This window comes from Diabrotica undecimpunctata, chromosome 8 (genome assembly GCF_040954645.1).
Source record: "Diabrotica undecimpunctata isolate CICGRU chromosome 8, icDiaUnde3, whole genome shotgun sequence".
NCBI classification, from domain to species: Eukaryota; Metazoa; Arthropoda; class Insecta; order Coleoptera; family Chrysomelidae; genus Diabrotica; species Diabrotica undecimpunctata.
The window spans coordinates 135,196,493-135,268,581 of record NC_092810.1 but is presented as its reverse complement, the minus strand read 5'-3'; the positions used below and the strand labels follow the sequence as shown (position 1 = coordinate 135,268,581).

General features: G+C 32.1%; 3 protein-coding genes across 4 annotated transcripts in view; all 3 read right to left on the bottom strand.

Moving 5' to 3' along the window:
• LOC140448604 (phospholipase A1 member A-like) overlaps positions 1 to 15,557 on the bottom strand; it is a 16,347-nt gene extending 790 nt beyond the window's left edge. Inside the window, exons 1-6 of the mRNA XM_072541695.1 lie at positions 15,437 to 15,557; positions 6,364 to 6,496; positions 6,162 to 6,304; positions 1,737 to 1,982; positions 1,288 to 1,479; positions 434 to 611 (exon numbers count right to left, since the gene is read on the bottom strand). Of these exons, the coding sequence (XP_072397796.1) occupies positions 434 to 611; positions 1,288 to 1,479; positions 1,737 to 1,982; positions 6,162 to 6,304; positions 6,364 to 6,496; positions 15,437 to 15,506 (962 nt within the window). The 5' untranslated portion in view covers positions 15,507 to 15,557. The remainder of the gene's footprint in view (positions 1 to 433; positions 612 to 1,287; positions 1,480 to 1,736; positions 1,983 to 6,161; positions 6,305 to 6,363; positions 6,497 to 15,436) is intronic.
• Positions 15,558 to 26,644: 11,087 nt separating this feature from the next.
• Positions 26,645 to 56,469, bottom strand: pall (F-box protein pallbearer). 2 transcript variants are annotated; one of them, XM_072541111.1, is made up of 6 exons: positions 56,223 to 56,469; positions 42,995 to 43,243; positions 39,837 to 40,002; positions 37,729 to 37,889; positions 33,014 to 33,646; positions 26,645 to 27,411 (listed from the first exon to the last, which is right to left on the bottom strand). In XM_072541111.1, exons 1-5 carry the CDS (start codon positions 56,316 to 56,318, stop codon positions 33,023 to 33,025), a joined length of 1,296 nt encoding a protein of 431 aa, XP_072397212.1. In that variant the 5' UTR covers positions 56,319 to 56,469; the 3' UTR covers positions 26,645 to 27,411; positions 33,014 to 33,022. The 2 variants fall into 2 exon arrangements, with proteins under 2 accessions (XP_072397212.1, XP_072397211.1); XM_072541110.1 differs by lacking the exon at positions 26,645 to 27,411 and having other exon boundaries at positions 27,574 to 33,646.
• Positions 50,705 to 56,184, bottom strand: Mcm10 (minichromosome maintenance 10 homolog). The gene is made up of 2 exons (XM_072541109.1): positions 55,215 to 56,184; positions 50,705 to 52,332 (listed from the first exon to the last, which is right to left on the bottom strand). The coding sequence occupies exons 1-2, from the start codon at positions 55,980 to 55,982 to the stop codon at positions 50,764 to 50,766; spliced, it is 2,337 nt and encodes a 778-aa protein (XP_072397210.1). The 5' UTR covers positions 55,983 to 56,184; the 3' UTR covers positions 50,705 to 50,763.
• Positions 56,470 to 72,089: the final 15,620 nt, after the last annotated feature.

Sequence of the window (72,089 nt, the reverse complement as noted above, 5' to 3'; positions counted from 1 at the left end):
ATATTTTTTATAATACTGTTTTAATATCTACATTTAATTGTGGCTCGCATTAAAAAATGGCTCAGCTATCAAGAAGCTCAGCCACCCCTGCCCTATACCATATTTGTCTATGAAAGAACTATTCCAGAAAGGACTTTTATATTGTGGTCTACTTAAAAAAAAAGTATAAAATCATAATTAATAGACCCCATACCCAGATCCCACATTCCATACTTAACGACCCAGTCATGTCTGAGTTGCCCTTTGACCGTCTGGCAATACCGACCCAATAAGTACTAACCCTAACATCAAAGATGATGTAATATCACAATAACTAACGAAATACAACAAAATATAAAACATTAAACTTGTCCAAAACTTTGTGATTACTTTAGGGTTGTGTTATGGTCTCTTTCGTTATATTATTTTTAAAAAAATACTAAAAGTGACTTACTTATTATAAGAATCGTATTGACCCATGTATACATCGGATTCTTCTGTACATTTGGAAACCACCGCTTCTTGTACAGAGTTACATTTAACACTTTTAAAGGCCTTATCATTTACTATAGATTCTGCGAATAGATGATATGCTCGGCCATGATTGCAATAAAGACTCTCTCCCATTTTCCCTGTACAAAAGAAAACAAAATATGTACTTATTTTAAACTAAACTATATAATATACAGGGTGTATACAGTATATAATTACTAATAACTTAAGGGGATGATTCTACATGAACAAATAATGAAAGTTTGCTCTATAAACGTATGTCTGCAAATGCTTCGTTTCCGAGATATGACAATTTATTTATTGCTCTAAATTCGGTTAAAATATGATCGAGCAGGCCACTGTACCCTCCCCTGGGCAACCATCATGCATGAATCATAAGTTTTGTCTCAGCAGTGGATGAATATATATATATATATATATATATATATATATATATATATATATGAATATATATATATATATATATATATATATATATATATATATATGAATATATATATATATATATATATATATATATATATATATATATATGCAACAGATTAAATCTTTTAGCAAAAGCTGCTATGGCTTTGTTGAATTAAATAGCCAAACATATAGCATAGGAGGACAAATTCGTTAAACTTCCCGTGCTCCAATCGGTATCAATAGAGTGTAATGACGTCATTTCAACATCTCTGTTTCGTCAGATACTGGGGCTAATATAAATTCAAACTCGGAAAGTCCAACGAATTTCTCCAAAATCTTTACCACTGCAGTGGTTAGCATAGAGAATTATTTTTGAAACTAACTTACAAATATCATTTAGGTCAGGACATCCTGGCTGGAACATTCCCCCATTAGGATAAAAGTCGATATGGCCGATCGGCTCTGCAAGACCTAACACTTGTATAAATGTATGTAAACATTCCACGAGTATAGCATCATTGATGTCCAGTTTATTATCTAATCTGTTATCTCTATAGCCAGGTCTAGCAGGATCTAGACCTACAAACAATTATAACAATTTATGGTCAAACTTGATTTATGTAATATAAGTTACCATATAAAAAATATTATTTTTAAAAAAATAAGGTTTAAACACTTCAGGTAGCTACATCGTAGAAAACAAGAATTTATTGGAATGAAATTAGTAAACAACTAAAAGGAATTATAAGAAGTCATGAAAAATACATACTGCATTAATGCACCCGATATAACTTCCCGACATAAATAATTTTATAGATAACTAATTAGACAATTACCTGTTATTCTTCCAACTTTTCCATTCTTTATCTTTCCCGCGCCAACACCAGCTACATGAGCTCCCATACTATGACCCACTAAATGAATATCTTCCAAGGAAACTCCTACAAACTGCAACCATTTTATGAACTCTCCTAAATATTGCCCAGCTTCTCTAACCCCATGCATGGCAGAAATGTACTCGAAGTCGCATAATACAGACCAATCCATACCTATAACGTTGTGTTCCCCAGCCTCAAGATAAGCTGCACAAAAAAAACAGTTTAATTAAAGATGAAAAAATAATATCATTAATATATAACTATAGGTACTGCCCAAAATTAACCTTTTAGATGTTTATTTTAAGTAAAATTAAAAAATATTCGAAAAATTTATATTCCAATTATTTTTTTATTAGATATTCAACAAGAAACCATAAAATTAAAAACAGGTTCCAAAATATTGATTAATTTAACAACAAATAAAAATTTACAATTTTTTACCGGAGTAAGATATTTTTCAAATCAAAATCATAAAATTATATTAAAATATGGATATTAAAATCGACTATTTCCTCCTCGAGCTCGAATAAAAGCTCTCATCCGATTTGGCATGGACTGGATCAAAGTAACAATCTTGTTTTGCAATGTTTGTGTCCACTTGTTTACCAGCGCCCATTTTAATTCTGTCACAATTTCAAAGTCGCTATAATTTTGCCCAACTAGTCTTCCCAAGTTATCTCACTAGTGCCCTATGGGATTAAGGTCTGAACTTCTAGGAGACCGGGCTACCCGAATACCAACATCTGTAAAGTATTGCATTGTTACCCTGGGTATGTGCGGCCGAGCATTATCCAACATTAAAAGAAAATGTTCACCTTCAAAATGTATCAAAAGTTACCACATGTTCTCCCAGACATTCCCTATGTACCTGTCAGCATTAAGGCTACCTCTCCCTAACATAGCAAGACCTGTATGCGTTTACACAGAAATGCCGTCCCATACCATTATACCTTTACCATCAGACTGTACTCTAATAGAAAAGCAACATTAGGTATAGCATTTTCAGTACCTTCCCCACACTCATTGGCGACCATCAGGTGAATATTTTGTAAAACGAGGCTCTTAATGGTCTATTATTGGTAATTTTAAATAAAGCTAAAAAGACAACTAACAATGAAATCCAGACAAATGAATTTGTTTTTGGGTAAAAGATAATAATTGAACCCTAATGAAGACAACAAAATTTATAACTTTTTAAAAATCAACTCAAATTTTTCTTTGTCAACCACTTTCCATGTACTCCTGCATGTAGACTCTCGCAATTGCTTCCATCTTCCTTGCGCAAAACTGAATTGCTCCTTAAAAACTTGAAAAAGAACCAAGTGAACAAAGCTATTTATAGAAAACTGAATTCAAAAATTTCTTTTCTTCCAGATTTCATCACAACTATAATACTTAATTAAAGACTCTTTATAAGGTTTTAAGTTTTTAACACCGTTCGAAAGCATAACCTTGTATATATATATATATATATATATATATATATATATATATATATATATATATATATATTAGGACCCATATTAGAAAATCTCTGAACGATATCAAATTAGAGTTGACGAGAACGTTGATCAAAGTAAACTAAAGCACCTATGTAATTCCAACATCGAAATATTAGAAAGATTTCAACCAAAAATGTTACGGCGGATTACCAACGCTCTCTGGTGTATTTCAAGCGGCTTTATTGCAAAAGACAGTAAAAAATAAAATACTTAGTTATTCACAGAACTACGCTCAGTGATTCGGTAAACATCCAAAAACCATTCCATATGATCTACTTAATAGATTTTAAATACAGTAAAATGACATTTTTTAATAACAAAAATTGTAGGTAACTGTGAGGTTCATATAGTATTTTTCATATAAAAATGCGTGCACGTTACAATTTATATAAAGTGACGTCACTTATATTTAAAATTTCCAGAACGTTAACCTTAGAGTTCAAATTTTCCTAACACAGGTAATAATACGAAACCCATACGGAACTGCTCGATCTTTCATAGGCGTCAACATGGTACAATAATCAGAAAAATGTATTCATCATTATATTGAGAATTTTAGAATTATATTAATTAAATCACCAAAAGCATTTGTTATTATTAATAATATAAATTTTATGAAATAACTCTTAAGTCTAATATTCCACAAAATAATAATTTTAATCAAATAGATTAGACATTTGTACGCAACTGATATGGGAATATTTCAAATTTTTGAACAGTTCAGCGTGTGGCAAAATTGTTTTTTAAAGTGTTGCCGCTTTTTAGAGTAAGAATTTTGTTTATGTTTTGATTTCTTACACAATTTGATCGTAATATATTATATATTAATAAATTGTATTTATAAATACATATTAAATTTAGATTAATAGCTTTAAACACTAATTATTGTTGTGTATTGTGATTGTGCTATGCCAAAACAACTAAATAGTTTGTAGAAAGCAGATAAGCTTTTATATAAGATAGATTATTTTGAACAAGAAATAATGGCGGGTCATTTTTACTATTAATACTCTAAATAGAGGTAAGTTTAAAATTTAGAATATATAATTTTGTATTAAAATGTTTTCTTATGTATTTTAGTGTGTTGCAGTAGTCTTAAAACTAAATGTATTTACTTTTATATAATAGTTTGACAAATAGTTGACATTTTAAAAATTCCTCACTTACTAACTATTCTGATGTTTTGGCAACGCTGTGGGGTTCTGACGTCGTAAATCTTGAATGACGTGCACGTATTTTTATATGAAAAATACTATACAAAACATATCACATAAATAATAATATTACATAATATATATTATATTATATATAATATATATTCTATGAATCAGATTCATAGAATCCTTTTCATTACGGTCCTTAATGTTTGAACCTTTGGACTGTGGAAATTTTTATTAATCTTCACCTGTTAGCTGGCTAACTAGTGACGTCATAATATTATAATATATGATATATTGGATTGACTTCTCTTGCTTTGTTCTTTGTTGACAGATCAATCACTGTAGGGTTAAATGGTGATCTTAACCACCTTTTCCTTTCACTGCTTGGTTTTTTAACGACAAGTTGTCAACCAAATTTATCACATTCTCTGAATATACCGCCTTAATACATAGAGGTTGGTAGCTTGCCTTGCTGTTTATGTCATTGTGTCTTCAAGGCCACTTCTACTCACGTTGTTGTGCGTGGGTGTCAAACCTTTAAATTCATTTACCAACGAGCCTCAGTAAGCTAAAGACTGGTAACTTCATTTTTTTCTTTATTACTATTAATCTTTAATAACTTATAATGTTACCTAAAGTTAAAATTAAAATATAATTTTTAAATAAATTTGTTGGAAGTGCAATCTAATGATCTTTCTAGTTCTTTACACTTTAAAATAAACCTTAATGTTTTTTACTAAGTTTTTATAAAATTTTTTTTTTATGTATACATGTATTTTTATCACATGTTCTTTTGCTGTGCTAAATTTGTCAAATTGCAAACTTTACCTAGTTTCAATTTAATTGTTATATACAACGTTAACTCTGAATGTCCAGCTTTGTAAGCTTTTTCATATTTTTAACATCACTGACTGCTACATGTCTTTGTAAGGTAACACACTTTGGTTATATCTTCTCTATGGATGTTTGGTTTCATATTGTTCTTTTTAGATGAACTGATGATGCTTTCTGAGCAGAAAGCGAAACGTCTTCAATAAATAGATGAAGTAGCCATCGTCTTTGTCTTTTATTTCTCCACTTTGACCGAAAAACCCACCACTCTTCGAGTGTACCTTAGTTTATATATATATATATATATATATATATATATATATATATATATATATATATATAATATATATATTATTATATTATATATTATATATATATATTATATTATATATATAATATTTTATATATATATATATATATAATATATATATAATATATATATATATATATATATATATATATATATATATATATAATATTAAATATATGCAAAAGGAACATTTTTATTTCCGATAGAGAAAGAGAGAGAACATATATCTTCTGTCTCTCTCTTACAAATGCAAATACTGTGCAATTACTGTGCACATTTCCAACGTCGACCGCGCGTATAGAAGTATAACTTCAAAAATAAATTATTATTTAACCATTTTAGTGGTAAACTCTGATTCGTACTTAAATTTAAATCTTGAAACAATTAAAAAATTTAGATTTTTAAAATGTCAGCAAATAAATTGACGTACCTATCAGTAAAGTTTTCACCAGTTAGATTAACAACATAAGTGGTTATTATAAAAAATTAACAGTATCGTTATATCACTATTTGGAATGCTTTTAATTTAACCATAAGACAAAATAATAAAACATAAAAACCAAAATGGTTAGCCACTTACCTTTTTTCAACTTCATGAACATTATATCACGTATGCTGCTCGTAAATCCATGAATGATAATTTTTGTAGGATTGGTTTTATTGAAACCCGAGTTTTTAAATTTATTTTCATCTCCAACTTTTAAATTGGCTGGAGGATTATCCCTACAAAAAGATTAGCTTTGAATAAAAAACAACACATTGTTGGAAAAAAATGTACCTACCTGGTGTATAGAATAAATTGAACACTTGGTCCATTTGGGTCGATCAACTGGTCATTATTTTGATTTCCGCTTAATTGCATGACTGTGGAAGTTGGTGATGTCGAGTTTGTGGTTAATTGCCCATCTACCATTGCTACATAACATAAAACTATTCATTCGATATCAGATTCATAAATGACTTCCAACGTTTTCACTTTCTATCGACAATTATTTGGCAAATGAACACAAACAGTAATTGCAGGAAGGTACCATTAAAATGACTGCATAATTTCTTTTTTTAATTTAATAAATAGTATTATTATAAACTTTGAATTTTTATTTATGCAGAAATATTACTAAAAGAGTGCGACGGACAAGGTATTTATTATATACAGGGTCTTTCGTTAATAATTGGAAATATTTTAACTGTAGTTTCTTGAACTTAAAATATTAACACTTAACTCAAATCCTCCTCCTCAGTCCTAATCTCTTTTGGGATATGGTGACACCATCAGGCCTTTACATTTTTTTACGATTTCCCTCCATCCTTCTCTGTCCTGGGCTAGTTGTTCGGCTTCATGTAACTCTTGGTTAATTCCTTCAACTCTATCCTCGACTATCAGTTTTTCCATCGTACCTGTTCTTCTAGCAATGTGTCCAAAATACTGCAAATATCTTGTTGTATTTGTTTAAGCAATCTATCCTTTACTTTAAGTTGTTCTAATATCGATACGTTAGTGCGATAATGAATCCAGGATATTCTTAACATGCGGCGGTATACCCACATTTCAAAAGCGTCTAGTTTATTTTTATCTGCTTTCTTTAAGGTCCACGTTTCGGATGCATATGTGGCTATGGGAAAAATGAGTGCCCTTACCAGCCTTAGTTTTGTGTGTATTGGTATGCTAGAATTTTTCCAAATTGTTACCAGTTTCATCATAGCTGTTCTAGCAATAGTCAACCTTCTCCCTGTTACACCCTCCGTCATTTGTTATTATGGACCCCAGGTATATGAAACTATTTACTACTTCAAAGCCCCCAATTTCTTTAATGTGTTGAAGATTATTCCGAGCTCTGTCTACTATCATGATCTTTGTCTTACTCCTATTTAGCTTTAGCCCATATGTTTTGCTTTTCTCCTCCAGACCTCTCAGTATGTCTTCCATTTCCTCTTGATTTGCCGCGATTATTAAAGTGTCATTAGTATATCTCAAGTTACTGATTTTTTGACCTCCTACTGATATTCCACCTTTCCATCCGTCTAGTACCTTTCGCATAATATGTTCGCTGTAGATATTAAACAGAGTTGGCGAGATTATGCATCCCTGCCTGACACCTCTGTTCTGAAATGGTCGGAATGGGTGTTGTTTATTTTTACTGTGCACTTATTATTTTCATATAAACTTCTAATTAGTTGAATTAAGTGGTGGGGTATTCCCGTTTCCGCTAGTATGGACCATAACTGCTGCCATTTGACTTTATCGAAGGACTTTGTGTAAGTCACAAAGCACATGAGCATAGGAGTATTGAATTCACGAGTTATTTCGATTAGCTGTCTGACATTAAGGATGTGTTCTCTTGTGCCTTTTCCTGGGACAACTGGCTGTTTCTCCAGTTACATACTCTTCTAGGTGTAAATGGAGCCTCGTCGGTAAAAAAATTCTTTTAATAAAATAATGATTTTGGTGATTTTTATTTATCATCCATAATGTTTTTTTAATAACACTTAAAATTTTATTTGCGTAATAAATAAAATTCTATGACCCAAAAACACCGACATAGTAGACATTAATCAAAATAACTGTGCCGCTTCATTTTAACTTATCCCGAACTAACAAATATCTCGAAAAATAATGGCTTTATCGTTACAAAAATTGAAGAGTATATTATTTACATATAAAGTATTGGAGAATTGAAAAATTGTGCTAAAATAACAATTGCGCCAGTGGTGTAGAATTATGGGAGGGGTCAACCATTTACTTTCCCCTGTCGTACGCCTCTGGTAGTAGCCAGAAACGATTATTTAATATATAATTTAGTAGAGTGTACAGTATCTACACTTCCTGCCAAGTATGACAATGATATTTTAAACAGTTTTAAAGTACTGGGTACAAATAATTTTAAAATTTTTAAAAAAAGCACCCTGTAAATCAGTAAGCCTTATTTTTTTTTTTAAGTGATTTGGGTTAAACCTTAATATTTTGAGCTCAGTAAACTACAGTTAAAATTTGTCGAATTATTCAATGAAACACTCTGTATACAGTGAAGGGCAAAATTACGGAATAGGAAACAAGCCGTTTTTTGTGATATATATCATACTAGTGACGTTATCCGTATGGACGTGATGACGTAATCGATGATTTAACAGAATAGGGGTCGTATGTTAGCTAATTTAAAGGGGTTTTCAATTGTCTATTCTAAAGTGATATATACAGTAACATAATTATTGTTTATACACGGTGGCGAAAATATATTTAATGTTTGAACTAAATTAATTTATAATAGCTTATAACGAGCCAAAACAAGTAGTAGAGAAAGATATCCAGCATGCTGCAAATACTAATAGAATACATGAACAAGCAAGAAAGATTCAATGAAAAAATCCTAGAAAGGGTAAAGAGCATAGAAACCAATGAAAATTAAATGACATAAGAGTTGGAGCGCAAATAGCTTGTTGCAACATTAGTAGTCCAGTAAATGAACGTGAATTGAACGAAAATTTGGATTCAGGTTCTGCTTACCCTCCACTTCACTTTTGGACTTATGCCGTTGGTTGCTTTTTATTTTTTAGGTGTGAAAACTACCCCTATTATAAAAAAATTGTATAATTGTAAATTAAAGCGGGTAATTCTTTTAATAAAGTTAATGAATGTCAAATCACATATTTTAAACAGTTTTAAAGTACTGGGTACAAATAATTTTAAAATTTTTAAAAAAAGCACCCTGTAAATCAGTAAACCTTATTTTTTTTTAAGTGATTTGGGTTAAACCTTAATATTTTGAGCTCAGTAAACTACAGTTAAAATTTTTCGAATTATTAATGAATGTCAAATAACATAATTTAATATTTTATCACAGTTTAACCCCTAAATCCTCCCCACCGGGTTAGTTATGATTAAAACAATGTCACTGCATACCTTCTCTCCACTGATTTGCATGGAAATTTAAATTACGGTTATACTTATCCTCCACTTCAAAATTAGACTTGTGCCGTTAATTGCTTTTTATTTTTGGGTGTAAAAACGACCCCTATTAGAAAAAAAAGCAATTTGTATTTATTTAATGATACAGTGACATTAAATTTACATTTCTTTATTGTTCTATTTTTACCACATAATTTCTACCCCTATAAAAACCACCCCTTGCGTAGAAATTCGAATAGTTTTAGTTTATTTTTTTTTTCATAAAACTATAAGTAAAATAATTGTTTTAATCAAAATGTTATAAGTTTGTTTTATTTCAACTTAAAGAAACAACCCATATTAGTTTGTAAAGTTGGGTGAAAGGATGGTTTTTTACTCATAACTCGGTTGAAGTACTTAAAAAACTATTTTGTTAGTTTTTTCAAGGGCAATAAGATTATTTAAATTATTTTTTTTAACTCTTATTTTTGAAAGAGTTGTAGTTGAAAGGGTTTTAACGAATCAGTAAACACAGGTGTATGGAAACTTTGAACAGCCATACCAATTTTTTTCTTACAGAAAAACATCATCATGGCATCTACACTTCTGGCGAAGTGATAGGAGGAGAGAGGATACATCCTTGTCTGACACCTCGTTAGATTTTAATGTTTGGTATGTTGTCTTGGTATGGGATTAGGTTTTGTACAGAACAAGCAAGGTGAGTGCTATTCAAACAGCTTCGCATACTTCGTTGTTCTGGCTTGTTTCATTTTCATAAAAATTGCTGGCATAAAGGGTTTGCATTTTTTCGTCTCTTTCCAAATGGTTGGTCCACCAATTTCCAATGAGAAAACACAAAAGAATGTGATTGGCACCACATTCTTTTGTTTAGAATTCCGCTCTCTAGATTAAATATATACAATTTTTCTTCGCTATTAATTTTGTTTTCTTTTTCTTTGCGAAAATCATGCACGTCGTAATAAGTAATGTAGTAAAAACCCAATGTTTTTGATTATGCGGCCATATAACATTCAGCAGGGACCTTTGATTTTAGGTAATATAACACAGGTAATTATGTTGTTCTAAACGATATCGCTGTAAACGGTTTTATGTACCTATTCTAATTAGTTCGTGATTCATCAGACCTATCATTGGTGATTGTTAGTGACGAATGGAAAATATGTGGGCAGTATCCAAAACTACATTAGTCAAAACAAAGACACGCCTTATTTAAACTTACTAATTAGAATATTAGAACGCCTTTTATAGAGATCTATTAGAGGTATTTCTGGTAACGCCCTAATAACGAAACATTACCAAATTTCAGAGATGGTTACACTTTCGGGTATATTAAAACAATATTTCTGTGCATCTGGCATATCTTGATATTGATATATATATATATATATATATATATATATATATATATATATATATATATATATATATATATATATATATATATATATATATAACATATATATATATATATATATATATATATATATATATATATATATATATATATATATATATATATATATATATATATATAACATATATATATATATATATATATATAACATATATATATATATAAATAACTGAACGGACAGTTTTTAGGTCACCGAACATTTTCATATGTGGGTAAACAGGAAGACACCTCCGAACAACGGACCCTCTTCACAACGACTCCAGACAAAATTTGCTTTCAGTTTTTCTGGGAAATTATTGAAATTTTAGCTGCCAAAAACGGACAGTCAGGTAAAGGCACTTGAAAAATTGAAATAAGTAGGTACTTATGTTCGTAAAACTAGGTACTTTAGGTACATATTTAATTTCGAGAAACCCATTTTAGAATATTCTGATCTAAGGGTAACAATTTCTTCGACTAAACGAAAGTTTTTAAGATTTGAAAAAAAAATATCGGTCATAGAAGCATCTGAAAAAAATAATTATAGTGTTCGAGTTTTGGCCGAATAGTTTCAAATAGGAAAAACTCAAGTTAGTGACATTTTAAAGAAAAAGGCCGAAGGTGTTGCCATCGATACTATAGTGTACAATTGGTTTTTTAAACTGAGAAGTAAGAACATTACATTATCTGGACCGATAATAAAAGAAAGAGCTTTAGAGGTGACGAAAGAACTCAATTTGAATTTTAAAGCTTCCAATGGCTGGCTTCACAAGTTTTGGTTAAGACATAACGTTAAATTTAGAGCAATTTCTGGAGAAGCTGCAAATGTTAAGCATTTATCTAAGTCTTTCTTTCTGCTTCCATACTCTTCTAAGTCATCTTCTCTATCTGTCTTCAGCCATTTACATAGAACCAAATTTACATAGAATTTAATCATACTAGAGTTTTAGCGAGTAAGAAAATTTTTTTTAATCCAGATGTAATTTATTTTTACTTACTTATACATCACAACAGAGCAAGAAAAAAAAAACAAACAAATTGGACTTAAAGTGGGAACATGGAACGTAAGAGGGAGCTACGAGAATGTAGCATTAAGTAGAATCGAAATAATGGCCTTACAAGACAATAAGCAGCTAAAAGTGAGATAGTGAAAGTTGTAAAAAGTACTCTTTTTAAAAGCAGCTGGCCAAATAGATACCTGGAGATGATACCGGTGTAAGAGAGAATAAGCCAAGTAGTAACTAACTTTCAAGCAATACCTATCAGAAAGACTGTGATATTTAAGATTGCTAGGAAAATATAGAAAATTCAGCATAATTAATGCAAATGTTCCTACAGAAGAGAACGGCATGGAAATAAAAAATGAGTTCTATGCTACTGGGATGTAAAAGCCATAAAGAAAGTAATGACAATGAAAAAAAACTAATAGAATTTTCATTAGAACATATTTTAAGATACCAAGTACATAATTTGATCATTAAGATATACATAAAATGACCTAGATCTCTTCTTATGAGAAAACGAGAAACCAAATATACCATGTTCTCATTGGAAGAAAACACGATAGATCCGTGACTGACTGTAGAAGCTACAGAGAAGCAAATGCCCAGTGGCCATTATATTGACAATAGTCAAACTTAAGCAAGAAATTCCCAAACAACCAAGAAGAGAAAAACAACGGAAAAAATACCAACTTGAACAGCTTTAATATAAAGAAGTAACAAAAAGAATACAGGAAGAGATAAACAAGAGATTGGGAAGAACCACGACGGGGAACTTAGAGGAGAAATGTTAACTAATACAAACAGCCGTGATATAAGCGGCAGAACTTGGCATTGGGAAAGCAGAAAAAGAAAACAAATAACACTGGTTTGATGAGGGCTACAAAAAAAATACTAGCGCAGAGGAACAATATGAAAAGAGAAAATATTAGAAGCAATACTGAAAAAAAGTAAAAAATATTAAAAAACCAAAAGGAGAGAAGCTAAACGATTATACAGGCAAAAGAAGAGAAAATTACTAGAAAAACAACTAGAAATAATAGAAGACAAATATGTCCAAAAAGAAGTTAGTTATCAAGAAACTAGTTATCAAGGAGTAAAAAAGACAAAAATGATACAAAATAAAAGCTAATGTTTTGCAGAAATAAAGATGGAGTGCTACTAGGAGACAAGACAGAAAAATTAAACAGGTGGACATAGTATTCCAACGAATTATTAAGCGATAAAAGTAAAACAGGAACAGAAATACAACAACGAATACAAAAACCAGAACAACAACCAACAAAGTTTGGAAAAACGAGAAAATGTCAGAGCAATTGAGCACAGAACTCATCTTGTAGCGAAATAAATGTTACTTAATTGGGTAACAATGGAAATAGCTACCACGGTTGGGCTGGGGAGAAGTGTGCTCTAATCATTGGCAACACGGCTACAAAAATAAGGGTACAAAGATGGGACCGTTTAGAATCCAACAACTTTCTCTTGCTTCGAGAGTTAACATATGGTGGAGAAAATGGTATCTGAACAATTTTAGGAAATGTACTTCGAAATTAACAAAAGCGAAGGATTCATTGTTGGAAAAACAAGGCAGAGTATAATAAGAAGAGGGCCACATATGGATTTGGAAACTTATCTTTGTGAAAAGATGTTAAAACGTTACCAAAGGCGTAGTTAGAAATATTGTGAGGGGAAATAATTGGGAGAAATGGCGAGATACTTTGAACATGCTTCAATCTGCCCAATTAACAAGAAAGATGATAAAACTGCATGTAAAAATTACAGAGGAATCGCACTATTTGAAGTAGTATATAAATTATTAGCAAAAATTATAATAAGTAGAATAAAAACCTATGTAACAGCGATAATAGAAGAATATTAGGCTGGTTTTAGACAGGGAAGAACAGTAACCGACCAAATTTTTATGCTAAAATTATAACAAAATCTTATGAACAAAATCTAGCTTTGTATATGCACTTTATTGATTTTTAACAGGCCTCCATATCACGAAACTGACTATACGAAGCTATTAGATCACTAGTAATACCAGAGAAATTGATACGATTAGTTAAAATGGCGCTAACTAATACGGTTGATTGAAATATTGGATATAATATATTAGATACCCCTATAATATATCAATCAACGCTAATACATTCAATAAAGTCATGATAGAAGGAAGTCGTTCAGATCAGTTTAACGTCAATAGAGGATTAAAACAGGCAGACCTCCAGTCAACAGACTTATTCAAACTAGTACCAAAAAAATAATTAGAGGAGTTAAGATCCAGACAAGAGATACGATTCTGAAAAAAAACAGTGCATATATTTCGCAGGTGACTTGATATTTCTGATATGTTCAAGAACATAACTTCGAAAAATGTTTCTCAAAATTTGAATAGAAGCTAAAAAATATGGCTTGACTATAAATAAAGAAACCAAGTATATGGAAATGAGAGGGGAAATGCAGAAGAAAATTAATGGATCACTCTAAGGACGATTGAGAAAGAGTATAAATTTGAGAAGGTAACAAAATTTAAATACCTTGGCATCCACATTATTGGCAATAAATTAAAGCACCTCAGATTCGCTGATGACATCGTGATTAAAGGGCGTATATTCGGGAAACTACAAGTCCTAGTGTAGGAAGGAATCTCAGACAGCTTAGTACGTCGGCCTAAAAATGAATATGAGAAAAACGAAAACAATGACAAACACAGACGATCCCAGACGTCTAACTATAAATGGCAATGAGATAGAATAAGTCCAAGAATATATCTATCTAGACCAAATTCTGAAACTTGATAAAGGGAACCAAAGTACGGAAATCACTTAAAAAACAAGACTAGCACGGTCAATATTCGGAAAATTAAGTTGGATACTTAAGAACCGCGAAATTCCTCAATACTTAAAGAGCAACTAGTGGAACCTTCCTATCATGATATATGGATGTCAAACCTGGACCCTAACCAAGGCAAATATGAACAAACTAGCCACAACAGAAAGGGCAATGTTAGGTATACGACTGTCAGATAGAAAAAGGAACGACTGGTTAAGATCAAAAAACACAAACAATACAACGTTGAAATGACATAATACAACATTGGAGACCTTACAAAGATAGATGACCAAGAGGAAAACCATAGATGGAATACGTAGATGACATCAAAAAAATGGCTGGAATAAATTGGAAGTATGTAGCTCAGGTTAGAGATCGATGGAAGGAGTTGGGAAAGGTCTATGTCAAAAAATGGACGATAGAAGACTAAGAAGAAGAAGAAGAATACATCTGTTTGCTAATTAATAAAAATTATATATCGATGATCATTATGTGAGTCATATATCCAAAATATTTTGTGTACACATTCAGAATACTTCTCCAATAGACCAGTTAATGAACAAAGAGAAGAAGTTGAATAAAAGAAAAAAAACTAAATATTTAAGTTGATGATGACAATTATAAAAATAAAAAAATAACATGATAAAACCGAAATTTTATAGCTTTAATACAAGAAAAATTCAAAAAACAATAACAGCAAGTTTTCCATTGCAAGGACTTACCAATTACAACCAAAGTGGCCGCTGCTGTAGCAGCTAGTGCCAAACCTGCAATCGTAGCAGCCGCACTCATTTCACGTATCGTGTAATTACTTCAAACCAAATGACAATATTTACATAATTCTTTTAAATAAATATTCATATTATTAGTATATAATGCTCTTTTATTCCATTTCCGTGTTTTGCGTAACGAGATATAGTTTTAAAACGCTAATTTTTGTGACCTTGTGATTTTAATCGGATAATATTTGTTTGGGGTACAATTACAATAATATTAATTTCGGAAAAATGATATCAAGAAACGTAACGTACCGGATAAACGCCATTTTTAAAAGGACTGTTTCCCAATACTCTATTTCTCATTACTAGCTACAGCATTGATTCTAATTTTTCCCTAAAAAGTTTCAAAAGAAAATGATTTCGAAAGACTTTCTCTACATACCCTTGTCGTTTGTTAAAAATTTGCTAAGAAAAAATATACCTACACTCGATTTGGAAATGCATGAAAGCGCAGTTTTTTATGACAGATAACAACAGCCTTTATACATCAGTCGTCTAAATTCAAAACCCCACATGTCCATTAAAACGAATTTTAAGTAACTGCGAAAAAACTTACATCAAAATATATAATTTTTGATTATTTATATCTGCGCCTTAAAAATAGTGCGCATAAATATATTGTATTGGAGTTTTTTTAATGAAATTTAAAAATGAACATGTCAGGTTTTGCATGTTATCGCCTTGGAATGTCGTGTTTGGACCACAAAATCTTGCTTAGAATAGCACGAATCTCAAAAACCTAAATTTTTGATATATCATATTAAACAAAAATACATGTGCTCAGAATTTAAGCCAAGAATAGAGAGCTGTAAGAATGGAGAAGGAAATATCCTAAGTGATACGACCTCAATCTTAAACCGATGGGTTGAATTTTTGGACGCAAAATTTAACGGCCGTTTTCTATCTCCTTTCTTAAATATAGATGCCATATATGCTTCCGTCCATTCCTTTGATCTCCATTTATGGCTTTCTGAAATATCCATTGTATCATCCGATGTAATTTTTTTGATCCGTATTGCCTCCAGGTCCCGGTGCTTTCTTATTTTTGATTGCTTTTATGGCCGTTCTCATTTACCTATCTGTTATTTCTATTTCTTGTTGTGAGGATCTGCTTCGTCTTCGCCTGTTTTCTTTTCCAATGAATTGTGGTCTTTGTTCTGTTAACAGTTCCTTGTAATATTCCTTCCATTCTTTGCCCTGTATATTTACCAATTTAATTTTTTTCTTTTGAGTTTTGTTTCAATCCTCTCAGTACTTTTCATGACTCCGAAGTTCTTGTACCTCCTATGTATGTTTCAATATTTAAGCAGATTCTTTCCCATTCTTCATTATTTTGTTGTGTTATTTGTTTTTTCACTTCTCTATCTTTTTCTTTATATTCTTTATAAACTTCATCGTTGTTTGTACTCAGCCATTTTCTGTTTAGTTGCTTTTTTTCTTCAATTATTCTTTTTGTTGGTTCATTTATTTCATAATAGTGCTGTTTATTTGTTATATGTTCTTTTTCTCCAAGGGCTTAGAATGCTGCTTGTTTTATACTCTCCTTTATGTGCTCGTATATTTCTTCGATGTTGCCGTATCTAAATTCTATTAATTTTTGGTCTAGAAGTTGTTGGTATAGTTCTCTTATTGATTGTTCTTGGAGTAGTTCTATAGTGTATTGTTTTTCTCTTATAGTATTCAACGGTTCTTCTGTAGAGGGGGTCTTGTTATGTTTCCAATTAATGCCCATTTTTGCTGTCAGTAGTTTATGATCCGTTCCACATTCTGCTCCTCTTCTGACTCGCACATATTTGATCTTTATTGTGGTATCTTGTTTGATTATTATGTAGTCTATTATCGATTTTAGCTTTCGTGTTTCTTGCGTCCATGTATATTTATGAATATTTTTATGTCTGAAGAATCCGTTGATGATTTTTAGGTTGTTTAGTTCGCATTGGCATAATTCAATCAGAAGTTCTCCGTTATCGTTTTGTTCATTCTCTCCAAATCTTTCCACTACTTTATCGTTTTCTCTCCTTCCGGTTCTGCCGTTAAGGTCTCCTGTTATAATTATCTCCACGTTCTTCTTAATTAGCTCTGTTTGATGTTGAAGTTGTTCCGTGAAATGTTCTTTTTCTACTCTCGGGGAATCGTCTGTTGGTTCATATACTCCGAGTATCACTGTCTCTTTACCGTATATGTCTATATGCATTTTAATTATTCTCTCGTTGATTGGTTCCCATATTCTAACCCTGTTCTTCCACTTATTTTTGATTAGTATTCCCACTCCTACCTTTGCTCTACATTCTTTATTAACTCCGCTCCAGCAGTGGATATGGTATTCTATTGTTTCCGTTCCATTTCCTTTCTTTTTGGTTTCCCTTGTTAATAGTATGTCGATGTTTTGATTTTTGATTGAGCTTTGATAACCGTGTCGATTTCTACCCGGGGATGTGTTTCCTTATTTGAGTTTTTCATCTTGCGTTTTTCGTTCTTCTTACCCTTATGTTTTTCTGTGTGTTAGGTGGCTAATTCCTAACGCCACAACCCCCGTTTGGAGGACCTTTCCTTCAGCCGCCCATTCTGGATCAGGCGCTCTTGGTTCTTCCGCCCTCTCTGACCATTGTGACTTTTTCAGCCATCCTCTGCTCTCGAGACCGTTGACCGGTTTTCACCTGTACCCCAAGCAGAGACCCTCACAGGGTGCTATCAGCCGGGTCAGCTGGACCCTGGTTTTTTTAAGAGGTGTTACTCCTATATCCCTCCTTTTTTATCCGGGCTTGGGACCGGCTGCATCGGTTATAGAGCTACTCAATTCACCCCATACCAATCCAGGCAGAGTTTAAACCAAATGTAACTTTCATTAAAGTATAGCGACTTAAATGGGCTAGACACATAATACGAATGCCTGACAATATCATTGCTATAAAGCTAATGAAAGGAACACATATAGAAAGAAAAAGCAGATGCCGCCCGAGAATTAGGTGGTTAGATGGAGTTGAGACCGACTTAGCGATACTAGGGATCAGAAGATGGCAACACGTTGTCAGAAACCGAACAGAATGGCGACGAATCTTAGAACAGGCCAATCCATAGAGGATTGTCAAACCAAAGATGATGATGATGACATGGGTCAAGAATATGAAAAAATACAACATATTTAAATATCGAATCAACATGAGAATCGGAAGGTAGACAACCATACCTACTAATAAGCCTCCACTTTCCCCTACCTAGGTTCAATACTAAATGACAATAACAACATTAGTCAAGAAATACAAGCACGGATTCTTAGCGGTAATAAGTGCTTTTATGCATACAAAGACTTAATGAAAAGTAAGTTACTGAGTCGTGAGTCTAAGCTTAGAATCTACAAAACGGTAATTAGAGCAGTGGTCACATATGGATATGAAACGTGAACTCTCTCAACCACTGATGAAAATCAACTGAGAATATTTGAGCGCAAAATACTAAGGAATATATTTGGACCAACCCAATGCAGTGATGGTTCGTGGAGAATTAAAATGAACCACGAGATGGATGAACTAATGCAGAGCGCAGATATTGTTAGATTTGTAAAGTCACAAAGACTAAACTGGCTTGGTCACCTAGAAAGAATGCCAGATAATCGAGCTGTTAAAGTAGTCCAGAGATGGAAGCCCCAAGGAAACAGAACAAGAGGAAGGCCCCGTAAAAGATGGATCTTAAAACCATGAACATCAGGCCGTGGCGAAGGAAAATATCCGACAGTGCAGAATGGAAGAACATTTTTAAGCAGGTCAAGACTCACAAATAGTTGTAGCGCCATTAGAAGAGGAAGAAAAAGAAGATTTGATTATCGAAACGTAAGTGTTCTTTCAAAAATAATTTTTTAGTTTTGTTTGCTTTTGTCTGCTTGCTCCTGCCTCAAAGCATCTTGTGATCTTAGACAACTAGCTTTTTTGACGTAAATGTTGCAGGATTTTCATCAAAGACTTTGTTAAAAAAGGATAATGTTTCATTGTTGTGTCAAGACTCTCTGTAGCGCTTTTTAAACAGTTTACTTATACTGTTTCTTTTATCTGGTTCTCATGGTAAAATTATCTTCAGAGCTACAGGTTGCGTACGCAGTTTCTGTCTCCTTGTTAGCAAAGATATATTGATACCGTTTTTATAAAAACTTTTTCTTCTAACTGCAATGTCATTTGGAGTTTTTGAAATTATTATGCGCTTTTGCATTTGAAATTTAAAATGCCAGTGGGCTGATGGTTTCGCAACAAGCTGAACGTTATTTTTACAGATCCCAGACAAGAACTGGGGTATCTTTACCCCAATTATCTCTTATTTAATTATACTGTCCAAAACACGTAACGTCAGACGTTTTCAACAGTTTTTTCAATTTGGTTAAAAAGTCTGTCTGCTGAAACGTACGAATGTTCTACAACTGGGAAAATTAAAATACTATGTTTATATGGGAATAAGCCACAATTGATTGTAATAACAATTACATTTTACCTGAAAATTTTGACGTTTGATTTGACGTAAAAAATTTGACATGAAAGGATAGCAAACAAGTTTATACTTGTTTGCCATCACAACAGCATTTAAAACAACCAATACACTTAGATTTATCCTGTCTAAAACCTAACCTAACAAAACGCAAGAGAGATAAAGAATTACATCTATAAAATACCCTGTGAATGCAACAATTTTCGATATGGGAGAAACCGCAGGACCAGTAAGTATCAGGATAAAAGAGCATGAAGCATACATCAAAAACAGAGACTTTGACAGATTACAGATATGCAAACATGCCTGGGACAATAAACATAGAGTACAATGGAAAGGTGGAACAATAGTCATGAAAAAAGTAGACATGAAAATGCGAAAAATCAAAGAAACAGCCCTCATCCTATTGAATGAAGAAAAATGTGTAGCAAACCCATCAGCATAATGTAAGGGATGGTTGCCAATACTAAAAGAAGAAGTCACCAACAAGAAGAACCCAACAATAATGCAATAAGAAACCCTGTGTACACATCATCCCCTATCATACGCAATACCTAAGCAACACACAACACACGTTCAATAAACAGGGACACTCTACACACATACAACCATTTACAGCACACATTAACAATACCAAAGACTTAGAATACTCAGAGTTTGAAATTTCCATGGGGCAAAAACATCCACCCTCACATCTTTTCAGCCAAATATGGATGTTGCCTATAACATTGTGGCTAAAAGTGAATCAACGTCCAATTTTGTGACATAACATTATCTTGTCAAAAATCTTGGCGGTTATACACCGTTTTTCAACAAAATTATTTAGTAATATTTTTTGAAAACGATTTCCGGATGGAAATCGAAACGTTAAATTTTTAGGTAAAATGTAATTGTCAACTGTGGGAAACAACTGGCACAACAGTGTTACAATCAATTGTGGGAAACAACTGGCAAAATTACAACTTTTTCTGTGCCTGAGGGACACAAATTTAATAGCCAATTGAATAGCATTCCTATGACTGTGGAGTTCATATTTTAAGAGCCACAACCATCACAGATAAGGTATTTAAGATTCTGTTTTTTTTTTTTCACTAATTAAGTCTCCATAAAAGCTTGTCTATACACATTACCTATTAAACCATTCCTTTTTTTAACATAGTTTAGTACGGAAATTTATTTTGGTTTGTTTTCCCCATTCTTTCGCTTTCTTCTTTTTTTGAGTCCAAAAAAATACCAAAAACACTGCAGTGTTTTAATATAAAATTCTTCTTCTTGATGTGCCTATCGGTGATGAATGTTGGCGATCATTATAGCAATATTTGTCTTGTCTGCAGCAGCGCGGAAAAGCTGCGCAGATGTGTTGAGCCAGGTTCTGACGTTCTTTAACCAGGATGTTTTTCTCCTTCGGGGACCTCGCTTTCCAAATATTTTTCCTTGCAGGATGGCTTATAGGAGGGCATATCTGCATTCATGTCGCATGTGTCCGAAGTATTTTAGCTTTCGAGATTTGACGGTGATCAATACCTCTTGGTTCTTCATCATTCTTCTGAGAACCTCCTCATTTATGACTCAGTCAGTCAGTAATGTAAAATGGCCTGAGTGGCCAAATGGAACAACCAGTTGACTGATCCACCATGGCCAACGAATTTGCAAAGTTCGTCAAAACAGATAGAATTTCTTTTGAAATGTATAGCTTGTAAATTAAATAAAAATAGAAGTATCAGAATTCTTAAATTCAGTCTCTAACATACACTCCAAAATTATGAACAATCAATTAAAAAATTTTACGCAAACCATTATAGAAAGAACACTGTAATTCTTATATTAACGTCTACCTTTTTTTCTCGTCACAAAACAATCTTAATATACATTTAGACTAATTTTGTTGATTTTATGTGGTTGTTTTTCTCTTTTGGATTATATAATAATTTGGCTAATATAAAGATTTGGTGTAAGTATATAAATGCCAAATCAATTAAAAATAAGAGGAAAATCTAAAGATACTTTATTTTTATTCTAGAATTTTAATGATTTAAATAATATTTTTTAAAACTGGAAATAAATACTGGCCTAATTAATGTCCTAGTTACATAAAAACTAGATAAATCTTTTAGAGTTGCAAAAAAGCATGTTTACTAGTTTGGTTTTGACTAATCACAGGTCGTTTCTACCAGCTGAAACTGGTTGTTTTTTGTCAGTCGTATGTGTTAATATTTGTATTTAATTCTGTAATTTAATTTTTAGGCCAGTTAATTAGAGAATAATCAAACAAGCCAACATCAACAAGTTAAACGCATTTGAAATATGGCTGTACAGAAGAATGTTTTGAATAAGTTGGACCATAAGAACAATCAACGTGGAAGTCGCGAATGAATTCTCGCCCATATCTGCTAAAGATCGTTAAAATTAGAAAAACCTCATATCTTGGACATATAATGAGCCACGAAACATTATTAAGAGAAAAATTCAAGGAAAACGTTCTATAGAAAGAAGGAAGAAATCGTGGTTCAGATATATAAGAGACTGGACCAGAACTGAAGGACATGCTCAATAGAGATGGTTCATAGTTTCATAGAAGGAGGAGGAATTAAAGATTAGAATTGTACCTTTAACTTCTGCAGAAAACTTTGGTAAGAAGTTGGTCAGAATACGGATAACGATTATATGGATTTTAAAACTGAGTAGTAAAACAAAGAATATTGTTAGATACACCAAAGTCAGCTATACACCAAATACACGTACATAGGTAAATTGCCATGGAAAAGGCATTCAGGCAGATAAATATTGGATTGAATGGAATTATCTTTAATGGATCGACACAAATTCTCGCAATTTACTGATGATACAGTACGTAAATCTTTCAGCTAGACATAGGTAATATACATTGAGGTAAGTGTGGCAACTGCGCTTTTTCGAGTTTATGTCAATATCCCATCACACTAATAAACGATAGCCTGCAATATGATTAATAACTTGATAATCGGCACCTTAGAATCTGTGAGCTGTATGGATTTATTTTCAATTGGAACCGTAAGCGAAGAGTATTATTGTTTTAAAATGTTTATTTGCACTTCTCTAGAAAAGTTTCAAATAATTAAATGGTATTATCAAGGCAATTTTTTGTCAGAATGTGTAGGCATATTTGCTAATACAAATATTGTAAATAGTTTTGAAACACATTATTCTTTACAAGACTGTACAAAATGTCACAAAAGAAAAGAGATGTGCCCGGAAAGACAGCATCGAAAGGAGAGATGAAAGTATTTGTGATACCATTAAGGTGGATAACTCAAAAACCACTAGAATTTCGTCGAGGAGTTAAAGATATCGCATAACACTAGTTTTAAAAAATATGGCTTTAAGAGTTTTAAATATTCCAAAATTCAGGAGTTATTTCCTGGAGATCAATTTCATAGAATGGAGTTTTGGTGAAGTTGCAATGAATGCATCTCACGAAAATGATAATTTTATAAAATATATTCTTTGCACTGATGAATCGCCATTTTTAATACGGGGTCATCACAATTCTTTCATAACGCGGCATTGGTCTCAGGAAAATCAACATCGAAGTATTGTACATCGGGCCCAACGCCGTCAAAAACTTAATATGTGGATTTGCATTTAAGGTGACCATGTGATTGATCCATTGTTCATTAAGGGAGCTCTGAATTCAGCTAAATATCTTGCTCTTTTACAAGATAACATTATTCCAGCTATTCAGAATCTCCCAGATGTACGTTTAGAAGATGTCTGGTATCAACAGGATGGGTGTCCCCTTCATAATGCGCATATCGTAAGAAATTATTTAAACAATTTTTTAGGATCGCATTATAAGCGGAACAAGTCAAATAAAATGGCCTGTGAGGTCTACCGATTTAGCTCCCATGGATTTTTGATAGTTGATTTAGAAAATAAAATAGGAAATTTAAATTATTTACGTAGATTTACGTAGCAGAATTAACTTTCTCGATGCAAACCCAATAGAGTCTTAATTGATACTAAAAGTTAAAACGTCTGCGGCCTTGACGACAGCAGTGGGCTTGAGAAAGCGCAGTTGCCACACTTACCTCAATGTACATCATCTATGTCCAGGTGAAAGATTTACGTACTGTATCATAATAGTGGGCAGAAGTATGATATACGAAGTGCAGTGTTTTACAAAATTTACGAACGCCATAAGTGAACTGCTGTCTTCTTCTTCTTGTAGGAGATGGTCCTGTTTATTCTATCATCCCAGCTCTTGTGATGTATCCAATATGTCGACAGGTTCTCTCCATTTGCGGCATCGTACTTGTGTCCATCTAACCACATCCTGGACTCCAGTTTCTTTTAATCTATCCGGACTCCGCCTCGAACAGTGGTGTCTACTGAGTAGACTACCAGTAGCTACGCTCGGTAGCTATTGCTATCACTGCCAGTCCCAAGAACGGACGAAAAGAGGTAGGGTTCACAGATGAGCCTAGTAACCTACCTGTGATTAAAATGATTTTACTCACAGATCTATCAGAAAAGCCTCGCACTTGTAAACGGAGGAAAAACCAGATATATGTTGGTTGCTAAAACCCTCAAAATGTTCAACAGTGAATCCAAATTAATAACTATAGCTTTGAGCAGGTTTTTACTAAAAAAGGTTGTTTATTTTATAATATTGCCGTTAACATATTTAGTTAATTTATCATTCTCAAATGACCACTTTCCAGATTATATAAAAACTGGAAAGGTACTACCAATGCATAAAACGGTGACCCTAACAAGTTAATAATTACCGTACAATAACAATGTCTTCGGTATTTTCAAAAATCTTTGAATACAGCTGTTTACAAAGACTTAATTCATTTTTAGCGATAAATAATGTCATTGTTAGTAATCAACATGGTTTCCAGTATAAATCTACCCATACAGCAATTCATTCTTTTTATGATACTCTCACAAGTTTAATGGATCCAGTAGAAAGTCCTGTTGGGTTAAATAATAAGTCTATAAGACACTATTTTCTGTAAATTGTAGCACCCTTTGCAACAATTCTGCGTCGAGCGGCGATTGCTGAAAGCTGAATCAGATGTTTTAAATTTTGCACACAAACGGTGCATTGAGTTTCCACTCCTTACAGCCCCCTTAGTGCAAGAAAACGATATATATTACATCGTTCGTGCAAAATATTTGAAGCCTAATTATTTTACGTAACACCAACAGATGACTCACGCCATATATAAGAGTTTAAGTTTGGTCTTGAAATAATAGAAAATCCTGATAAAACGTTAGACTATGGTGACAACAAAACAAACGGTAAATCCATCCAGCAAACTTTATTTGTAGACTGTTTGTCTTTAATTTTCTTCTTTTTCTGTTTGATATAGGTTAAATATGTATTCCCGGGTATATAAATTTCCCGCTCTATATTCGACACACTTATCTTTCTTCGGATCTCATCTTTCTTCGGATGAAAAAAAAACAAGTTCAATTCCTCAAATATATAACAAAATGAAGCAATAGATAAAAATGAGTTGTTTTTCTCTAGACATTAATTTTTGTCAAACCTGTATAGTGAAGACTTTGATTCCAAGTAGAGTTTTCTACTAATCTAAAACCATATTTTTTTCTTCTTATTATTATTTTTTTTTATTCTTCCTGTTTTTTCAACTAATCTAAAACCATATTTTCTTTAACGCAACGTAATCAAAAACATTTGTCTTTAAACTCACATTCTTTCTTCATTGCGTTTTAAATTAACATTTAAAACAAATATTGGGACCAATCAAACATGAAATTTTCCTGGTAGTTCTTGATAATTTGGTTTCTACATCTTCAAAATATCTTCCCTGTATACCCCGCCTTATCATCAGCATAAACAAAGCGCCTGGCCTCAAAGTGATATGTCAAGTCGTTAATGTAAATATAGAGAAAACGTTCAAGCAAGCTTCCGTGGGACAGTCTATTCCTGTGATTTCTAGAGTGACCCTTCCTGGGTTGTAATGTAACATAGAGCCAAAGATTTTGAAGGATGCACCTCAATCTGAAGTCCTTGGTGATTTCATACACTTTTACTAGCAATTTGTGGTGGTTAAGGGTACCATACGCTAGTTGTAAATGTAAGCTACACCCGTTATTGTCCCTTCCTCAAAGCCATTCTCTATGTACTGGATAAGATTCTGGATTTGCAGCAAGATTTTTCAGTTCTGGTGTAAGCTTCTTATTTATGATGGTAGAGATTCTGAATATCTGCTTAAAAATTTTGAAAATGTGGCAAAATAATGAAAATTTTTGGCTTCAGTGGGTGCTAGATCTGGTTTCAGAAGTACGATAACTAGTGATTTGTACCACAGCTTATGTATCTTTAAAACTTCTACGTACCAGCTTATCATTACTAAGAGCCAATTTTTTTTTCTCTTTCAAAATGTTTGATCTGCTTACCAACTTTCATTACAGAAATGGCTGCTAGAAGTTCTTCATGGATAAAGAGACACTTCATTTTTTATATCACGTTGACGTAACATTGAATTTTTCCGAACGTTTTTCCTTTCAGTAAGAGGTGGTGGGCAAATCTGATCCAGTATTTTTGATAAGTCCTGTTGTTGGTTTGAAGGATCGTTGCTTAGGTTATATAGCAACTTGTAAGCATGCCGGCTATTTTGTGCCATGCCTTTATCTTCGGGAGTGAGATACTACTTTTATTAGCTCCTCACGGAGCTCGATACTTTCATCTCTGACAACGGATCATTGTCATATGCTTATTAGTATTGATGTAGTGGTGCGATTATTTAATTAAATAAAAAGATTTTTAAATGAATATCATTTATTAAAATAGATAGAATAATTACAAAAGAGCTAAAAATTTGTTTTAAATTAATAAAACATTCACATTCATAAATATATGTTAGCACTCCAATAACAATATCATTTATATATTTGTTATTTATACGTAAACAAAAAATCAAACGGTAAAATATAATAAATAAACTTTAAATTCTTATATTCTATATAATCTATATTGCTTCTAAAATTATATACACACATTAAGATGTCTTCATCGGATTGGTGTAATAAAATCTGTAAGATTTTGTTTTATTGTAAGAGTAAAGTGGATATTCCAGTACAAATAAAACAGATTTTGGTCACTTAATAGCCCATTGTTTGATTACTATTTGTGTATCTACAATATGTTCGTCTTATATTAAAATTAATAGAGTCCTCTATACTGTTCGTCGTTTCACTGATTTATAATTATATAAACACTTATGTACATGTATGCTAGTTTACTAGTTTTTATTATTAAAACCCTTTAATAAATTTGACTTTTTATCTCAACTTTACTTATCAACAACCATTATTTGGATTATTTAAGGATTAAAATTCATAAACGATTTAACGCTGTGCATAGTTTCAGATACTATGACGAAAAATTCAAACTTTTAATGACTGACTATCCTGACCAGTATATTATTCTTTGCCTAAAATCAAAATGGCACTATGGTAAAAACTGTAAGAGAGCCAATAATTCCTAAAATATGATCTCTAAGTGATTTTAGGAATCAAGATATCACTTTAAGCAAATTAGAGAGCAATTTATATATATATATATATATATATATATATATATATATATATATATATACGCGTATACGCTCGTCTGATGGTGATGTATGGAGTGAGTAACCGAACTGCAAGCTCTAATTTCTTTTTATTTTCTAGCGAGGGTCTGTACCATCGACCACTACATCATTCAAACTGAAGTGAAGAAGTGAATGCGATTTGTCCACCTGACCTGCTTGGCTATCCCACCAAAATTAGAGAATAATCCTGAGCATGATACATGCAAATATCAGTGTCAATATCAATGTTTAGTTCGACTAAAATTGCAAATATGTAAAATTAAAGTAAATAAACCCACAATAAATATACAAGTGCAGCAGAAGACAGAAACGAAAAATCAATAATAGACTATTTTCTGGTGAGCGCTAATAAATGGAATAGAGTACAAGATACAAATATAAAAAGAGAGGCAGAGATTGGAAGCGACCACTATTTGGTAATCATTAAATTGAAAACAATAGAAAAAATGGAGGAAAAGAGGAAAATAAAAAGCTATAAACTAAAAGGAAGATATAGAAAAATATACCAGGGAAAATTAGATACCATGTTAAAAGATAGAAAAAGGAACGCAAATATAGAGAAAAACTGGGGAAATCTGAAAAAAACAAAATAATAGGAGCGGATGAAACATGCGGCAAGACAAAAATACCAAATATAAAAATACATAAGATACAAGCGAATGATGGACAGAGGAGATAAAAGCAAAAATAAAAAGGAAAAAAAGGAAAGCCAATGAGGAATTTGAGTCGAAAATTACAAGAAACTACAGGGAAAAACAAAAATTCTTCTATAGGACTCTAAAATAACTAAGGCAAAAGAAAGTACACAGAACGATGAATATAAAAAATAAAAACGGAAATATAAATAACAGAAGATTAAAAAATAATGGAAGGATGGCGAGAATATTTTAAAGAGCTAACATAGAGGGATACGGACAACCTAGATGAAGAGACATAAATGGTGAGCAAGTCATAGAACCCATAAAAAGAAAAGAATTAGAGAAGGCAATAGAGATGATTAAACTAGTTAAAGCAGCTGGCAAAGATAACCAATCCAGAAATGATAAGATACATAGGAAGAAAACGACCAGATTATCTACAGCAATAATGAACGTAGCGAAAATACCACAGGACTGGAAACAAACAGACTACCAATACAAAAGAGGGGAGACAAAAGAAATTGTACCAATCATCGAGGCATAACCATATCAAATATACCAGGAAAAGCAATAATAGTAGAGAAAAGAATAAGGGCTAAAATAGATCCATCATTGGAGGACTGTAGAATGTGTATTCAGAAGCAGAGCGGAGGCAGTTCAACAAGCCAAGGAAAAGATGAGAAAACTCCTACTAAGATACTGCAAAATGACACAAACACAACTGTCCGAACTACTATTCGAGAACGATATGACCTTGATGGCGGATAACACCGAAAATCAACAGTACAATCTAGAAATATTAAATGAAGAACTGTCAAAGATACACATGAAAATAAATGCAAATAAAACAAAAGCAATAGTAATAGCTGGGACGAAAATGATATATGACGGAAGATTAAATGGGATGCAGCTGGAACAAGAAGACCATTTTGAATACCTAGGAGCAATCGTAGAAGAAAGCGGAAAACAGGACCAGGAAATAAAGGAAAGATTGGGAAGAATCGGTAACATATTTAATAGAATGAAAACAACATTTCTCGGGAATAGCAAGATACCAAAAGAGATAAAACGGTTGTCGTTAAAACAGTAGTAAATCCTATATGTACACTAGCAAAACCTGGACACTAACAGAAAAACAAAAATCAAGAATCAATGACATGAAAATGAGGTTTCTGAAAACAACAGAAAATGGGAAAAGAATAGACAAAATCAGAAACGAAACAATTAGACAAAACCTACAACTAAAACCTATAAACGATGGGAGAACGAAGAGGAAGACCAAGAGCTAGATGGATAGAGGGTGTCAGGAAGAAAGTTATTGGAGAGGCGTTTAGTACAAGAAGAAGTAAGAAATTAAACATGACAGGAAAACGTAGAGACAAATATGCAGAGCTCAACCCAAACTTAAGACTAAGTAAGTAAAAGTAACAAATAAACCATCGATAGACGTATCAAAAGTCAACAAAACCAGCACACAAGTCGCATGACACAGGGACCAATCATTTGACTTCTTGATAATATATTATTTGATATATTTCCTTTTTTGCAGCATATAGGGTAAGTTTAAAGTCCACCCTATCCTCGAAAATTGTTTTCTGAACTATAACTGAGCATACTTGTTTGAAATGTAGTGGCCCGCAGTTCCATGAGATATTTTATCACGTAGACAATAGAAACAGCTATGTAGTGGTGTTGCAATTTTAAATAATTTGGGAAGAATATTTTATATTTGAAACCGCAAAATATTCTATTATTCACTTAACAATAAATGAAATTTACTTACAGAGATTGTTTTATCTTTAAAAACCGTTATTAGGGACATACAAAGAACTAATAAGAATTATTTTTGAGAATCAGTCTCACTAAGTTTTCCAGTCTCATAAAGAAAGGTGCGAATACGCGTATTTTATAGAGAACGTTATGACGCAAATTAATAATTACATATTATAAACATTTTGACAAATAAAATGTTTATATTTAAGTATAAATAGATAAGGCAAGCGAAAATACAAAACAAAAATAGCATTTTTGCACTATATTATCACTAATTAAAAAAAACGTCGAAATTTCTGCAGAAAACGCATAGGTTTTCTTACTATAGTCAGATTGACACTTCACACTTATGAGTTTACACTTAAGAGTGCAGTACGGCTAAGATAGGGCAATGCTATTCTTATTGGGAATAAACGCACAGGGTTGTCGGCCTTCGCCAGCTGTTGATTTTTCACTCAAGAGCGTTGCACAGAACCGGATTGGACAAATTGCATCTCCCGGCAGTACGAATATATTTTATATTATGTATATGCATAAAAGAGCATTGTAAAAGTTGTAATAATTGAAAACTGCACGAAATTATAAATAGCTTGAAAAGTACTAATTTTTATCAAATTTTTTGTACTTGAAGTAATGATATACTGCTTATGTATGAAATAATAATTGCTGTTACATCTCAGTTGGTCATCGGCTGTTATCGCAGTGGGGTTTAAAAATATTTGCAAGTTGTTTAAACTTTTTTAAAGTGTTTCTGCTAGATTTTCGTGTCAGATATATTTAACAGGTAAGTAATATTTGTTATTTAGTCATTTTTGCTGCCTTTAATGACACGATTTTATTTAAAAACATTGTTCGAAATCAAAATTATTTTTTAGTATGGGAAAAATTGCAAACTTGTCTCCAGAGAAAATTAGAGAAATAAAAACGATGTTACTGCACTCTACACTTGCCCAAAGAGTAATAGCAACTACTGCAAGTGTTTTAAAGTCAGTAGTAAATCGAATTAAAATAAAAATTGATTCAAAAGAGGCATTGGAACCGGGCCGTGTTGAAAAATGTGGCAGGAAAAGGATCACTACTCCCCGTACTGACCGTAAAATCAGGGACATTTGTCTTAAAAATCGTAAAAAGAGTGTGGCAGACCTGACTACGATGATGAATACCGAAGGAATTAATGTTTCCAGAAGAACAGTCCGACGAAGACTGGCCGAAGAGAATCTGATAAACGCCGTCTACACTTTCGATCGAAGTTCTTCGGACGAAGTGTCGAAGTGAACTTAATCGGGGCGAGGTGACTCTCTACATACTCGTGAAGTCGAGTAATGTAGTATGACACTTCGTATTCAAACTTCGGGCTCTTTGGCTTCTACGCGAAAAACCGACACAGAACGGAAGTAGAATGAGGCGAAGCGAAGTCGCATGAAGTACCTGTTTACACTCTCGTACTCACTGAACTTCGATCAACTTCGCGAGTAGTATAGTAGCCGCTAGAGGCGGCCGTATGAAAAAACCACGACTCACCGAAGCCATGAAGAGAAAGTGACTCCAATGGGCCAAGCAGCACCGAAGTATGACCGTTGAAGACTGGAGTCGAGTAAGTACAACTTTTTTAACGAATGGAGTTCGTCGACAGCAAATATTTCCATTTTTTCAGGTATGCTTCTCCGACGAATCAACATTCCAGATTTTGGTGGACAAAAGTGCATTCGTCAGACGACGTCCTGGGGAGCAGTTCCATTCAGATTGCATTGTGTAGAGGGTTAAACATCCGGTTAGTGTCATGGTGTGGTCTGTAATCTCGGCTAAGGGTATGGGACGCTTATACATCGTGGAAGGGACAATGAGACAGGATCAGTATAAGCGAATACTTGAAACTCGGCTACTTCCCTAGCTCAAAGAATGGTTCCCTGGTCAAAAAAATTACATCTTTATGTACGATTCTGCACCGTGCTACAAAGCTAGAAGTGTAACTGCACTTCTATCCAAAGAAATTATTGCAGTTCTGCCCTGGCCGGGAAACTCACCTGACATGAACCCCATAGAGTATGTGGGAGTTAACCAAACAGGAGATCGCCAAAGATGTTATTACAACGAAGCGGCAGTTGATTGAAGCTCTTATTAAAGAATAGCATCATATCCCAAAATTAAAACACAATACAGAAGTTTGTATTCAGAGCATGCCCCGACGTGTAGAAGCTGTAATTGCAGCAAAGGGCAGCATCACTAAATATTGAAATTAGTGATTTTATGTAACAATTTTTTTGGTGAAAAAATAAATGGTTTTACTAACACAACTCATTGGTTCTGTGACCTTAATACCACACTATTTTGTACAAAAAATAGATGCAAGCCTTAAAAGCCAACAACTTGCTAAAAAATTCAGTTAAACTAGAAAATTAAGAAATCATCTTACTGTCCCTAATAATTTGGCCACCCACTGTATAATGAAAGGTAGTTTCACTCGTAATAGGGCTTTGCCGTAAAGATGTTTGGATGGTTCTGTACGTGTGACCACTACTTGGACTTGTTTGCTGCCAAGCATATGGCGTGAAATCCGACAAAAGCGCATTCCTATCTTAACCGTACTTCACTCTCAGTGTGACTTTTACTAAAGGTATATATTAACGGAAAACTTGTCAAAGACTTGGCTATTGAGAAATTCTGAGAAAAGCTTATTTCCCTGAACTATTATCAGATTCTTTAGAACTAAAAAAGAACGTATTAATTATATTGATCAAAAAGCGAGTAGTGATCAGTAACAGATATTAAAGTTTTAATTGTTAAAATATTGTATAAACGTTATCTTTTTATTACACTACAAAATCATTTAGTTTTTATTGGCTCTCGAAAAATATTTGTTCATCGGGGACAGAAATTTTTGAGGGGTATGAAAATCGTGAAAATTCTTTAAATGTATTATTTGTATGAAATTGCATTTTTAAAGTTGTATTCCTATAAGCACGAGTTAAACACAAAAAAATCTACGAAATGATTTAATACCACCGATTTACAGGCGAATACATACTTACATCTACCATTTACTTTAAATCTATATCTTCGTGCATCTTTCTCTTCCTACTTTTTATATTATTTAATGGATTTATAACCCAATTTTCTATAATTTGTCCAAAATCCGTATTACTGAATACTGACTTTGAACCATAAACTACTTTAGAAGGTGCCTTCTCAGAAGTGGCCCTATCAGCTTTTTCATTATCGCCGCTAAAACTAGGAAGCTCTACAATTCTTAAGTTGCCACTCTCACTACCTTCATCCCCAGCTTTATTACGCTTCAAGGGAAGATCGTGCAACAAATTAGACTTTCTTTTTCTTTCTAGATCAAAATTTAATCCTGAGTAGCTCTTGGGTAAAATATGGGTCTTGCGCGGTTTGATATTCGTCTTATACAAACGAGGTGTTGCTGGAGCCGGAGATGAAACCGGTAAAGATCTCGGAGACGTAGCAGGCACGAAAGTTTCTATTGCGCGTACGAATTCCGTAGTTAGATCTTTATATTTTTGATTCCACTCGTCGATGTGCTTTTTAAAGTCAGCCAAGGTAGCTTCTTGTTCTTGAATCTTCGTTTGTTGCTCCTGGATTTTCTTTTCCTGTTCTCTTATTTTCAGTGATTGGGCCTTTATGCGTATGTTTTGTTTTCTCAGCTAAAAAGTATAAAAATAATATAAATTATACCTTACAATAAATAAAATTGAAATATGTTTGCTGGTATATTATTGTTACTTGTCAAAAACAGAACTGAAAAGATTTATATACAGTATACTCCCTTTATAACGGACACGGTTATTACGAAGTTTCACTTATAACGAGGTACATTAAATGTCCCGTGAAATTTCTATTGAACTATAACCCTCTATAGCGAGGCAAATTTGGTTGTAAAAAGAGAAAATAAGATCGAAAAACGTGTTTTTTTAAATTGTTGGCCCGGCCGTGGCTATAAATAAATTCCCTTTTTAACTGCCGCCCGCAATAAACTTCTTCTTTTTAATCTACCGACCGATATTGTGTTGTCTGAAATTTACAATTTATGATTCACAAGTGTGAGTGTAGGGGTTTGACCATTCGCAACTAATAAACTCGCACACCAAATAAAGAGGCTTAAAAACATGACTAATGAAACAAATTTTACCAGAATTTCATTTCACAGTTGTTTTTGTCGTAGATGTTTATCGTTTGTTTCCTGATTGTGCTTTCGCGTCTTGAAAGTTGTGTTGTAGATTAAATAATCACATAGATTACACACTATGACTCCTAAAAGAAAAGCATTTACTTTAGAAGAAAAAATTAACATCCTTAAAGATGTTGAGAACGGTAAGAAGAAAGCAGAAGTTTGTCTTGAAAGATGCAGTTCAAGTTCCACTCTATCTACCATGCTCAAAAATAAACACAAGATTTTCGAAGCAGGTTCGTCTTTTTCCGGTAAATCGAAAAAACTACATGCCGCAACTAATAAAGAACTTGATACTGCAATGGTCAAATAGTTTACCGTAAACAGGGCTGCGAATGTTCCAAAGTGGACCACTGCTTTAAGACAAAGCAACACAGTTTTCGCAGTCGCTAGGTGGTAATGAGAATTTTAAAGCATCGAGTGAGTGGATGAGCCGTTTTAAGGTCAGGCACGAAATTACTTGTGGAAAAATTTGCCGTGAAGCAAAGGGTGTTTCCAAAGAAGTCACCGATAACTGGTTGAAATCATGGCCTACAATAAGATAAAATTACAGTGACAATGTTTTTAATGCCAACGAGTTGGGACTTTTTTTTAAACTTACTCCAGATAAGACCCTCAAATTCAGAAATGAACGTTGTATAGGTGGCAAGTTATCAAAAGAAGAGGTAATTGTACTCCTGTGTGTCAACATGTCCGGTTCCGAAAAAAGAAAGTTAGTCGTCATTGGGAAATCTCAAAAACCACGATGTTTCAGAGGTGTGAATCTGCTTCCTGTCACATATAAATTTTATAAAAAATCGTGAATGACAGCAGAGATTTTTAATGAAGAACTTTTGAAGTAGGACAGAGAGTTGGGACATCGAAAGATTCTTTTAATTGTTGACAATTGTACAGCCCATCCGAAACTTACCGGGTTAAAAAACATTCAACTTCTTTTTTTTATCCCCAAATTGCACATCTGTTGCCCCAAATTGCACAAAGTGATCAAGATGGAGAAGACAATCGCGGTGAATCTACGCAAGAAGGTCCTAATATACAAGATGTGGAAAGTGCTTTAAACGTTGTAAGAAACTTTATCCAAAGACAAAACGGAAATGAAGAAGCATACAATTGTTTTACATCTTTAGAAAATATGATAGATAGAATGATATTGGACAATTTAAAGCAGTCAAAGATGACAGACTTCTTCTATTGCAGAAGCAATCATTTCTGTTATCCTTGAAACTACGTTTTATACATTATGTAGTTGGAAAAAATGTAAGTACATATTTTTTGTTTTAACGTATATCATTGACAATAAAAGTAAACAACTCTTTTTTGTTTTAATGTATTTCATTGACAATAAAAGTAAACTTTTTTTCAAAAACGCCATTCAAACAATATTTATTAGCATCTTATATTACTCCGAATGGCTTCACTATAGGAAGTTAATGTTTTAGAAAACTACATATTCATATGTATGCACAGTATTGTTGTTGTCTGATATAACGAGATCGGCTTATAATGAGGTAATTAGTCTGCCATTTCAGTTCTCGTTATAGAGGGAGTCTACTGTATTATAAGTGGGGCAAAAACATGATTTAGCCAGCATTATGTTCAAAACACAAAGAATAGCTTGAAATATCCTCCAGTACGTCGAAAGTGGGTGTTATTGATGATGAGTCAACAGATTCACAAAACTAATTACTTTATAATAAATTGTTGATTAATATATTTTTCTGAATTTTAACAATAAATAAAAATGTTTGATTTTTTTTAACTATTAAAATACAAATGTTTCACATCAATGAAAGCTTTACTTTATTTAAAAAATGTTGTATCCTACATGGAATCTCGAGACATGTACAGGTAACATGTAAGCCACATTATTTTTTTATCAAAACTGTAATACTTCTGTTAAAAACCTTTGTACATTCAAATGCTAATTTATCTCTAGATTAACGCAAAAAAATATTAGTGTAATTCCTCCTAAAATTACTTAAATGGAACATTTTTTTCATTTCTGAAAAAAATTGTTTTGTGGGTTATAACACAAATACTTATACATAATATAATCCAGACTTGTAGAACTGAAAAAAAAAACTGAAAATATAAAATGGGACGTCATAGGAATCAGCGAAGTAGGACGGAAAGATGAAGAACTATTGGAATTAGTACCGTGGAACATTAACGGGTTAGAACGAGAACAGGCGGTATTGGATTCTTAATCAACAGGAAATTGAAACGAAGGATAGTAGAAATAACTAGTATCTCGGATAGAGTAGCTAGCTTAACCATACAACTATCAAAGAGATCCAATATACAAATTATGCAAATATACGCCCCAACGATTACTCGCACTGACGAAGAAATAGAGGAACTCTATAGTAACATAAACAAAAGAATTAAAAAGTACAATAAAAATCACTTCAGTATTTAAATGGTGACTTTAATGCCAAAGTGGGAAAGAGAAATGGCAAGGAAAAGTCATTGGCAAGTATGGAGTCGGTGAGAGAAACGAAAGGAAAAAAAAACTAATTCAGTTTGCACACTATTAAATGCCTATTACAAAGACATTCTTTAAGAAAAGATCTAACAAAAAATGGACTTGGATAGCACCAAATGGAACCACTATGAACGAAATTGACTTCACTTTAACTAACAAGATTGCTACAATAAAAGATATCGGTGTAATAAATAAATTTCAAACAGGCAGCAACCATAGACTTATCAGAGCAAAAATTGTTCTAGATCTAAAACTAGAAAGAATAAAATTAATCACAAAACCAATAGTAACCGGTATAAATATTAACAATCTAAAAAAACTCAGATCACTACCAAAGGACACTAAATTCTACAGTGAACTATACAAAGCCCCTGAAACACTTAAAAAAGGAATCAGTAACCAAGAAGATGTACCAGAAGTCCTTCCGAAAGAAGTAGAATCGACAATTACAAAAATTAAAAAGAGTAAAGCAGCTGGAATAGATTGCATAACAGTGGAGCTGCTTAAATACGCTGGCAAAAAACCTGGAAAATCTTAGCAGGCATATTTACGAACTGCCTAAGATCAAGATGCATACCAGACCACTGGAATACAGCAAACATAATTCTCATTCATAAGAAAGGTAGAAAAGTGGATATCAAAAACTACAGACCTCTAAGTCTACTACCAATCATATAAAAAATATTCACAAAGATCATCAATAACAGATTAACAAATGCATTAGATATACATAGAGACTTTAGCAAATATATAAAGGCAAGCAAAAGCTAAGGTAAAAATAATTGAAAACATTCCAGAATTTCCTACTACCAGAGTCGTCTGACAAGGATACGCAATATCACCAAAGCTATTCACTGCAACTCTAGAAAATATATTCAGCAAAATTAACTGGCAGAACAAAACTCTATCCATTGGTGGAGAATACCTCAGCTATCTAAGATTTGCAGACGACATCTGTATGAATGCTAATAATCCTGCATAACTACAATAACTTGTTGTTTTTTTTTTTCATTTTGTCGGAAAATTCATTTTACAACTGGGGAAACTTAAGAGATTTACATATTTGTACTTACCTTTTGGAATAATTTTTGAGTACTCAGTGTCAAAAATGAAATATGATACTTATGGGTTTTACTTTGTTTTTTAACTTTGTGTATTTCATTGGACAGTGAATTGTGCGCATATATAAGTCTTGGCGTTTTCGAACTTGAAGCTGGGCAACCATAAGATAACGCTATAAAATAAATAAAATAAAAACAATTATTTTATATGTAAACACGTAGATGTAGTAAACACACTTATATAGTCAATATATTGGAGGCAAAAATTTAATGTTTCCGATTTGTTTAAACATTAAAAGGATAGCACGTTTACGATACTAGCAGTCAGAATATCTTATCGGGATCTCCTAGCTACCATATAAATGGACACACCATCGCACAAAACAGTCTCCGTATTTACCAACTAACCATAGAATGACTCAGTAGGTCAAAATACGAGCACCTATCAAAAACTCTTCTAGATAACACGATTGACATAGTTTACATTGAAGAGACGCATGTGGACAACAAGAAATAACTGAAGATAAGAGGGAGAATGCCGGAAGATGAAGCACTGAGAGTCAGATTTCACCATATTTATTATATATATATATATATATATATATATATATATATATATATATATATATATATATATACTTATAACTCAACAGATATAGCTGCAATGTTCAAGGTCACTTCATCGATAAAGGGAGGAGCCAAAACTCAGTTATATGTAAGCGGCCGAAGCGTAAACATCCATATATTTAGCATTGAACATAAATTCTACTGCGTTTGCTACGTTGTCGGATAACTTCGATAACATCGGACTCTGAGTGCACAAGATCATGAAATTATATGCTCGGTTTTATTATGATTAATAACTTAGCAAATAACATATTTTATCAATTACTTTAAACATTTTAACTTTGATATTAGTGCTCTGATAATAAATATAATTATAAACTCACTACAGTAATTATGGAGTATTAATATTACAGTTCAATACATCTAAAATAATATTCGATTAGACAACACCGCATTAACCAACGTCTGTCGTGTTTGGTCGTGTCAAATCGTCACCGTTGCAGTTAAATCTGTTTAGCTATACATATAACAAAGTTAACATTTATAACAACAGCTCTGTGCCGGTGTGTTTTGTCAATTTTTTGTTTTTATCTTTACACCTTATTGTTAAAAGTTTTTTTACGTGCAATGTGACGGGTTTTTATAGTGCTTCGTAGTAGTTTTTATTCATTTCTTTCACTTTTAAAGTAAAAATTTTTCTCGTTGTTATACATGAATGCTACTACATATGAACATTTAGCTACTATTTTAACGCCACCATTTTAATATTTTGACCACGGTTACCAAGAGGATGGTGTGTTTGTTTTACACCTTATCATTCTTCACTCACCATTCATTGAACTGATGAAGCTTGTAAATACAATAAGCGAAACGTCTTCAAATATAGGAATGGAACTGTGATTTCCTTTTGACGGTCGTACTCCTGTATATAATATATATATATATATATATATATATATATATATATATATATATATATATATATATATATATATATATATATTTATATATTCGCAGTAACATAGAAGGTGATTTAATGAATAATAGCTCTGAAAATAGCATATACAGCATAATCATAAAAGTTGAGAAGCTATGATTAACCAATGTGTATAAAGCTCCTCAAGTAAAATGAACTGAAGAAGTACTACCGTCGTGGAATGTGCGTAGGCAACTTTAATAGTCACAATAATATGTGGAAATAGAACAGAAATGAGCAATAGGGAAATATGCTTGTAAAATTGGCTGAAGGAAGCAATTTAAACCTTGTATTTGATACCAAAGACAAGAGCACATGCAGATTAGTAGCATGAAATATATACTAAAACCCCGACCTGTACTTTATAACACAAAATACTCTGAGCAACCATTCAATATATTCAGAAAAGTGGCAAACGGCATACCAGGATGGAAAAATGAATGTGACGAACTATATAACGCCTATGCAGAGAATAGTGATCCTGATGTCACTGAGGAGCTTTTGGAAAAACTAGATAATATGCAGAGACTTTGGATTCTGTGACGCTATCGTGATTGTTGAAATGGATCAAAATTACCTGTTTTTCGATCAACTTGTTCTTTAACTCTAGGTAGTATATGTTCATCGAAATGTTCCATTGCCATACTACTAAGATCTCGCAACTCTTGTAATAATTGGAGTGTTCTGGGCGGAGTTTGGTCACTTTCGACTAAATCTAAGACATTTTTCATTTCGTCAAGAACCTAAAAAGAATATATCTATTAATATTCGGCACAAATACAATATATTAAAATGTTACTTTGTTAATTAATTCATTTACTCAATACAATTACAATATATTTACTTTAAGCAGGTTTAAATTAAAAACTACGTGAAAAATAACTAACAAAATATAGACATTAAATGAAAAGTAAAAGTTTATATGTGAATAAACGATGGTAAAACTAATTGAAAGATAAAAGATCGATGCTAAAATTCGATTCGTAACGATTCTCGAACGTCGAAATTCATCATAAATGTCATCCCATTCAATTAATACCAATATAAAATCCTCTGTTTAATAACGCCCGATATTATAATCAATTTAAAGTGAACATTAAATAAATTAAAAGTCTACTTTAAGTGAATATATCAGTTTTCTTCAAGTTGGAATTAATCCAAAAATAAATGTATACATGTACGCCACTCAAAAGTTTACACGGAAAGAATAAATTGTTTAGAATAATATGATGAATTATCTTTCTTTGACAGCTGATTCTATAGGAAGTTTAAATAATAAAAATCAACACACATTATCATGAGAAAAGGCTTGGAAGAAACGAAAGATAAGAACATAAAAATAAAACGGAGAGAAAAGAAAATGTATGAACTTTAGAATCAATGAGTCCATAAATTCGGTACACCAGTTGAAAGTGAACGGATCCGAAAAAGGAGATAAATATAAGAACAGCAAAAGGTCAAGCTGTACATGGAAGTTGAAAAAATCTATAAAGTCCATGTTTCAAACGGAAAACAAAAGAAATAAAAATTATGAATACACAAACCCAACAATAATAACAACTAGAAACTTGGATGTATAATAAAACCGAAAAGTAAGAACTGCCAATAGGATTTTGCCATCTGGTGCCATAAAATGTTTTGAGGTGATATAAAATAAGACAGGATGTAGAAGTAGAACAAACCACAAAACTTGTCAACAGCAAAAAGTGACAAAAATGACAGCATATTGCAAAACATAAAGAATGATAAAATAGCTAGTACATTCAACAAATATCGGGACAACGACTGATCAGTATGTTTAGCACAATAGGATATCATTGCAGGGAGTAGGAGACAAGATGATAGAAAGAAGGTGGTGAATGATTTGAAGCAAATGAATGTAGAGAAGAAAAACAAAAAAAGAGAATATGTAATATGATTATCTTAAAAAATGCGAATGCCATCTTCCACCCTAGGAGTTTAGAACCTGTTAAGCATTATCACCATTATGTACCATTATGTGGCTCAGTGTAAAACGTACTGATGTTAAGAGTAGGGGTACTGATGCTAAGAATACTTTGTAAAAGGTAATGATGTTAAGACAACTAATCACACAAAATAATTATGATGAACTTAGCATTACAAATAAATAAATAAAACCGAATTCGGTAGCGGGAGATAATTCATTGATGAATAATTACAGGCTCATTGGTATAGTTAGTGTAATATCAAAGATATTTGAATGTTTTTTATATGACTATCTTAAAGCTTCACTTTAAAAACAGCTAGTAGACCAACAATTTGGATTTCGGAATAGCATATCAACAGAATGTAATATACTAGTGTTTGTGGACTTCCTGGGAAAGGCGTTGGAAAGGGGATGTAAAGTCTATACGGATGTTCTATACAGATATGGACTATACATTGATTTCTCCAAGGCCTTTGATCGGGTCAACCATAATATTTTATTATTTAAACTTAAAAAAAAATGGGTATTGATGGTCCACTTCTTGGTTGGCTGAGAACATACTTGATTGACCGAGTTTAGATGATGCGTATTGGAGATTTTGTTTCCAGTGAGATTAAGGTTAATTCAAGAGTACCCCAGGATTTTGTTTCCAGTGAGATTAAGGTTCATTCAAGAGTACCAGGGTTTTCATTTGGGGCCCCTGTTATTTAACATATTCATCAATGATATACACTACTGCTTCCAGCACAGTTCGCCTCTTTTTGCGGACGATCTAAAGTTCTACACAACCATCAATAATACAGAAGATTGTGTTAATCTTCAACACGATCTTGATCGATTGAGTGAGTGGTGTGTGTTGAATGCCATGGCCTTGAACCCATCCAAGTGTCCCGCTGTTTCTTTTGGACGATCGAGTGACCCAATGCAATGCAATTATTATAATATACAGAACATTCTTGTTGACTGCGTTACCGAAATTCATGATCTGGGAATTAATTTAGACTCTTAACTTTTATTTGAATCGCATTAATATGTCAATAATTTTTAAGTCTTTACAAATGCTTGGCTTTATAAAAAGATGCACTAGAGACTTTCAGAATATTGAAGCGATTAAATTAGTATATTGTTCTTTAGTTAGACCTCATGTAGAGTATTATTCTTGTGTATGGTCTCCATCTTATAATATTTACATATCAAAAATCGAGACAGTCCAACACAAGTTCTTGAAATATGTAGCATATAAACCGGGTATACCTTTTGAATTAAATCAAGTAAATTATGATCGAATTGCAACCCAACTTGATATTCTCTCATTGTATGACCGACGATTAATTAAAGATGCAAAGATGTTTTATGGCTTAATTAATTCTACAGTCGTGTGTCCTCAGCTACTTGAGCAGGTTGGTCTGCATGTACCTAGCTCTCCGTAGAACACGATTAAACTTTTTTATGTTCCTCTTCACAGAACCAACTATGCATATAATAATTTTTTATCTCGAGCACTAAGATGAGCAAATATTTACCCAGATCTAGATTTTTTATACCGATGGCCAAATTCATTTCTGGTCTCAGGCATATGTAAAACTAAATAACGTGATTAAGTTTGTGATGTTTTTATTTAGTAAAGATATACACTGAAATTTTTTTTTACCTATATTGATAGGTATACATTTCTTTTTATTTTAAATAAGCACCTATATTGGAATATAATTATAGTAAATATTGTTAATCTTATTGGGCAGCATCCCGATGAAAATAAATAGATAAATAAATAAACTTCAACAAACCTTTCCTGGAATAAAACACAACAAGTTGTTGCCGATGAATTTATGATAAGTCATGTTCAGCATACTGATTCTTGTTTCAACAGCTTGCAAAATATCGCTATGTCTAGAGAGGGGATGTGCTCTTCTTTCAGACTCTCTACGAGGCAATAGAGATTTTACTTTTTTGTAAATGCAAGCATGCCGTTTTTCCAGTTGAAAGAAACCTCTTGTCAGAAACTTACTTCCAACATCGTTAAACTTTTTACACACCTAAAAAAACAAATACCGTTAGCGTCGAAATGAATTTATGTGGAACTTAAATTTGTGTCATATATATATAGTACAGGATCACTACTTTCATAGAGTGGTTTATTCAAACTCACATTTAAAATTGGGAGAATACATTGATAATAGGCCAGTTAAAAAGTGGCCGCGCCAATATTTTTAATTCAATCAATAGTAAATAGTTTTTGACAAATATTTTATGTTGTTCATTTATTTTTTAAATAAAATACGCTGCTCATGACGTATATGCATGTTTTTTATATATCAAATTAAAGCTATCTTTCATACCTCGCGTTTTTGACAGCTGAAAACCCTAATTTTAGACCATTTTTTCTCAGGAAAACTTATAGCATCATAGTAAGAAAAAAATTAGCTTTAATTTGATATAAAAATCATTCATATACATCATGAGCAGCGTATTTTATTTAAAAAAGATATGAACGAAATCAAATTTTTGTCAAAAATTAATTACTATTAATTGAATTAAAATATTTGCGGCCAATTTTTGACTGGCCTATTATCAATGTATGCACCCAATGTTAAGGCTGTTTTATCGGTGCACCAAAACCTAATGACAGTGTTTTCTCTGTTATTTACCGACAAAATGTCTCGAAATTTGGACACGTTATTTGAAATTATGTTGCCTTTAATGATGGTTTTACTTTTTTTATTTTTTTGAAACTTCTGTTGAAAAATTGGAATATACTGTTTAACGTTCTATTATAACCAAACTTTTTACGCCCATCACTCGAAAGAGTTTTTTTTTCTATAATCGTTGATTTTTGTTTCACCTTTCTGTGTCCAGTAATAATCGAGAAAAGCGTGTTCCAACTTTAAAGAAAATTGCTAAAAAATACTGAAATCTAATAGTGAAACGTGTTACTCATCATTGGCGCTTAGTTTCATCGTTATCGCCTTCGTGACGTCAAATCTCATGAACGTACGGTCAGTTAGTTCGTGTTAAAAGTAATTTGAATGGAGAATAATGTATTTGTTTTCATTAAACTACCCGTCGACCGGCGGCACTGAGTAAAGATGGTCTCGCGTAAGCAGTGTAGAAAAGTAAGTGATACGCCCATTTCAAATCGCAGTATGCTTGGACTGCTAAAACAGCCTTAAGTGTATGAATAAATGTGAGTTTGATAAACCACTTCATTAAAGTAGTGATCCTGCAGTAGGGATCTTAGGCTAATATAAATTTTGATAACAGAAATAATACCTGAGGAGCAGATATTTATGAGTATTTCTTTGTTTACTATTACCCCTCCACCTGTATCTACTATTTTACTGTGTACTTGTTTCCCTGTCTGGTTTTAAAGTCACATCCAAATATTACGAGGCGTCTTTTTTAAGTAAGTACCGTTTTGGAATTAAAAAAAGACGTGCAAATATATGGCAATAATTTTATTTTTACATAAAAGCCTGTACCTTAATCTACTTTTCTACATAATTTCCGTGAATATTGAGGCACTTGTCATAACGTGGCACCAGTTTTTGAATACCCTCCTGATAAAATTCTGTCGCCTGACTTGTTAACCACTGCATCACAAATGTTTTGACTTCGTTATCGTCTTGAAGACGCTGACCGACCAGGTGTTTCTTCAAGTGCTGGAACAAATGGTAGTAGATCAGGGCTGTATGGAGGATAATCTAGAGTTTCCCATTTAAATGATTTGATGAGATCTTTGGTCTGATTAGCCACATGTGGACGGGCATTGTCATGCAGCAAAACGATACCCTTACTCAACTTGCCACATCTTTTGTTCTGGATTGCACGACGCAGATTTTTCAATTTCTCACAATAAGACGCTGCATTGATTGTCTCATTACGATGCAGTAACTCCACTATAGAGCGATCCCCGTTAAGAAAATAACATTGCGGAGATAAGGCCATGTATTTCTTAAGGACGATAGAAGCGCAGCGATGCCACGATGAACACAAGCACGATTCAGGTTTGTATAATTTGTATTTTCGTTTTCACAGACATGAATTAAATTAACGTTTTTTAACGTAATTGACCAAAAGTGCCCATTCGAAACAAGAGATGAAAAGTAGGGAAAATGATTTTAATTAAATAAATAGTATTTACAAAAGATAATTTTATTTTATCTTATTTTAATTATACTAACGACAGTTTATTTGTTTTTCGGTAAGAATATCATATACCATGAATCATAGAAATCAGTAGAAAATATTGCTTATTTAAATCATGCACTTTGTCGGCTATTAAAGATTAAAAAGCAAATAAACGTACCGCTTGGAATGCCTATATCTAATTACTAATTGCAACTTAAAATAATACGGTGTACATATGTCAGCGATTTTATGTCGTTCTTTGAGACTACATAATGATAATAAGGCTTTGTGGTTCTTGAGTTGTTATTCTGACTTTATAGTTAAATGTTAATTGAAAATGGAAATTCGAAAAATATATCGACAATCTAGTAAACCGCATGCCTGGGAGTTTTGGCAACACTGATCTCCATAAGCCTAATGTTATTTTCTTAACGTGGAACGCTGTATAGCAATACTCTTTTTCTGTCCCAAAAAACTGTGCACATGATTTTCCGGGCAGAAATTGTTTGCTTAAACTTCACTCTTTTGGGTGATGATGAATGTCAACATTCCATGGATTATTGTTTCGGTTCTGGTGTGACGTAGGCCACCCACGTTTCGTCACCAGTAACAATTTGGTCTAAAAAATCTTCACCTTCTCTGTGGTACCGCTCAAGGAAAGTCAATGCACTGCCTAAACGTTGGGTTTTGTGCAAATCCGTCAACATTTTTGGAACCCAACGTGAACACAATTTCCGGTAATTCAAGTTCTCGGTAACAATGCGATACAAAACACTACGAGAATACTGAGGAAAGCAGTCGGACAATGATGAAATTGTAAAGCGTCTGTTTTCTCTCACCTTTTCGTCCACTTTCTGCACCAAATTTTCATTAACGACCGAAGGACGCCCACTCCGTTCTTCATCATGCACATTTGTGCGGCCATCTTTAAATGCTCTCACCCATTTCCTTACCATTCCATCACTCATAATGTTTTGTCCGTAAACTTCAACGATCTCACGATGAATATCGATCGGTTTTACGCCTTTAGCACTAAGAAATCGTATAACAGCCCGTACTTCACAATCAGCGTCAATGAAGAATCAGACTGTTATGGCGTCAGTACGTAGAAAAGAGATGTAGGTAACCAGCGCTCATGCGCGGAACGCCGACCGTAGCGCTGCGGCGACGGAATCGCAAAACGGTACTTACTTAAAAAACATGCCTCGTATTTCATGGGTGTTGAGGACTTTATTTATATAACCGCTTGGGGAACAGGGGTAAATTACCCCAAATGGGGTAAAAATAAAATTTTTGGGGGTAAAAATAAAACTTTTGTGAGTAAAAAGTATATTTTTAATTTTCTATTCTATAAACCATACGATCACAATGGTACAATGAAACCACAGTGTGTTGTTATGTATGAAGGTACTGACTTCAGAATCTTTCAAAAAAAGTCAATTGAAGAAACATTTAGATAATTTGCAATCACACCTGTCTTCCAAACCTCCAGAATACTTTGCAAATTTAGATATATCTGTTTAAAGACAAAGATTGAATAGCAACTTGTTTGGTACATTTGATCAGCGTTCAGCATAGAAACTGAATTCAGTGCCCTTGTCTGCGAGAATTGTGAAAGAACAAATTTCTATATTAGCAAAAAATGTGAAGGAACAGGTTATTTTCGCATTAAAACAGGCTAAATATTTTGCTGTTCAGCTTGATGAGACAACTGATTTTAGTAGCAATTCACAGCTAATGGTATATGTTTGCTACAAAGGTGAAGATAATTTTGAAGAGGAATTGCTGTTTTGTTCTCCTCTCGAGTTGAGATTACTGTCTACAACAAAATAAATGAATACTTCAATGCGCAAAGTTTAAAATGGGAAAACTGTATTTCTGTATCTCTGGATGGAGCTCCAACTATGCTGGGTCATATTAATGGTTTTTCGGCTTTCGTAAAAAAATAACCCAAATATGGAAGACTGTATGATCCATCGCCAGGTCCTTATGGTCAAATATTTAGAACCTACACTGAAAGCCGTCATGCATGATGTCATCAAGATTGTAAATTTTATCAAGGGACATGCACTAAACACGCGGCTATTTCGTGAATTATGTCAGGACGGTGAAGCTGAATATACGAACCTACTTTATTATACAGAAGTGAGGTGACTCTCTCGCGGAAATGTACTAAATCGAGTATGGACTCTCAAAACTATAGTCGAAATTTTTATGGTTGATCAAAAAAATATTCTCGCAGATAAGTTAAAAACTCTTCCTGGGTTGCATGCCTCGCATATTTGGACATTTTTGAGAGTATAAATATATTAAACAAAGAATTGCAAGGAAAGAATATTCATATAATTTCAGCGGGAGAAATAGTGTCAACCTTTAGATTAAAGCTGCAATATTGGAGACAAAAAGTAGAACAGAATAAGGTAGCTTCTTTTTTAAGGTTAGTTTTGTTTTTGGAAGATTGCGAAAATATTACTTTTGCTGACATCAAGCATACAATTGTAAGACATCTTATCAAACTCAGAAAGCGGTTTTCAGATTACTTTACAGATCTTAGTACACGTACTGTCAGTTGGATTGTAGATGCTTTTAAGTGTGAAATAACTATGATACCAGAAGAACCTAAAGTTTTGGCAGAAGCAATTCTTGAACTTCGATCTAATACTGAAGGACCTATTCAATTTGGGAGTAAACCAAATCTGTCGTCTTTTTGGATGTCAAAAGCTACAAAACTTTCAAAATTGCACATGAAGAGGCGGTTAAAAAATTGTTGCCATTTGGAACAACATATTTATGCGAACAAGGCTTTTTCACTCTAATGAACATAAAAACGAATGGGTTTCAATCTGTTACATACCTACAGTTGAGGAAAAGAAAATTCGCCCCCACGGAAAATATAAGTAAATGACAATTTCTTGTTATTTTGTAATTCATACGATATTTTTCTTGTATTATTAGAGTTTAATAATACAAGAAAAATCTGGCACAGCAAATCTTAGTCCATGTACTAAGTTTGACACTGATGTAGCGGTTTCTTCACTATTATAAATTATAAGTATAAATCTATGTCGGCTCATGCTTTCTCTTATAATGTCCACTTCTTTATCCTCATCCTTTGACCAATGCATATAAACTAGAAGCAGAGTGTGAACCAGATAATATACATATGCTAATAATTTTTTTTAAACTATGTTATTCATTTCAAAATCGTTGCGGTTATTCTGCGATGCATAAATATTTGTAAAATATAGAATGCTCTCAATTACTTTTTTATCAAAAAAGAGTGAAAAAACTTCAATATATGACTTGCCTCCATGGTTGGCTTTTATATTGTCTAAATATCAATCAGACTGATGTTGAATTACTACTGAGCACAAAGGAGTATCTGTTGTTACAACTTGAGACAAATTTGGATTTACTATTTTTGCCTGGTTTTTTCTTTGGACGTTTTATCTGTGGTTCAGAGGAATATCATAATCAGAATCGTCAGAATTCCCAATCACTTGTATTTCATATGTACCTGCAATATCCGATTTTATTGATTCTTCACAAATAATATTATCATCAATGTCTTCTACATCAGAAACTTTCTAATCTAATCTCGGCGGCAAATAAACCACATTAAGTGAGTCAGCATTTTCACAATCTGAGTCTTCTTCTAACAAAGCTATTAACTCTTTAGTAGTTAGTGCCATCTTCATTTCATATTTCGAGAATTTACTGAAATAAACAAATGCACTAGATACTTAGATACTATATACACGCATTCACATGATAATAGTTTAGCTTACTTCATTTTAATTTATATGAACTTCATAATATATTTTTATATTTATATAAATAAACACAAGGAAACTTTCAAATTAATTTTAAATTTAAACACATTTTTCAAATGTGTTTAAATAAATAATTAAATTTTTTTTTGGTACACCCCTGCAAAATTGATAAGTGGAATATGATTTCGTTGAAAAGTTATCGTTAAGAGCTTCGTTAAGTGCGATGTTGCCAAGTAATCACCTTCAATTAAAAATTTTTTTAGTATAGGGGACGACATTAAAACTGTAGAAAGTTTCACATATCTGGGAGTTACATTAAACACGGATGGAACAGAAGAACCAGAAATTCAAAGCATAGTAAAGGGAAGCAAAGCTTACTTTTCACTCGCCCGTGTGTTCCGCTCCAAAAGCACACACTGGAGATCGAAAATCAGGGTCTATAAAACTATTGTCAGACCAATAGTATGTTATGGATGCGAGACATGGGTGATGACAGAAGACACAAAACGAAAGCTGGAAGTATTTGAAAGAAAAGTCCTAAGAAAGATATTTGGACTTATTAACGAAAACGGAATATAGAGATCAAGGTACAACCATGAACTTTACCAACTGTTCAAAGTCGCACCGATCCCAGAATTCGTTAAACTTCACAGACTTCGATGGGCTGGTCATGTAGTGAGAATGGAGACTGAAAGATTGCCGAAAAGAGCCCTAGATAGTAAAATATAGGGTGCAAGACCAAAAGGAAGGACACGGAAAAGATGGGAGGATGAAGTGGCAGCATACGCGAAAAATTTGCTAGACGTGAGAACTTGGAGAAGATCGGCGCGGGACCGGCAAGATTGGAGGCATAGTTTCTAGGAGGCCAAGGCTCGATTTGGGCTGTAGCGCCATTGAAGAGAGAGAAATCTTTATAACCGTCTAGAGACAGTCTACTTTCTTTCTCATCTGGAGGCCAAACTATAATAGAGATTATAAAATAGGGATGATCATTTTTGTATCACCCAAATTTCTCTAATTAGAAATTTTCAGATATTTTGAACCAATTAGGAAAAATATCGTTAGAGGGTTCAAACTTATCAATATTTCAGTTTCATATCTCAACCAGTTTCAAAGCAATAGTCTGTTTTAAGAAAAAGTTCAACATCCTTTATATTGGATCAAACAATTTTTTTATATACCAAATTGTTTCATGCATTTTTTTATTGACCCTCATGGATCTTTCATAAATGTGTTTCAAAAGAATTTAATCCAGTGCTCTATGCTATTAAAAGCATTCTCAAAGTCGACAATTGCTACAAAAAGAGATATGAAATATTTTTTCGCTTTTTCAGTTCCAATTTTTATTGTCTATAAATTGTCACTTTAGTATGTGAAGCTGGTTTGTTCATTAGATTAGTATCCATCGAATTTTGTTGATAGCCTAATTATTAGTATTTCTGTAATTTATAGAATACCTTAGGAAGAACTATCAGTCTATAGATTTTTAAGTCTGCCTTTTCTTTTTAATACATAATTGTTGTAATGGATCCATTCAACTCATTCAGGATTTTCTGTCCGAAATAGTTAAGGTATTTAAAAAAAAACAGTGTTTAGTCATATAGATATAATAAAAGTTAAAATGAAATATTAAAATACATTTTAAAAAAGTAAAATTAGTCAGGAACCAATAAATCTAAATTTGCATCAGTAGCCACTGAATTGGTAAACTTCTGTTCCCCTCCTCGAATGGATAAACTATGGACAGCAGTTGCTAATTTCTCATGCATCATTCCAGTCTTTTGCCAATTTGAACCTCCACAGTTACTACAAGCTGTCATAGGGATCACCTCTAAGCACACAGTCCTGTTCTTGCAGTGTCCACATTTGAAAAACCTTTTAACAGCATCAAATACTTTGAAAGTATGTCTCTCAGACTTGCACAAATCAGAAGCTGAAAAACTGATATATTTACATTGAACACATTTGACTGCCTTACAGGCTACTTTATGTGTATTAATCATTTTTTCTTCCATTCTTTCTTTAGCTTCCAATTTATTAAAGTATTTATCTTTCTCTTCTTCGTCTCTCGATTCTAATAGATCTAGGTGACTAGAGCTTGCCGCCATTATTTTTTTAAATCTTTCAGAAGTAAAAGTGTTGTTTTCGTCAACTTTTAGCTTTTTAGGAGCAAGATCTAATTTATCACCACCCTCTATATCAATTGATCTTTTTATTCCTGTGCCCCTGATATTGTTGGGATCAATCTTTTTTATCGGACCTTTTTGTTGAATCAGCCTGATCGCCTTTAACTTAGCTTTATCAGATCTGCGTGGGATTATAGGTTTGCTTAGATCTATTGACCCACTGGCAAATCCTGTTAATTTCGGAACACCTGAGAAAGGGTTTTCTAAATTAGGATGTTTTTTGGTTAAATCATTTTCAAATAATGTCTTTCTTGTTAAATTATTAAATTCTTTAGCTGGAACATTATTAGTAGTGGGTGATACCATTATTTTAGTTAAATTATCTTCTACTTCCCTAAATTTATCAATAGGTAATTGGCCTTTAATCTTTTTGGGAGTAGTTTCAACCAGCTTTTCTGAATTCTGTATACTTTCTCTTGCTCCATTATCTAGCTTGCTGTCTTCTGAAATTTTATATTTTGCTTTTAATCTACTTAAAACAGATGAAGCTAAGCTTTTAGCATCTCCAATGGTAACACCTGACGATTGTTTACCCTCAAATTCAGTTTTTTCTGATAAATCTTTGGTACCACTCAATTTCTCTAAAAGCTTTAAATCTTTCAATCTTTGACCATGAGGCACTTCCAGCCTAGCAGCACTTAACTTTTTCTTTACAGGAGGTGCTGCTTTAGCACTTAGTTGGTGAATACCTTTTCCACTTAAACTATCTAATCTAGCATTATCTTTTTGTTCCAATTTTCTACTTTTTTTGGCTGGAATTGCCATATATGACTTTCCTGCATAAAACACTTCGTTTTTACCTAGCACCTTATTTCTGAGTGCTGTAAGACCTTTTCCAGTAAATGATGATTGTAAATCAGATCTTATACTGCATTTCTGGTATTCTTGTTTAATGTGATAAACACAATACTGACACATGGCTAAATTAACTATCGCTGTGCATTTATCTCCATTTTTCTTGACACTTTTACAAATACCAAAATCTTTGGATTGGCCCAAGACCATTACTTTCTGGGCATTATCTATGCTGAGACTTGCCTGAAAATAAAAAGATACAAAAGGTTAGAACATACAAGTAATTCTAAACAATAATAATTTTGTAATTGCTAAGTAATTTAAGGTTTGGGTTGAACAAAAGAGCAGGAAATGAGTGCTGCTTTATGTGACAAAAAAATTAATAAAAATAAAAAGTGAACTCTAAAATAATAAACAATGGATTTTTCAGTGTCTTTAATTTGTTTTAAATGCAATCTTCTTTCATGTGCTTAAAGCCATCTTTGAAGTTTCTTATTGAATCGCTATATGCAAAACCAACACGTGACTATTTTTCATACAACCCGTTTTTAGAAGAATATGAGTAAACAGACATAATTACATCACACTATGGAAAAATAACACATGTCCATATTTAAGCTATATCAACGAGATATTTATTTATATATTAGTGTATTGCGTTGTTGTTTGAAGTGATTTGTTATTAAAAATAGTGTAAAATGAAAACAAGTACCGTAGTTACTACCCACAAAAATAAGAAAGCAGTTTCTGAAAATTACCAATGAAATTTTATTAAAAAGTCACATACAAAAGGCAAACCATAAAGAAATTACAAGAGAGATAATATTCCTGGTGAACAGTTAAGCCCACTTTGCAGGTAATTTTACTTACATAATAATGTTGCGTCTGTTAATTTATTGATTTTACCTTTTTTTAAGGTGCAAACGAAAACATTTTGACAAATTTGCTGACGAGGAATTGCAACAAAATTTAAAACTTTTTAAATCTTTATTCTTTTTTTTGGATTTTTTTATTCTTTGAATTGTAAAGTAAACCAATACATATTTTTGCAAGGACTAATAGAATTTTACAATGTACAGAGCCCGCATGCTAGGCTTCATGTTGGAAATAAACTGAAGTCCAATGTCTTTAAATATTATGTATATAAAAGCACTGTTAGAACCATAGTTTGTTTAAATGCCTTAGAGATCTTGATGTTCTTGGAAAATCTCCAAGAGATCTGTATGGTCTTAATCCAAGTGTCAATAAATTAGGAGATGTCCAAGCGGCCATTCATCAGCATATTGAATTATTTCCAGTTAAAATCAGTAATTATTGTAATCAAGAAATTAAATACATTGACAGTCAGTTAAATCTTAAAATAATGAGGTTAATCTTTGTATGTGGGTATATTTTATTTTATAAAAACCCTTAAAAGGGCAACATTAAAAACACGAACGTTTTCGGAACAACTGTTCCATCATCAGGTTAAAATACAGGTTACCATGCCTGAGCCACCAAAATATTTGGGTAAAAACCCTTTAAAATGTAATGTGTTACCAAAGATTGTACATGATGTTGATAATATTATATGATGTTTAATATTTTAATTAAATTTTACTTCAGGTAACATACACCCATGCTTAAGTGAGTTCCAGTGTCCGGAGAGTAAACCTCTTCAAACGGACTTCAGCTGGTAACTCAGTTTACCAGTTTACCTTTACCATTTTTAACCATCAAATTTACCAAAAATGTATTTCCATTTATATGTTTTTTGCATTTCCTGAAAAATTGGTTTTTTTGGAGATTTGTTGTATTTGCATATAGCGATTCTATTATAATTTTTTTAATGTGACTTTTTATTGCAAATTATTGAAAGAAGGAATAAATTCAGTTATTACAAAATTTGAATTCACCTACTTAATACTTGTTTATTTATAATCAAACTAAATACTAATAGTATATAGAAAATTTGTAGTATATAACTAATGCTGTCTTAATATACTTTACTTTTAAAATGCTTGAATTGAAGGAAAGTACCTTTTAACAAATCTATGAGTGTATTAGTCAGAAATCAGAATGGAAGTTATTCATTATATATTCAATATCCAAACTATACTACACTTGGGAAAGAGCTTGCAATTTAAAAAAAAATTGTACAGAAATAAAACATTTCACTTATTCTAGAAGGTTAAAAGCATCTTTGAAGCTAATAAGAAAATTCTACAGTGCTTGAATGATAGTACTGATATTATAAAAACTGGAATGATTAACAGGAAAAAATTATTATTTCTTAGATCTTACAAAACTGTTTCACAAATCAGTTTGTAAGTAAGTTTTATTTATAGTTTCTTTTTCACTATCATAACAAGTAGTAATCCAAAGCTTTACATGTTTCCTTGCTGGAAACAAAATAAAAATTGGCTCTCTGTTGAAATTTAAACACCTCTTTTTGGACATTTTCTTTTTAGTAAATCTTATGACCTGTATATATTAAAAATTGTGTCATGCTGTACTATTTTTAGTACATACTTATTACATTATTAATATATATGTTCCTTTGTTTTCTAGTGTAGCACTTTCGAGTGTAGTTGATTGTATTTTATTGTACTTTATTGTACATTTTACTGTAGTTAACCTTTGAGTTGTGATTTAAGTCAGGTTATTTTATGACTTATTTATCTATCTCTCCTTTAATTTAAATAAACTTTATTATAATTAGCTAGGTATCTTTAAAAAATATATATAAAAGAAAGTGATGAAATAAAATTATCAACTCTATAAGATACAACAAAATAAAAAATTTAAATCAAATTAAAATGTTTTTAAATTTAAGTTAAACTAAAAACAAAATGATTTTTTTGTAAACAAACACATCTGACAGCTAAACAGTTGTCAAATTCACTTGGATTACATTGTGCAAGACAAGTGTAGACAGTTGCTACTCTCTCAGTAGCAGATGTAGATTTATCGACACTGGTGTTAACATTTTTTTGCTACACTTTTCAATGGAACAGAATTAAGTAGCACTACACCTTGCAAAGGAAGGACTTAGTATAGCACTTCTACACTTTTTTGGAACTAATGCTACACCAGATAACAAAGGAACAAACCTATTATAAGTGTATAAAAAGTTAGTGTCTTACCTCATCTCTACCTTCTTTCTTCTCCAAAACATTAGGATTAAGCAGTCCTACAACAGTACCAACACTTGTTTTCCATAACTGTCCATGAGCCCCTCCAAATAGAAATACTGCTACTGTTTTAATATCATCTCTTAAATCAGTTAAAGTCCATACACTAAACTGGTTACCTTTTTGTGAAGTTTTAGCAGCACTTTTATGTACTACAACACCTGCTATTACCCAGTCTTTATCTTCAGTTTTTATCTGTAAAAATCTACCCAACCTGTTAAAAGGTATTGCTTCACGACCTATCATTCGCTCTGCAATGACTGCAGAGGATACTAGTGGGTTAATAACACGAATTCCAAATATTACATCAGCTTGTGAGAATATTGAGGAATTCTGATTATTTAGAGGATTTAGACTCTTTTTATTATTTTCTTTTACAGCAGGTACTGAGGTTTTCTTCCAATTGGATACTCTAGATATTCGGCTTTTGTTGCTGCCTATTTTTGTGGGAACATCTAATATTTTTTTAATTTCTCTACCACTTTCAGTATACTTCTTTTCTTCCCAATTTCTTCTATCTTCATCGTCTGATGAATCGGTATCTCCTGTATGAACTAAACTGTTGTTTGTTGTTGTGGCAAATGGTTTAATATTGGATTCTTGTTCAAATAAATTAGTTTCCTTTAAAGATTTTGGTTTAATTTGGTTGTTAGTTGAGTCTTGCAGTTCTTCAGTGGCCGCTAACAACAGAAGGTCCAGAGGATCGAATTCTTCGTCCATTTTTTATTTTTAAATTACATTTTCTTTACAACTATACAAAGGATGTAATTCCCGCCTTATAGTAAAATATAATTATTTGTCTTATAATGCAAATGTCAAACGTCAAATTCAGGTTAACAAACATGGATAAAATTATCACTATTTGTTTTGTAACAAAGGAAACATCAATTTATAATTATAGAATCTTTATAACTCCCTTTAAATAATAAATAATAATAACTAATTAAACTGCATACTTACAATTCTATTCTTAGCAATCTCGTCATAACTCAAAAAGGAAAAAATCTTTTCTAGGGCAATGTCTGGTACATATAAAATGTAAGGGGTCCCAGTCATTATGCTTTAAAATAAGGACAATAAATGACCACACTATTTTGATTCACAGTTTTTTCGTGACACTCCAAAAAAGTAATTTGATGTTATTTGAATAACTAGAAAATATGAAATCTCTAAAGCAAAACAAAAACACTTGGACAGAAGTGTCATTTGTCAATGTCAGCTTTTAATATATTCAATGTAGCCAAATTAATTTCATTTAATAACGGCACGTCACGTCTATGGACGCCAACTAAAGAACTAAAAAACTAACAATAAATAATTGGAAAATAGAAGGACAGATGGCGACAAAGAAGAGACTATTTGAAAGATTTTTATTGATGTGCTGTGGTTTTAAGGTTTGAACTGTTACTTTTAAAAGCTCATTTAAAGAAGCCGTAACGAAAAATCTTTCAAATAAAAAACGTAGCTGAGATAATTTAAAAAAAAAAGGTTTATTAGCACTTTTTATGTATAATGAACTGAAGACACTTGAAAAAAACTGACGATTTTGAACGCATGCGAAATCAATTTTAAATAAAATTTGTATTAACTCGACAATAAAAATTCGATATCTTTTTATCAAAGTGTTCTATAGACAAAAATCAAAATGCGTTTGAAAGCTGAGTGCAGCTTTCGTATGCAGTTTTTGAATTTTGCCGCAAATGAAGTCAGTTCCTATCGTTCCTATAAATCTGTTAAATAAATAAAGGTAGCGCGATTTTTGCCATTTTTAATAAAATCAATCAATAAAATTTATCACTTCCACTGACAGATCGCAGTGGAATTTCTATTGTTAGAATCTAATCGTCAAAACCTAACACGAAATTTCGATATTGTGTTTTGGCAATAAATACGAGGCATTTGAAATAAATATACCCAATTACAAATATCTGAAAGATGTGCAGGACGATTTAAGGGAGATTGGAGTAAGGGGATTTAGAAGACAGACCCTCGACAGGAAAGGATGGAAGAATATTTTGACTGTAGCGCCAACTGGTGATGGTGATGAAATACAAATAAAGTTGCAAATTAGCACTGATATTATTAAATAATAGAGATTACTATGGTTTATGGTACATTATTTAGTAATATCAGTGCTAATTTGGAACTTTGTTTGTCTTCCATCTTCTAGGTGTTACTTACATCAAAGTTTTTTACAATACTGTTCTTTGAACATTTTATATCTTTTACAAAAAAGTTTTCTATAACTTATAACTGAACGTTTTGTATTTTTTAAATCTGTGTTGTTCATAAATTAAGCTATTTCTCTCACTTCCAACTTATCATGCTGCATAATTTTTTGTAAGGTAAACCATGTGCATTTTTTTCCTCTATGGTTGTTTGCTTATTTAATTAATTTGTAGATGAACTGATGATGTGTATGAATTATTAGACGAAACATCTTCAATAAAAGGACAAAGTAGCTGATATCCTTTCTTTTATTTTCCAACATTTGACCGAGAACCCTCCACTATCATCCTAGTGAACTACATTTAGTATTGAATTCGACGGTCGTACTCCTTTTTCCTATATATGTATGTATATTGTTTGTTATTTCCTGACAGTGAATTTTTAAATAGAAACTTTTTGAATTCCTGGGTTTGTGAGTCTGTTCTGTCAGTGTAAATAGAACACTTTATTATTGCTTAAACGGCTGTCTTCGCCATTCTCACTAAGCACTTTTAATTCCATAAACATTGACTATTACAATTTATAATTATGTCTGCACTGTTTGCTTGTTTGTGATGGAATGCAAAACGTGATAGTTTACACTAACGCCATGTAGCAGGAAGCAGGTGAATGCATATAAAATAAATAACTTTTTAAGTTTAAGAACGAATAAGAAAGTCACTTTAAATGTTCAAAATATATGCCGTTCACTCTCAGACATTGGTCAAGTTTATTATTAAATTCATGAGTCACTCTTTCCAAGACCTCTCCACGTATTAGTTCACATTCATCAATAATTATTTGTTTCAAACCATGTAAACATGTCGATCGCCTAATATAAACTTGTGATTTTAGATAACCCCCAAAGAAAAATTCGAACGAATTAAGGTCCGGAGAACGAAAAGGCCACGCTACGAATCCTCTACGTCCAATTCACATGAAAAATCCGCACTCAAAAAATTTTCAACCCGTCGATAATAGTGGGGGACATAGATGGTAAAATAAAAAAAAAATAAAACCACACACAATACGATAATTTATCACATTTTATTGCAACAATTTGATACATATATACATATAAATATTTAAATATACATAAATATTTTTAGAATCTATCACAACCTACAGTTATAATTCATACAGTAGGTAGGTAAAATCAACAATTTATAAAGTTTAAATAAGTACAAACATAACACATTGAGATTTAAAAATAGGAATAGACGTTTATTATTATTATTATTCAAATTTACTAATTTGCATTGTATTTTAAATGTATAATACCTACAATTATTTACGAATATAAATTATAATACAATTTTTAAAATGCATTTAATGTACCTACTAGTTTCCCATCAGACTTAAGTCCAATTACTGTAGATATCAAAATACTTATAAGGGTATCAATGGAATCATAACGATTGATATCTTAATCTAATTCAAACAGAAATATCTTTCATATAGTCCCTACATAAAGTGTCAAAATAATTTGGTATGTTGTGTATTGTGTACGTATGTACGTTGTATTACATAACCTTAAAATTTGTTTGAAGTTTTATAAATTAGTACAGAAACGCTTTTCTGTGACTAAAATATAATCACACAAAATAAAAAATATATATATATTTATTTAAGAATCTTTAGTTGTAGTCAAATAAAAAATATAACTAATAAATTTGAACAATAGTATAGAAAGTATAGAAAACAATATAATAGACTAACTCAATTGTTGAAACTTATACAAGGTGATTATTTAAAAATTGTTAATTTTCGAATTGAAGATTATCAGCAGGTATATGACTATTAAATCTAACAAGCGTCATACAAACGTGTTACATATAAAATTGCTAAATGGGATATTTAGCACATTAAGTGATGACGAAAATTTTGTACACGCCATAGCATCAAGCATGAAAGACAGAAAGGTGCCGGGTTCAGATAAAGTACTGACGTTTTGAAAACGCTTGGGGAAGATAGACGTAGCTCAGTCCTATTAAACTTGCTCAATATCTATACCTAAGAAGGGCAAGAGCATGTATTGCAAAAAATACAGAACAATTAGTATAATGAGTTCTGCACCAAAGTTGTTTGTGGAAATCATTTACTTATTTACAGAATATATACCAGATGTGATGAAGACATTGGCAAATCTCAGTTTAGGTTTAAGAGTGGTTTCGGTACAAGAGAAGCGTTATTTGGCATCCAGATTCTCATACAGATATGTTGAGATGTAAATGTTAATGCCTATCTGCATTGTCGATTACGAGAAAGCATTTGACACTGCTACACACGAGAAGTTAATTTCTATTTTGAATGACAGGTCTGGATGGACGAGGCATTCGAATAATAGCCGGTTTTTACTGGAATCAGTCAGCTAACATTAGCATTAGAGGTCAGACGTCCAAAGAAGTTCCTATTATGAGAGGAGTTCGACAGGGATATGTACTCTCACCGATTTTGTATAATTTATTTGCGGTAAAATCATATTACTTATCATCAATATTCTTGCAGGACAAGGCATTTAAAGAAGAAGAAAATATTGTTTGGTTATTATAGATCTGCAAGCTAGTGGACATAATTTAAATATACTGAAGGATACACAGGGAGGTCGAAGAGCCTGCTCTTCAACCGTAACTTTAGGAAAGGAAATCGATTATACAGCAGGATAAATCTTTTTACTTTCAACCTCACATCTACTGCTAGATTTATTAAGTTTAGGCTGAATCAGCCCAGACAATTCATCAGACCTTTGACAGGATACCTGGATCTAATACCCATTGAGCACTTGCGTGGGATATAATTAATCGACATACTCGTAATTGTACAGTTGGATTATAGTTTATTCAGCCACTAACAGATGTTTTTTAAAAGAATAGTAAAATATACCAAAAGAGAATATACTAAGAATTAATACAGGCGATAGTACGCTGCAGCCATTAATGACAGCGGGGCAGCGTTCATGTTCATAAAAGATGGCAAGAGTATATGTACCCAAAATCTATTCAGAGACGAAAGACCAACATTAATAATACTAAAGTGATGTTAACAATGATCCAGACATTATCTAGATGTTATAATGATCCATACATAATAAACAAGGAACTGCTGCAAACAATTAAACTGACAAAAAACAACAAGGCGACAGGACCTGATCAAAATTCAGTAGAAATAATAAAATTAATAGAAGAAAACTAAATCGGAATACTGTTCGACTTACATAACACAGTAGAGAAATTATTCCTCTCTCTCCAATGGTACTTGGCCGATCTTCTCCAAGTTCTCACGTCAAGCAAATTTTGCGCGTCCGCTGCCACTTCATCCTCCCACCTTTTCCGTGACCTTCCTTTTGGTCTTGCGTCCTGCATTGTACTATCTAGGGCTCTTTTCCGCAATGTTTCGGCCTCTATTGTCACTACATGACCAGCCCATCGAAGTCTCTGAAGTTTAACAAATTCTGAGATCGGTGCCTCTTTGAAAAGTTTGTAGAACAGGATCTCTATACTCCGTTTTCGTTAATAGGTTCTTAGGACTTTTCTTTCAAAAACCTCCTTTTTGTCGTTAAGGGTAAGATCATAAATCAATCAGTTTAATGAGTCATAAACTCAAAAACACAGTTCGAGTTTAGGAATGCAATGGAGTCGGAAGAAACACTATTTTCCATAAACATCCTAATATATGAAAGTGAATCAGCAAATATTCGCTTGTTTCTTGGATCAAAAATCGATAAAGTCAAACATAACCGCCTCATACAATTGCTCGAAAAGAAAACTTAGATATGAGAGATATCCGAATTAACCGATATTATAACTAGAAAGGTTAATTAGAGAAAAAGAAAACGAGTTTTCAGAAGTTATAGATATTAAAAGTGTTATGTCATACATAATTCTGTATTATTCAAACAGTTTTTCAAAAGAAATAATCGACAAGTTTTGGAAGAGCTAATGTCATGTCAAAAAATAAATTGTCAACCCACCAGTAATAAACGATTTGCACATGACACTGTCGTAATGACTAAATACTTGGAGGATCTACAATAAATGGTTGAGAGTAGTAGATATCACTGAAGTAATTGGCTTATCTTCTGATATAAGAAAGAAAAAGTTTATTGTAATATCCTCTGAAAAACGTCCAATCTGCCGACTTGCAATTGTGCACTTACCGCTAACGGACTGTGAGAAGTACAACATTTAGAGTCCCTAATTTTATTAGAAGTAGTCTATAGAATATTCAGTCAAAATATGACGAATACAAACGATCACCTGGGATGTCTTACAGCAAGTTAAACGTGAAAAAGCATTTCTTATTAATTTGTTTGAATTTATTTACATTATAATAATTTGAAAGATGCACATTTTTCTCAAAAAGATGTACATCTAATCTTGTGGATCATTGTACTGCTTGGTAACTTCCTGTACATTCAAACCTGTAATTTCTAGCTAAATATATTGATAATGTATGCATCGCATTTGATTTTGTCATTTTGTTATTAAATTCAGAGCTTTAATAAAGCTTTAAAGAGCGATGGAAAATAAATCATATAAAACTGGATATTAATTGATTTAAATCCAAATGTAAAATTAATAAATCTACCCTGAAAGAAGACCAGAAATTTAGCAATCGATATACTTATAAATCAGAAAATATATTTTATTCAGACTAAGACGGATGGAAATAGAGAAATGTAGCTACTAATAGAAGAAAGGTTATGTAACTAAATATATGTGTATTCATTACATCCTTTTTTAAACCCCTATACAAGTTTTCAAAATAATCAGTCAGCTGTATAATTTTGTAATTACCCATTTTTAATTAATCACCTTGTGTATAGGTACATAACGACAGTTCGCCTAATTCGAAGAGGCACATACATAAGTAAGAATAACTATAATTAAAATTGTTCAAAATATATTTCTTTTAAAATTCATATAACATTTATATTAGACTCACTATCGAGTATCTAAAAATATGTAAGTCATTTTATGCTTTTAATGTTTATATAGATAGAAAATAAAACAGTGTAAACGTCTAAAATTGATATTCAAACTAGCTAATATAGTTCGTAGAGAGCTTGGAAGATTAAAAAGACATGGAGTAGGTGATAATTATTTACGTTCAATAAAATAAGGAAATACTAATACTGCATTTAAAGCACGTACTGCATTTTAAACGTTCACACTGGAAACATTTAGCGAAAACTTTAAAACTGGGTAAAGCTTTTAAAGTCTTGATTTTTCTTCTTACTTTTGCTATTACGTCAACTGATCCGAATGATCTATTTTGTGGTCTTATCCATGGAATCACCTAATACTGTAAGTTATCTTTGTATACCTATTTACATGTCGGAATATAACTCGTTAGAATGTCAGGAATTTTAAAATTTTGGCCGGTTGGTAAATTTCACATTATTGTATATGTATTTATTGTGTTGATGGCAAGAAACAAAATTATTCACAATAAACTCATAACCCATTTAAATTTTGGGTAACCGACAAGGAATTTCCATATCTGTAATTCGCACTGTTTAATGAAGCTGAAAGACTGTCGGGCTAGAATAGGGTCATATTTGACTGTTCCTTACATTCCACAAGCTATCATGTAACTCGGTTCACTTTTGCAACACTGATAAAGAAATCTCGGAATATATTGTGATGACTTTCTTTTATATATTTATATTATATATTTATATATATTTCTGATGATAATCTTCTTTTAGTGCATGACAAGCCTCACACTGCAGCGGTGGTTTTATATTATCTTAGAGAGGTCTAAATCTGTTGTATACTTGTTACAAAAGTAAGTTTTTGGTCTTTTATTTAATTCTTTACTGAAGTTAATATTGATAGAAATGGTTCATTGTAAATTTTTTGTTTGCAGTCCTTCATAAGATGCATTCTCCAATTACTAGTTAGCAATAGATGTGCTATCTTAGCAGATCTGTTGCTTATTAGGATGTGAAATACATCCTTGATTATTACAATCCTGTTATTTTTGCTCCATCCAAAAAAAAAGCCAAAAATCTTTATTTGATGCTTCTAAAATAAACTCGCCACTAAAGGTTAAAAGTTTACAACGTGTTAAATTGATAAACATTTTTCAGACCGGACACCAGATTGGTAGTTTTTTAATTTTATAGTTCTTTGGGCTTTCCATCGAATCTCATCTCTACCGAAAATCATCAGCATTCTTAAACGGTGATTTACCCAGTTATGAAATGTTAAAATATTAAATTTGAAGTGAGTTAATACATATCTTTAAGGAAAATATATTTTATTGGGAATATTTTAATATAGTTAAGTCATGTTTAACACATTTAAATAACTGAATTTTACATTTCTTGTAATCTTATTTTAGTACAGTCGACACTACGACTTTATCAGAATAATATTTATTTTAAAACTGTAATACCGAAAATTTATAAATGATTTCTAATGTAACACAAACACCGATAAACTAAACACCATACGACCACTCTAACACATTAAATAAAATTTTCTAGAGCTTATGTTTACACTTACTATGTACATATCAAACTTACAACAACTAATACAGTAAACGTTTAGATAAAGACCCAGGTTTATTTGAGAAAAATAACTACCTACTAAAATATCAATAAAACAAAGAATACACAACCTTTCTTAGAGAAATAGTAGATTTATTAAAAATATCTTTTATACAATGTAGGGCCAATGTTATTGTAACAAAATAATGTATAAATATGGTTCAATATATACTTTTCCTAATAACATATACTACATACAGTTTGTGAGGATTTATTTTATCATTATTATCTCTTAATCAGAATATTTTCTCTTGTGGTCAATGTATCTCTTGTTCACCGAAGAATAAATTATAGGAGTTCATAAGTGTGTGTTTTTTTTTCATAAGTGTTCATAAGTGTGTTAAGAAATAAAAGACAGAATTTAAAAAACAGCCATCACACCAATAATGACATACGCGGCAGAAACGCGATATGACACAGAGAGGACAAAAAGGATGTTAGAAACAGCCGAGATGACAACACTTAAAAAAATTGATAGTAAAACACTATAGGGTAGAGCTAGAAGTACAGATATACGACGTAGATGCAAGGTGGACTGAGTAGGACTGGGTAAGAAATAGAAGAGTAGAGTGGAACGATCATGCAAGCCGAATTACAACAAATAGAGTAGTAAAGACGGTAAGAGACGGTTTCCCAATAGAAAGACGATCAGTAGGAAGACCTCGTAAACGATGGAACAACTTACACCTTTTTAAACACAGAGTCATGTCTACATAAAAACAAGAAGAAGAAGACCTTATATGTTTGAGTATTCAGACGAATTCGTTGCTATACTCGGTTAGCCGATCCCAGTCTCAACTGTCTAGTAAATTTAATAATTTTTTTTGCTACTTTGGTTAAATTTTGACCGACAGTGGCAGTGGCTGGTAATTACTATACAACCACGCATACGTAATCATAGTCAATATTTAAACAAAAATATTCACATTTTATTAAATAAATCAATTAAACAAAAGTTTATTTTTGAAATTTTATAAGAATTTTACCTATTATATTATATAGAAAATAAAGAACTGAAAGAGAGTATATGTTAGGAAAACATATTACAAACTCCACAGACCCATTTTAACCAAAATTGTCTTATCCATCTTTCTTCTTCCATGCGCTAAAGTACACGATATTTTACAATTTTTAATATATATATATATATATATATATATATATATATATATATATTAAAAATTGTAAAATATCGTGTATATATATATATATATATATATATATATATATATATATATATATATATATATATATATATATATATATATATATATGCCTTTGGTTTATTGAAATATTTTTAAATGTATAGAAAAAATTAGAAAGTGCCCATATAAACTGTATATATACATAAAGACAATGTGAAGACAATATTTTAACACTCTTCATAAATCAACTTGAACAGTGTTTTCAAAAATGACTTGACGATAAATATTTTATATCTCATGGCAAGTCATAAAAAGTAATTAAAAAAGGATTTTAGTAAAAAATCTAACAATAAGATTATTTCCTTGATCAATATCGTGTGTTCACTAGTTCTAAAACATTTACATCTACCACATTTACTACTGGCTAAAATGTCGTTTTTATAGTAAATCTAGAAGAGGAACTAAATAATGGTCAAGGTGACTTAAAACTAACTAGTAACATTGGTATATTGAGCCTTTTAAAATAAACTATAGTTAATATTTCCTAATTTATCTCCCGTTTCCATTTTTTTACCTACTTTTAATATATCTAGAATATTTTTGGAGTGAGGTGGTAGATTACTTTACGTCTGATATTATACAACATAGGTAATTGGGTAAGAGCTAGACCATAGCATATGCTTAAAACTTTAATAAACATAAAAATATACTGAAAGAAAAATGGAGATCAACTCTGATATCTAAAACGAATAAATAAAAAGTAAATACAATCATTAAAATATAATTGTTGACATTAAAATAAAGGATGGAAAACATTAAAACAAAGTTTTAAAATATTCTAAGTGATTAAAAGGCGTAGTTTATCTCACTATTAGTTTTTTCTTTTCCTTAGATATAAATCCTATAAAACTAGGAATAAACAAATTGTAGGTTGTGTATTTTTTGTTAGTGCTAAAGAAATTGCTTTACCTACACCTAAATGTTTATGGATGATAAAGTTCAACAGACAACATGAAAAAGTATACTATCACCACAGATATATAATGATAAAAATTGAAATACCTTCTCTAATAGAGTAATGGGGCCATTCATATTTTTACACTCAAATTAGATTATGTAATTAAATTTATAAAAAATAAGTTACTTAAGTTTATAAAAAATAAGTTAATAATTACATCTAATAATTTTTCAGACCATTTATTAAGATCTACGTCAAGTTGAAGTACTCAATTGATATACAGGGTTGGTATAAAGTATGGAACGAAGTAAATGTCTTTGAAACGAAGAAGACGATATCCATGAAACATTGCATTAAAGTACAATGACACATAATGCATCTGATATCATATTCTTTCTTACTACTCTACTGAAGGTTTCACCGGAAATACCCTCAACTTATTTAATTTAAATGAGATACCCTGTATATTTTGACGAACAAAAATTGTTAAAACAAGAAATAAATTACTTTATAGTTAAATAATAGATCCATTTATTTTCGAAGACCAATGAGAAATAATAATTTAAAAAAATCACTTTTGTATTATTTCAAATACCCGCAGTCACATCCTTACAATGTATAAGCTTATTAATGTATTTATTAGTCCAATTAGAATAAAAACGTAAACTCGTGTCTTAAGATGTTTTTTATATTAAAATAATTTAATCTAACTAACCAATTCATAGAAATAAATCGTACATTAAAAATGGTTGATTTAAGTAAAACATCGTATTGAAATACCAATAATGATCAGTTATGGTGATCATGTTAGAACTCATGAAGAGGTGTGTAATATTTTTATTGATTTTCACCCTGAAAGAAATTCCATATCACATTTAACGGTTAGTAAAACATGGCAACGTTTTAATGCAACTTGGAACGGTCAAAAATTTGCCAAAAACTAAAAGACCGCGAACCGCAACCACCGAAGTTATTAGACAAAACATAGCAATTGATTTAGAGGAATTCTCTCAAACTTCCAAAACAAATTGGGAATTAAACAAACCATGGCATTTGTCGACGTTCTGTAAAGAAAATTATTGAAAATTATCATCCGTCTATGATTTTGATCGACGGATAGAGTTTTGCGAGTGACTGATGGGCATTTGTAATGACGACTAACATTTTGCAGTGTTTTCTGACGAGGCAATCCAAAAAAGTTGAATGTTTGGAAGGGAATTGTCCAAAATAGGCTTATATGGTTATATACCCATTTTTCATAGACGGAAACTTGAGTAGTTACTAAATAACCAAATTATTCCTGCAGTTCAACAGACGAGCTAATCATTTTTCAAATGCGAATTTTCCAACTCGATGCATTGGACGTAGAGGATTTATAAAGTGGCCTGCTCGTTATCCGGACCTTAACCAGGTAGATTTTTTTCTTTGGGGTTATTTAAAATCACGTGTTTATATTAGGCGACCAACATGCTTGCAGGATTTGTGACAAAGAATAGTTGCTGAATGTGAACTAATACGTGGAGACGTCTTGGAAAGACTTCTCCACATATCACGAATTTATTAATAATCTTGCAAATTGTCAGAAGGCGAAGGGCGAGTATTTTGAACATTTGGAATGATTTTTTAGTTAAAAGTAAAAATTTTAAACTCAGAAACCTCAGATTTAGAAGCTTAAACCTAAATAAAGAATTTATCTAATATTTTTAAACAAAATATTCAATAAACAGAAGATGTCGCAAAAAACATAGACAATTTTTTAAGTTGGTATTTCGAATTGATTGGTTTTCGCTTTTATTTACTATCAATTTGAGCATAAAAATATAAAATGTCACTCTTATTATCTCATTATATTATTTCATATGAAATTGTTGATTTTTTCTCAACTTGTTATAGATAGACAATCGATAATTTTTTTTTTGTATTAAAAATTTTCTTATCTGTTTTTTAGGTTACTGAACCGTAACTCAGAGATTACTATACATATACATTTAGATTTGTACACGTTTTTATGTTACTCTAGCATGAAACCCATACCGCACTCCACTGTACTCGCTGTTTAAGCGAAGACATAGGAACAAGGACTTCATCATGGACTAAACTCTACACAAAAGTGAACTACTTTATATCCCTCAGCCCTCATATACTACCTTGTCGGGTTTAATATTATTATTAAGTAATAAATAACCAGGGAAATATCAAAAAGTCAGAGAAGGAATAAAAATGCGAGGCCATACCTTAAACTCAGACAAGGGGCACTAGATTTGAATAGCTCAAAACAGAGCCCAGTGGAGCAGTTCAATGGAGGCTTACGTCCAGCAGTGGACTCAACACCAGATTGGGAGATGATGATGCAATTGATAGGAGTCAGTAAGCTCGAAACTATGGTCTCAATGTTTAGTAGTAGAAAATATCAAAATAGTAATTTTGCTACCACCAATCTGCAATCTGATTAAATCGTAATGGAAAATCATATCATCATCATCAACGTATTGCTACTTTCTGATCTCTAGTATCCCTAAGTCGGTCTTAACTCCATCTAACCACCTAATTCGCGGTCTGCATCTGCTTCTTCTTCCTGTAGGTGGTCCTGTCGTTAGCTTTTTAGCAATTATGTTGTCGGGCATTCATATTATGTGTCCGGCCATTTAAGTCGCTAAGAGTTGGTATAATTCGAAATTAAATCTTTTGCGCCACTGCCCTTGATCGTCTATAGCTCCCAATATTTTGCGGAGTATCTTAAGCTCGAATATTCACAGAAGTCTTTCATCCTTCTGCGTTAGAGTCCACGTTTCCGCCCTGTATGTGAGGACCAGTCTCAGAAGTCTTTTGTATGTACTAATTTTAGTTTTTCTTTGGATATTTCTTGAGTGGAAATGTTTTTTGAGTTCATAGTATGCCCTATTTGTAAGGTTTATTCGTTTTTTAATTTCTTCGCTTGTTTTATTGGTAGTAGTCACTATCGAGCCAAGGTATGTGAAGCTGTCAACACGTTCAAAGATATGACTTCCAAATGCTGTGTCCCGTTTCTCATTTGCTATAGCATCCTTAGTAACCAACATGTACTTGGTTTTGTCTTCGTTGATGACTAGACCGACCTGTTTCGTCGCCGTTTCCAATTCTATCTAATATTGCTTAACATCTCGCTTGCCAAGCCCTATTATGTCAATGTCATCAGCGTATGCTAAGATTTGTATCGATCTATTGTAAAAAATACCGCCATCTCTAATTCGTGTGTATCGGATTTTTCCAAGGCAATGTTAAATAAGAGGCAAGCTAGGGCATCCCCTTGTCTGAGTCCATCTTTTATCTCAAAGGATCGAGAATTTTCTCCCTGTATCCTAACGCTGACTTTTAAGTTAGACATTGTCATTCTCGTTAATCGGATAAGTTTTTCTGGTATACCAAACTTACGCATTGATTGGTATAGTATTGTTTCCATGGGAAAATCATATCGCTTTGATTTAATTATAATTCAATCTTAGTGCTACTTTTACTGATTTACAATTTAGATCTTCAATAATTGTATTTTATCCTCATTCTTTTTTGATACTAATACAATACCATATGTTTACTTCAATGATTTTACTACTCAACATTGTTGTTTATATGAAAGTTGTTCCAAAATAGTTTTAAGAATTTTTAATAAAAAAAAGCATGACTGACACAAACAGGTTAATGAATTTTTAATTATAACAGCACTCTTTTTTGGTAATAACATTGTCATTTTTCTAAATAAAAGTAAGATAATAGACATTTATCAGATTTTGAGAAAAAATCAACAACTATTTGGTATTTCCAACAAACATAAATCATAAATATACAATAAAAGAACTAAATACTATTGGAAGCTGACAACCATGATATTATCGATTTAAATAACATAAAATACATATTTTTATTTAAAACATCAATATAAACTATATAAAATAATATTCCTATCCAACTTACATAAATTTCTAAATATAATAATAAAATTTTCAAGTATGTAGGTACTCTCTATTTATATTTCACTCTTTTAGTTGGTATCGATGAAAAACAATTAAAACATAATCGTAGAACGTTATTGCTGCTTTATATAATATAAATATTTATGATATTACATAAACAATATAATTTAGTAAGTTTAATACAACATTGACAGCAGTTTATTATATTAAACCCTTCTAACTTGCTCCGATGTGAACGTATGTTATACTTGTTTCCTTTAAAGTCCGTTGCACGCCATCAATAAGATTTCTACGTTGTCATACTAATATTTCACTAAGCTAATATTCCGAAACCTACACGAACATTTACATACGGCAACACATTACCATACAGCAAAAGATTGAATCTTGATTATTTTGATTTTACAATTATTTTATAAAACGTTAATTCATGGATCGCAAATGACAATCAGGAACTTTTAAGTTGCGATATGTATTTTGATTGATGCTATATGTAATATAAATAAACCTAAGATACTGTGAACAAGCAATCACTTTCTTTATTTCTACCTACAAAATGTCTAAATTCTAATTTAATCTCATAGATACATAGTCTAAATCCTTAAGAGTCTTACCAGATCAAAAATGCTTTCGGAGAACCATTCAACTTCTTATGTCGATAACTTCCATTTAAAGCCCTCTAACACATTTAGGGATGATTTATATAACATATTAATGTCGTATCCTAAAGAATACAACTATATAGAATATCGACGTATTAATTCATAATGCAATACTTTTTAGTCATTATGAATATTATCATCATTCCTTATCTTTTATCGCCACAATTTTTCATCATATACCTTTGAACAGATGAATTAATTGTAATAATAACCTTACATTTTCATAATTTCATAATTTTCTACGTTTTTTACTATTTCGAAAATACGGCAACGCTGCACGAAAACTAGAATACAACAACGCTGTGCGAAAACATGATATTAGATGGCGTGCAACGAAGTTGCAAGAAAATGATCAATATACTGAGCTACCCAGTCGTATAGTAGCGTGAAAGTGAAGTTAAAAAGTTGTTATAACTTGTTATATGGTGTTGTTAAATGTTATAGTTAGTTTTTAACGTGTGTGTCTATAATTACATACCTTGCTAATAGTTAGATTTCTAAAAAAATCTTCCCGAATTAACCCTCTTAGATATAGGCCTTCCCTTGAGCATTCTACTACTACCTGTTGGTGGTAATATCTACCTGCTCTTGCTGTGATATCGTCCAGCCACTTCTTCTGTGTCCTTTCTCTCTTACGTTTGTCTTCTTGTGATGTACAATCTATAGTCCGTTTTACAGTTTGCAATTATACCTGCAAGAAAGTTGCCTAAAGGCATGCGCAGTATGTCGTCAGCTGATTATTTCCTGCAACTTCTTGCAATTGCGCGATAATCGGTTTAGTGCCATTTTCTCTGCAAGTTTAGGGGAATTTGTACGAAGTTTGATTTTTTCACATATTAGCATTTCGAAATTTACTAAATAGTGTTAAATAAACAGCAATAAGTAATAAAAAAAAACAAAAGTTTATAAGTTGGGTTAAGGGTAAAAATTTCAACATTAATTGCATTGCAAGCCGAGTTGCAAGCTGTAAAATCGCACATGAATACTTTGCAATAGACTTGCATGAAAGATAGTCATGCAAGAAAGTGCAGCAAGTTTTCTTGCGAGCTGTAAAGCGGTCTTATAAAGTATCATGTTTCTTGTCCTTTCATTCTTCTGTCGTGCTACACATTCTTCCCAGTTCCCTTTCATAACGAGGTACGTGTTTTCTATTCCATAGTTTATAACTTACAACAAACTGATGAATACTCTTTTCTCTAAATTTATTAGTATCGTGTTTCTTAGTAATTGATTGAGTATTCGTACTGTTGCCCAGTCACGTGGATTATTATAGTTATGATCAAACTTAATTAGAGGTACTTTTACATGTCCCGCCGAGAAAAGGACAATGTTAAGCAGTTAAAAGCTTCAT

Excerpts from the sequence above, each read along its gene's own strand:
- Mcm10 (XM_072541109.1), bottom strand. The coding sequence starts at position 55,982 with ATGGACGAAGAATTCGATCCTCTGGACCTTCTGTTGTTAGCGGCCACT. Across the intron at positions 52,333-55,214 it reads AGAAAGAAGGTAGAGATGAG|GCAAGTCTCAGCATAGATAA; the intron begins GTAAGACACTAA and ends TTTTATTTTCAG.
- pall (XM_072541111.1), bottom strand. The coding sequence starts at position 56,318 with ATGACTGGGACCCCTTACATTTTATATGTACCAGACATTGCCCTAGAA. Across the intron at positions 40,003-42,994 it reads TGTGTTTTATTCCAGGAAAG|GTTCTTGACGAAATGAAAAA; the intron begins GTTTGTTGAAGT and ends TATTCTTTTTAG. Across the intron at positions 37,890-39,836 it reads ACAAGTTGATCGAAAAACAG|CGTTATCTTATGGTTGCCCA; the intron begins GTAATTTTGATC and ends TTTATTTTATAG.